The sequence below is a fragment of the Sander lucioperca genome, chromosome 17 (genome assembly GCF_008315115.2).
Source record: "Sander lucioperca isolate FBNREF2018 chromosome 17, SLUC_FBN_1.2, whole genome shotgun sequence".
NCBI lineage: Eukaryota > Metazoa > Chordata > Actinopteri > Perciformes > Percidae > Sander > Sander lucioperca.
This window is the reverse complement of record NC_050189.1, coordinates 12,262,255-12,324,271: the sequence shown is the minus strand read 5'-3', so window position 1 is coordinate 12,324,271 and position 62,017 is coordinate 12,262,255. Positions and strand designations below refer to the sequence as shown.

The 62,017-nt window shown below is 39.7% G+C and overlaps 2 protein-coding genes, 1 long non-coding RNA gene and 1 pseudogene across 3 annotated transcripts; 3 read left to right on the top strand and 1 right to left on the bottom strand.

The window, feature by feature from the left end:
• Positions 1-1,535: 1,535 nt before the first annotated feature.
• Positions 1,536-22,978, top strand: LOC116052109 (L-amino-acid oxidase-like). The gene is made up of 8 exons (XM_035994282.1): positions 1,536-1,600; positions 2,246-2,469; positions 4,615-4,727; positions 5,278-5,479; positions 7,422-7,490; positions 7,810-7,946; positions 8,355-9,145; positions 22,206-22,978. The coding sequence occupies exons 1-7, from the start codon at positions 1,570-1,572 to the stop codon at positions 9,142-9,144; spliced, it is 1,566 nt and encodes a 521-aa protein (XP_035850175.1). The 5' UTR covers positions 1,536-1,569; the 3' UTR covers position 9,145; positions 22,206-22,978.
• Positions 10,214-22,199, top strand: LOC116052105 (L-amino-acid oxidase-like). The gene is made up of 8 exons (XM_035994280.1): positions 10,214-10,402; positions 13,705-13,774; positions 14,665-14,855; positions 15,585-15,697; positions 16,600-16,801; positions 20,145-20,213; positions 20,460-20,596; positions 21,434-22,199. The coding sequence occupies exons 1-8, from the start codon at positions 10,343-10,345 to the stop codon at positions 22,197-22,199; spliced, it is 1,608 nt and encodes a 535-aa protein (XP_035850173.1). The 5' UTR covers positions 10,214-10,342.
• Positions 22,979-34,363: 11,385 nt separating the features above from the next.
• Positions 34,364-38,592, top strand: LOC118493664 (annotated as a pseudogene).
• Positions 38,593-44,991: 6,399 nt separating this feature from the next.
• Positions 44,992-57,902, bottom strand: LOC116052111. Its single transcript, XR_004105493.1, has 3 exons — positions 57,892-57,902; positions 46,448-46,454; positions 44,992-45,142 (listed from the first exon to the last, which is right to left on the bottom strand). It is a non-coding gene; the product is annotated as an uncharacterized LOC116052111 (long non-coding RNA).
• Between the last annotated feature and the right edge of the window lie 4,115 nt (positions 57,903-62,017).

Genomic DNA, 62,017 nt, shown 5'->3' with positions numbered 1-62,017 from the left:
AACACCTTTCCATGTTGGGTTGATGTTCTCAGTTGGTGCTCTGCCTTGGGTGTTGATTGACGACCATTAAATGTCATAAAAAAATTAATTATACAAAATATTATTAATAAACTAAGATGTCTTCAAGCGGATGAAGATGAGACTTTATTGATGCCGTGATAAAATTAACAAGCTACCTGCCAAGGCATACTTCAGCTGTCATTTTGGCTAAAGTAACTCAAAAGTAGTGTAAAGCATTAGAATTCAGAGACAGTAATGTTATAATGTAACTAATTACTCTCAAATTACAGTAACTAGTAATCTATAATGTATTACCTTTTGGAAGTAACTTGCCCAACACTGGTCTTCACACAGAGGGAGGATGACAGAAACAAAGATGAAGCGACTTGACGTATTCGTCCGTCTCGGTCTAATTTGTGTGTCACAATGATATTTGTAATACACTAAAACATTTTACAAACTAAAACACTAACACAAAACTGAGATTCAAAATGTATTTACAATCGTTTTTATAAGGTATTATTTTGTAATTCTGTCATTTATATATTTTAGAATTTCACATTATGACCTACTTTGTGTTTTTTTTTTATTTGTGTGTGTGTTTACTTGTGCAGATGTGTGGTGATGGCTCCAGTTAAACCAGTTAGATGAGGAAATAAAACAGCACTAAATGTGTGTCTTATAGCAAGTCAAACTCTTACAGCAGATGTTGACATTCAAGCAGTAGAGATGGGCCTATTCTCCTGTAGATTAGCTTTTCTCATTTAATGTTACCTCTGCTGAGTCACTACACATTTAGACATGATTTACTCTTCCATTGCAACCTGGCAAATTCAAATTCACAATATTAATGCTAATGCATCATTTTCATTATACAACAACCTAAAGGTTTATTTTATGTATCAGTTTTGAAAGCAGTAACGTTACATAAAGAAAGTTCATGGAGGCATTTTGAAAATATATTATTTAAATTCTATAATTAATGATGCTAGGTTTAAAGTGTATGTACTATAAGTGTGTGGGTGTGTGTTCACCCCTAGTCCTACCAAGAACACATTCTTTTGAAGGTCAGACTTCAACAGAAATGATCACAACTCATGGGAATATGTGTGTGTGTGTGTGTGTGTGCGTGCGTGCGTGCGTGCGTGCGTGCGTGCGTGCGTGCGTGCGTGCGTGCGTGTGTGTGTTCAAATTTTACTTGTTTTCATCCAAACTTCAATCTTAAAAGTACTGTATTGCATAAGAACAGGACAGGAATCTAATCTTCTCATCTAAATTCTTGTGCAGGTGTGGTGATGGGTCCAAGAAAAACAGCACTAAGTGTGCGTATATAAGAGGTTTTCCTTTCACTTCAATTCACTCTTACAGCAGATTGACATTGACATTTAAACTCTTTAAACGGTAAGAATCATTATTTATTTATTTTTTTATCTCAGACTATCATTACAATTTTACTATAAAAATATATCAGTCTTTTTGTCAACTTTATAAATCTTTTGATTTCTGAAACATGAGATAAATCCTCTTTATGTCACCAAAGAGTGAAAGAAGGTGGGATTAATAAATGAGATGGATCTGCGTCTGGCAAGATGGAAATTGTGTGAGTATTTGCTATCAAAATTAATATTTAAAATATTATCCATTAAACAAGAACTTCTTTATTTTGTGATGACTTTTTTTCTTATTGTCAATCTGATCCGGCTTGTAGTAGCTAAATGGCCCGAGGCATTGATTCCAAAAATGCTGCACGGGTCAGGTGCAGAGTTCTGTTTGAATAGCAGAGTCAAATATGTGCTTAAGGTGCACATGTAGTCTGCTCAGTTCCTTGATGTAGTCCGTATATAAAATTCAGACCCATTGAAGAAATCAATGTGTTTGAGTTCACCTTTACACTGGTACACTTTAGATTTCATTACTCTATTATGAAATGAGGATATGTTTAGTTTTGCTTGACTTCAAAGGAATGTTTTTGAGACAATGTCTAGAAGAAATGGGCTTGGTCAAAAAAAAATCCTTCCAGAAGAGGAATTTTAAAGTGTTTTATTGTACTTATTTTGTAAATCTTCATTCATAACAGCATCAGAAAATGTCTGTAAATGTGATGCAAACAAGGTCAAGTAGTCAAGTGTCTCGCATCTAGTTGCTCAATTAGACTTTGGATCAGTAAAACTCTGTAAGACTTAATAAAGACACCTTGCTAAACGTTTCCAACTGGGGTATGCTTCTCTTTTTGTGTGATACGTAGCCGTCAGTGTGGTGCTGCTGCTCACACTCTACCACAGCCCTGCTGATGCTGTCAGCTTGAAGGAAAATCTGGCTGATTGTTTGAATGACACAGACTATGATGAACTGCTGCAGACTGTGAAGTATGGCCTCCCGCACATAAATACATCTCATCATGTTGTTATTGTGGGAGCTGGGATGGCTGGACTGACGGCTGCCAAGCTGCTGCAAGACGCAGGACACAAGGTACGTGCAACAAGCTGATATTGGTATAAAGACCACTACATGGTAGGGCTGGTTTTTACCTGCTATATGAGGGTGGGCTCGTAGAAACTATAGTTGGGCGACGTGGGTGTAGGCCTGTAACAATTATTTAAAAATCGTCTTACCGCAATTAAAGCATTAGAGCATTTTTTAATGAGATGGGGCACTGTTTTTTTTGCATCCATCAAACACGTTTCTAATACCCGCGTAGCATCACCTAACAGTAGCTATCATATGATCCTATGGACTCCTACCAAAGAACGCCCCACCCGCAGTTGCAAGTCAAATCAGCTTTTGACGTTTAGTAATGTAGTTAGGCCGTCAGTTGTGTTTAATCTACTATTGTGCTTTGTTAAATTAGTTGAACTGGAATAAATGCACGCAAGATGGCGCCTGTGTTTGGTTTGGCCGCTGCTGCACCGCATCTGTGTCAACTTTCTATGTTTGTACTCGCCTTCTATGTTGCCATATCAGCACTATCATCTAACGATTGTGTCTCTGCTGCATGGACTTATGATCGACCCTCGTTGTTGGACATCAGAGTGTCTATGGAAGGACTCTTTGAAAGCTTGGAAAGCTTCAGACAAACTCAGTCCCCTTTTTCCCCCCAGTCCGACGCCCCTGGGTATTTGTGCTGTAATAATCATGCTTTGTAGTTGCCATCTTTTTTCTCAGCAGATGCCTTGAATCTGTTGATAGTTTGTCATAATATATATTGTCTGAATATGCCTATTTCTTTATCCAAAACTCACCAGAAGTTATGATTTAAGTGTTTAAAAAAAAAAAAAATCTTACGGGGACATGCCCCGGACCCCCCTAGCTTAACTGCTATCAACTGCTCATTAGGGGATGAGCCCCCCCAAAGGACAGATCCTAGAAACACCCCTGACTAAAAGAGACAAATATATTGTTAATAGCAATTATTTCTGAGACATTAATTGTACAGCAAAATTTGGAATTTTTACATCTCTACATGGACTTTTGGTAGCCCGGAGGTTAGAAAGATACACTATTATTTATTATTTTGAAGGTCCGACTTCCACAGAACTGAACAAAACAGTTCATGGGAATACCTGTGTGTGTGTGTGTGTGTGTGTGTGTGTGTGTGTGTGTGTGTGTGTGTGTGTGTGTGTGTTTTTTTGGATCCAAAATTTTTCCTCAAAGTCCTGCCAAGAACACTATCATTCATTTGCAGGTGTAACTTCCATAAAACTGCTATAAAGGCCGTCTCTAGGCTGCCCACCCAGTCAGAAGTTGGAAAAGGTATTTTCTTTGCTACTTATTCCATTGACTGAACACATTTTATTAGCCTTTGATTGTGTGAAAAAGACCCACGTTTGGGTGGGCTGAGTCCACCCCTGCCCCTAGCTTCCACCGGTCTTAGATAGATAGATATATAGATAGATAGATAGATAGACAGACAGACAGACAGACACTTTATTTATCCCGAAGGAAATTAAGGAGCAGCAGTCAGCAGTGGGCAACTTTGGAGCAGGGTGTTAAGGAAAAACTCAGAATCAGAAAGGAGTTTATTGTCACAGTAGTTAGCCTAAGTGGAATTTGCCTTGGTGATAAATGCACACTTAACATATTAAACATTAACACAGGAGAAGCACAATTGATATTCACATACATAAAGGTAGGTAGACTTTAATGACTTACACAGAAGCATTTAATGGAATCTCTGTTGAGGAGAAAATTAGGCAGGCCGTACAGGTTAACCAGGATGTCATGTCGTGCCGTCCCAACTCTCTGAAGTTCCTGTCTACCTGAAGGTATATTTAAACTAATGCTGGAGGCATTAAGTTTAGCTAAACCTTCAATGTCAACGGAGATATTGAGGGTGCCGCACAGATGCTTAACCCAAATACCTCAGCACAGACAGAATGTGCTATGTGTTTACTTCCTCCATGACCTTGGCAGGATGGGAGTGTTTGAGGCAGCACTGTCTTATTCTGCTGTTACGTCTCCCATCATCTATGGAGACACAGAGTGAGTAAGCTGTAACTTCCACCAAAGAGGGCTTTAGGCTGTCCAGTTGTAGCAATACCAAACCTACTACCTTTGAGACATTACATAAGGGCCTTATTGCGTATTTATCTGTTTGTATTTTTCTGTTCTGACAAGGTAACCATAATAGAGTCTAGTGGTCGTGTTGGAGGATGGGTGGAGACCTACAGGAATGAAGAAGAGGGCTGGTATGCTGAACTGGGAGCCATGAGGATCCCAAGTACTCACCAGTGAGTTTAAGTTTTAAAAACATTCAGTTGGGCATGTACATATAAACATGGCATGCAACCCTTCCCTCTCTCAGACTAAAATGATTGTGTAAAAAGATGCTGATGAAACTTACAGCTTTTAATGGGGTTGATTTGCAAGGAAACCATCCATATTATTATTATTTAAAACACTATAGGTGAGATAACAATTCAACGTGAACAGAATCAAAAAGAAATTAATAATTAAGTTATTGTAAAGGTTTTACTATCGCTACAGTTGAACTGCTCTATAGAGCGAAACATTCCTTTTTATTTACATAAAAATAACATGGCGAGTTACTTCAAAATAGCAGAAGGTGAATTTTGCTGTTGAGGTCCTTGGAGGCTGCCACTGTTGTCGCTGTCTTGTTAACTTAAAACTCAAAATGATGTAAGATTGTTACATGTGCCACCAATAAATGTCTTACCTAAACATCAAGAGTAGTTAGTGAATGTCATTGTTTACTGTCTGGGCTCACACGGTAAAGATACATTACAGTAACAAGCTAACCACTGTCCCCTTTGTCACCAGAATCACCCTTTGGTTTGCTATAGAGATGAATATCAAGCTGAATGAATTCATCATGTATGACCCCAACACCTTTTACTTGGTTAATGGGTTGTTGAAGAAGACGTACATAGTGCAAAATGACCCTGACGTTCTGAAGTACAACGTGACGCCAAGTGAGAAAGGGAAGTCAGCCGACGAACTGCTACAACAAGCTTTGCAGAAGGTACGTGAGACAGAAGAAAGGAAGGAGGGATGGAAAGAAAGTTACACAAATTCACATCCTTGGAAAGCAAATGTATTTTTCTTTGTTGTAGAGTAGTTTATCACCGGCATAGAAGGGTTATATAAAACATGGTGCAACATAACTAATGGTATAGCTTCTTCAATATTGGACCTTCCAGGTCCAGGAAATTCACTAATTGCAGAAGTCAGTTTACTGTTAAGCTGTTCCGGCCAGTAAGGTTAAAAGAGTACATGTTTAAAGTCTGAGCTATATGAAAATTAGATAAACATTGAACTACTGGCATTGCTGTTCATTGGGCCCAACCTCTAAGCACTTCCACTTGGTGCCTTTTTGTGTCAGTCTAGCCACACGTGTCAAACTCGAGGCCCGCGGGCCAAATCCGGCCCTTTGCAGATTATGATCCGGCCAGCAAATAAATTTATGTTCACAATAGGTTTTGGCCCGCCTAGTTGTGCGCCAAAAACAAAAACACGGGAAAGTGTTTTTTAAACTGCAGTTATGCGACACTCAAAGTAGAATTTGGCAGATTTGCTGACTTTGAGACTCAGAAATTCCTTCGTATTTAGGCAGAAACGTAAAAAAAAGATCATTGTTGTAGGGCTTTATGTCGACTAAAATGCAACAAAAAGTATAAACATTCACCACATTACAGAGCCAAAAAGACTTTGTGGACAGCCTGCACATTCTCACGACTGCTCAACGGTTTGCGTGACGTCAAGTTAATTTTCTATGCATCACAAAATGTCCATAAAAACCAGTGTACAGAACCTTTTCGTGCCTATGCAACGTTTATACATGAGGACCCTGGTCTAGGCCATACAGTTTTTTTATTTTTATTTTATCTTTTTTTAACCATTCGCCCTGTTTTAGTGAGACCATGGATCCATATAAGGGCAGGGGGGATTAAAGCACCACGTACGGAGTGTAACACATAACACATAAAACGCGACAAGGTGGCAAACAGAAAAACAGAGGGAAGTGAGACGGGACAACAGTAGAACTAACAAGACGGGACTGGACAGGACAGTTGACAAACACAAAGACGTATTATTAGTAATTGGGAAGAATGATCTACGATTCATATTGGGTGATCATGGTTTTTGTGTTTGAAGGGAGTTGGAAGAACATGTTATGCATAAGTGTTGATGGTGTTAATAGTGTGTGTACGTGTGTATGAGTAAAGTGGTAACTGCAAGGGAGAAATAAATACAAAATAAAAAAAACAAAGGGGAAAATATAATAATTAAATGATATAAATAATGTAAAAGAACTAGGGAGGGCGTTGTATTACATAATGGAGGAGGGAGGTATATGTCTGGTAATGTACACGGCTTGTAGTTATGTTTTTGTTGAATTTAGAAAAGTTAGAAATGGGGACCAGGTGCCTTCAAAGGCTGACATTTGCTTCTTTCTGTGTGCATTGTATTTTTCTATTGAGATGTATTCTGAGATTAAATTTGTCCAGTGGCAGGAATTCTTTGATTTCCAGTTTTGGAGGACTACTTTCTTAGCGACAGCTAGAGAAATGAACAACGGATTACTGAATTTTTGCGGGATGTGGATTTCGGAGATATCACCAAGAGTGTTGGAGATGATGGGATTCTGTAGCTCAGGGTATTGGACAGTGTCTCAGTGACCGTAATCCAGAATGAGTGAACTGGTTGACAGAGCCACATGGCATGCAGATAGTCATCAGTGCTACCTAAGGTGCATTGTGAACAGATTCCCGTGTTTGCTAGGCCCATTTTGAACATTTTACTTTGGGTGATGTGAGTTCTGTGAATGACTTTATATTGTATCTAGGCCATACAGTTGAGTTACACATTTATGAGTCATTATAGGCAAATCAAAGTTCAGTTTGACTCATGGGGACACCATCAGCTCAATAGATAAATGAGTGAAATGTTCCTGTTTTTTGTAGGTAAAAGATTACGTGCAGACTAATGGCTGCGAGGCTGCGCTGAAAAAATATGACCACTACTCTGTGAAGGTAAAATACAACAATGTCATAAAGTGTTGTAAAATGAGAACCATATGTGTGGTAAATTGCGAATCACAACTGATGTTTTAGTGCATTATAAATAGCATTATTTTTCCAAGCCATTTTCAATGGTTTAGCATTTGAAAACAAACAAGTTGTTACTGGAACTTCCCAGCACAACCACAAGTGTCCGTACATTAATAATTCTTGATTTAAAGCTGAAAACCTGACTAGTGGAAAGCATGTAATCCAAAGATTTTGTTTTAACACTTGTTAAACTTTCTTTCTGAGCCACCCTGACAGCATTACATGGAACTTTGTTTAATAGGAGTATCTGAAAGAAGAAGGAGATCTAAGTTCAGAGGCAATAAGGATGATTGGAGACCTTCTTAATGAAGAGAGCCTCATGTACACAGCGCTGACTGAGATGATCTATGACCAGACTGACATCAACGACAACACTACGTAAGGCCCTACATCCCACACTGTCAACGATTCAAGATTGGAATATATTTTTTTGCAGTAGAATAAAAAATTATGAAACCCCTGGCCAGAAAATGTCAGGTGGTCATGAAAGGTCTGGAAAACTAAAGTTGTACATTGTTTACTGGCTTCAAGAGAAACCATTACATTTAATTTGGTGGCTTTACATGTAGCACTATGTAAAGTACATTTTTTACCTTAACTTAGATGAAATTGAAAGTTGTTTTTATCAACCGGTAGAAAAACTCCTTTGACATGTATGCCTGAATGTTGCTCTCCCAGTTTAAATCATAACCTATGAATATAACTGTACATAAACATAACATATTAACATACTGGAATTTTGCACCTCTCTACAACATTGCAGTCAAACAAGTATTTGTTTTTAAGGTATTATGAAGTGACTGGTGGATCAGACCTTCTCCCGAAAGCTTTTCTTAATGTCCTGGATGTTCCTATTCTCCTCAACTCCAAGGTCAAACGCATCAGCCAGTCAAATAAAGGTGTAGTAGTATCGTACCAGACAGGACAACAGTCCTCTTTGACAGATCTTTCCGCTGACGTTGTCCTGGTAACAACCACAGCCAAAGCAGCCCTCTTCATTGACTTTGATCCACCTCTCCCCATCAGAAAGATGGAGGCACTGAGGGCAGTCCACTATGACAGCTCCACTAAAATCATCCTCACCTTCAGCGAGAAGTTCTGGGAGAAGGACGGCATCCGAGGAGGAAAGAGCATCACCGACGGGCCATCCCGTTTCATCTACTACCCCAGCCACAGTTTCCCAACCAATGAGAAGATTGGCGTCCTCCTGGCCTCCTACACCTGGTCTGACGAATCCCTCCTCTTCTTAGGTGCGAGCGATGAAGACCTGAAAGAGCTGGCTCTGAGAGATTTGGCAAAGATCCACGGTGAGAGGGTCAAGTCTCTCTGCACAGGGGTGGTGGTGAAGAGGTGGAGCGCGGATCCTCACAGCTTGGGTGCCTTTGCTCTCTTCACACCCTACCAACATTTAGAGTACTCTAAAGAGCTCTTCAAAAGTGAAGGCAGGGTGCATTTTGCAGGTGAACACACAGCCTTTCCTCATGCTTGGATAGAGACATCTATGAAATCTGCGATCAGGGTTGCTTCCAACATTAACAAAGGGTCAGCTAGAACTCGACACCATGACGAGCTCTAGGGTCTTAAAACAAGCAATTTTGTTTAACCAAGCTTAACCAATCACTTAGGAGTGAGTCTCATTTATTTGCCCTCCCACCATGCAGCTCTAATCAGCATCAGACTGATGGATTTTTGGCAGTGAAAGATGGCTTGATGTTGCTAGGCAAAAGTATAATCAGATGTCATTTATTTACGCAGTGTTTTGAGCAATGACTGTCTATGATAACAGTCTGTGCACCACTAATGTTTTTTCAAGCTTAATCCATCCATTCATCCATCCATCCATCCATTGCAAGCATAGCCAATAACTATATATATATATATATATATATATATATATATATATATATATATATATATATATATATATATATATATATAATGTTTTTGTTTAGATGCAGTAAGGGCAAATAATATAAAAGTTGTTTTCTTGTTTTGGTTTAACCGCTGCCGATTTGAAAACAAAAATTGAAAAAGCTTGTGGATTTTTGTTTTTGTTTTTATTCACATGAAAATTGTCATGAGGTCGGTATTATGTTCTGACAGCACAGATTTTTTTCACAGGAAAAAAAGATGACTTGGATCTTGTGTTGAAATTGTGTTTATTTATATTATAGCCCTTTATCTCAGCTTGCACTATGTTTTCTTTTGTCTTTGATTCATATTTTGCTTTTACCTCTGTTTTTGTTTTGTTTAGTTATTTAAAATGATCATATGAAATGAAGATTTTCATTGCCAGTGACTACTTCTGTTATGGTTGTGCACATGACCAATAAAGAAAATTGAACTATGAGTTCATGTTAAATTAATGTCATAATGTAAGAAATAAGACAGGGGTGGAGTTAAAGAGAGTCTGTAGAATAGAAGATAACTGATATGTCTGCTTGGTAATAGTGTAGAAAACTAGACAGGTTCTCTTTAAATGTCCCCTCTTTATATTTTTGATATAACTGTGGCTCACTGCTGAAAAAAAGCTTTGAGGAAACATTCTGGCTAAAATGTCAGTAAGACCTGTTAGGAACTGAGCTGAGTGGGCTGATCACAGGACAACAAACAGCCTCCACATCCATCTGTGTTGACAGCAGAAGTTACTACACTCTGATCTGACCTATCAGATGTTTCCTGATGAGTCAGGTTCCAGCTTTAAATGAGCTGAAGGAGTTGTTAGAGAAGCATTCGGCGAGTCTTCGCAGAGAGCAAGGACGACAGAAACAAAGATGAAGCGACTCGGCGCACTCGTCTGTCTGGGTTTGATTTGTGTGGCTTCAACTCTGGTGAGCCTCACATCGAGCCACAATGATATTTGTAATACAGTAAAACATTTTACAAACTAAAACACTGACACAAAACTGCGGTTTTAAATGTCTTTGTATCAGCTATTTTTTGTTATTCTGTCATTTTGATATTTTAGAAGTTTATATTATGACCTACTGTGTGTTACTTATTTTCATTATTTTCTGCTTTATTAGCTGTATTTGTCAAGATAAAACTGTGTTTATCCTAAGGGAAATTGGAGGAAATGTATTTATATATATATATATATATATATATATATATATATACATACAGACATCACTAACCTCATAAATAAAATTTTTTGGTAGAAGTGATATTTCTACATGGAAAATAATTGACTAGTAAGTGTTGTAGAGTCATAGAAAACCAACAGACCCAACAGTCGTGACATGCATGCTGCTCATTCTGTGTAATTGAATCTGTAATTGAAAGGGGCATGTTCAAGATAATAGCAGTGTTGTGTTCAATTAGTGAGGTGATTGATTCTGTGAAGAAACTGGTGTCAGTTATGGCCCATATTTAAGGAAGGAAGGAAGCAAATGTTGTCCATGCTGGTTATAGTGCATTTCACACTGAAATACTCAGCAAAATGGGTCGTTCCAGACATTGCTCTGAAGAACAGCGGACTTGATTAAAAAGTTGATTGGAGAGGGGAAAACATATAAAGAAGTGCCGAAAATTATAGGCTGCTCAGCCAAAATGATTTCAAATGTCTTGAAACGGCATCCAAAGCCTGAACGACGTGGGAAAAAACGGTCAACTACCATTCGAGTGGATCAAAGAATAGCCAAAATGGCAAAGGCTCAGCCAATGATCAGCTCCAGGAAAATAAAAGAAGACTTAAAGTTATGTGTGAGTACTGTTACGATCAGAAGAAGGCTATGTGAAGCAAAGCTATCAGCTAGAAGCCCCCGCAAAGTCCCATTGCTGAAAAAAAAGACATGTACTGAATAGGTTGAAATTTGCCAAAGGACACATTGACTGGCCAAAGGAGAAATGGGGCAACATTCTGTGGACTGATGAGAGCAAAATTGTTCTTTTTGGGTCTAGGAGCCGCAGACAGTTTGTCCGACGACCCCCATGCACTGAATTCAAGCCACAGTACACTGAAGACAGTAAAGCATGGTGGTGCAAAAATCATGTTATGGGGATGTTTCTCATACTGTGGTGTTGGGGCTATTTATCGCATACCAGGGATCATGGATCAGTTTCAATACATCAAAATACTTGAAGAGGTCATGTTGCCTTATGCTGAAGAGGAAATGCCTTTGAAATGGGTCTTTCAACTAGACAGAAGTTGGTCGACTCCATGGATGTGAAGTAGTTCTCAGAAATAATGGTTATGCAACTAAATATTAGTGCAGTGATTCAAAGTAAAGCAAACCCGTGAGACATTTTTCAGTTCATACAGTAAATGTTTGAGTTTGTAAAGAAAAATGCAAATACTGCTATTTTTTAAACAGCCTAATATTCCTTTTTCTTCACTTTCTGTAAAGGTATAACACAAACTTGATCAATTTTGGTCATGTTTTGATTTGGAATTGAATGTGCAGTGTTCCCAAATGCATTGATATTATGGAATTAAAAGCTATTCTAAGGATTTTGAGCATTATTCACTTTTTTAAATCACACTGCTATTATTTTGAACACAACTGTATATATGCTATAGTGGATATAATCTGCAAATGTGTTTTCAAACCTAATATGCCAACACTTGAATATGCATAGCAAATGAAGTTGTTGTGCCTTCAAATCATCACATTGATTTAATGGCATACAATTATTTGTATTTTATATCATATGACGTAGTTTATTCATGGTTCTGATGATGTCGCTCCTAATTAACAACCCTGCCTATTTTACATGAATGGTCGTGGCTGGAAAGGAAAACCCAGAGTTGACTGAGCTAGTTGATGATCAGCTTCGTGATATAGGTTATCCAAACGGCCAATGTTAGGGTTAATGAAGCCAGACATCAAAAAGATATCCTGCATATTTTGACCTTGCTTTGTACTAAAGGCTAGCCTGGTTGACACCAGACCCTTCTCAGTTGTAACTGAGAGTGGGTCTGGGAAAGGTTCATTGACAGTTCATTTCCAAAAGTCACCAACGGACGCCGCTCAAATGCCTCTGGGCACATTGGATAGTCCAACCAATCAGACCAACGATCCGGGTGACGCTTCTCTTCGGTTTCCGTCATGTTGAATGTAAACAAAAAGCTGCTCGCCGTCGCTGCGCTACCGTCGGCGTGTAAAGCCTGCCTCAACGGTTGTGATTGGTGTGAAGCCTGCCTCAACGGTTGTGATTGGTGCCTCGATTTTGGGGACATTGGAAATGGGTTTGAATGGGCTCTTCGCCAGACTGACTTGCAGAGCAAATCTCAAATTTGCCGGAAGTCCGTCAGGGTTTACCCAGGCTAACTAAAGGCCTCAGGTCGTCCACTCATCTCAGCTTAAAGGCTAATTGGTCCAGAATTGAGCGTGAACCTATAGGACAAATGTTCACCATCAGATTCAGTTCACTAAAAGTTCTGTTTTTGCCACTGACAGGCTGTGTCTGACAACATTATGGAAAGGATCCCTACAGAGATAGACCTTTTCGTTATAGAGTAAGATCCTTTTTGTTTACCAGAAACAGTTCCGAAATCACCATTGCCAAACCCACCAGACTCCATTTAAATAAACAGAACTTTTAGGTGTATAGAGCCAGCATATTTTCACATGTAAATTGGGGAATTAAGGGAGTCTATTTCAACAAAACCAGGGTGGTGATTGTTGGAACAGTGGAAAGAAGACCCAAGACGGCTTTTGATAATTTTGTTTCTGTTGACTTTGAATGAAGTTGTGTGTTTTATTATAAAATTACTGATTATTTACATGGAGTCCGCTGGGTTTGGCGATAGTGGTGTTGTGGCTGTTTCTGGTTAAACAAAAATGATTTTACTCTTTAACAAAAAGGTCCATCTCTATAGGGATAATTTCCACAATGTTGTCAGACACACAACATAATAATCTGAGCATTTCAGTGGCTAAAACAGCACTTCTGGTGGACAGACATTGAAGGTGCGCTGTTGTCCATTAACGTTACATTGCAGCTTGTTTCACTTCCACCTGCAGCAATCTTGCCCATCAGTCCACCACATAATTCACACAAGGTATCCTTGGGCTAGGAATAATGTAGATATCATCACTTTTTTGTTGTTGCCATAATTCACACAAAAACACACATTACACTGTCTACCATGCACACTCAAGTTTAAGTAATTATTTTTCTCTCTCAGGCACAGACAGTCCAGTTGAGCCCAGTGAAGGAAGGCTCCAGCTCATCCCCAGCAACCATCTCCAAGGTCCCAGGTACTTCCTTATCCCATTCTCACTACCAACTCATCAAATACTAATCATTGGTCAGTGGCCCTTAGTGTCAGATACCGATGCACAAGGCACCCTTTAGCATATGTATGGGATGCACCGGGCAGAGCAGTATGAAGAGGAAAAACAAGGCATAAACAAATAAGAACATGAAGACCTTCATACTATTGATCTGTAAGGAAATCATTCTACTTCAAACAGTGTTGCAATGTGTATTTGAGTTGACTTTTGTCAGCACTTTGTGTAAATGTTATTGACCTGTTTATCTTACCAGTGTTACCATAGTTTTCTCCCGGTTGCTCAATGTTATCACAAAGCACACATTGAAATACAACAATATTTAAAAAGACATTTTCAAAGCTACACAATTATTGAGCTTGTAATAGAATTGTTTTTATTTTATATTATTTGGAAAGTTGAATACAGCAAATAAATCAACAATAATTAATTCTACTCACATTGTAAGGTGTTGTGGTGATAATGCATAACAAGGTTGCTCCAAATGGGAAAGTAATGGATGTAATGTGGATTATACGCTTTAGAGATAAATGCTTCTCTTTTTATTTAGTAGTTTCAGTACTGATTTCTAGTGAAAAAAGTTATTGGAAGAGTGGTTGTGCAAACAATATGGGAACAACAATGGGAACCAAGCAATCAGCACACGCTCCTAAAGGGCACTGTAACTCACAATGGGCAAAAATATAAAACTTATTTCTTTGTCTTTGTAGGCAACAAAACAATATCAGAATGCAAACAATTTAAAATATAAATCTAGCAAAAGAGCAAGCAAACTATCAAAACAGTAGTATTATTTAGTCAACCTGAAACTCCTGTTGGAGTAAGTGGTGTGTTTCCCTCTCTTGGTATTTTTCCAGAAGATGTCAAACTGTATCCCAGCCTGAGGGACAATCTGGCTGAATGTCTGCAGGACAACGACTATAACGAGCTGCTGCAGACTATTAAAACTGGTCTTCCAAAAATAAATACAACCCATCATGTTGTTATTGTCGGAGCCGGCATTGCTGGACTGACGGCTGCCAAGTTACTGCAAGACGCAGGACACAAGGTACATGCAGCAGGCTTATATGCTTTAATGTTATTATAAAAACCAAGGTACAACAAAGAAAATCTTCTGTACTCTCTTAGAGTCTTTGGAACTAGGGTAAGCCGATTGATCTGCTAGGGAGCCCTAGCAATTGTTAAGCAAGAAGCAACCCTCAAATAATTTTTTATAATGCATCAGGTTAATGTTTACATTAATGATTGATCCCAAGGGGCTCAGTTGGTAGAGCGGGCACCCATATAGAGAGGTTTACTCCTCGACGCAGTGGGCCCGGGTTTGACTCTTTGATGCATGTTGTTCCCCTCCTCTCTCTCCCCTTTCATGTCTTCAGCTGTTCTGTTAAAGTGAAGGCCGAAAATGGCCCCCCAAAAATATCTAAACAATTGACCCCAAAAAGGTTTGTGGGGGTTATAAATCCATGCTTAAAAAGGCATATATTAATAGATTGATTTCTGGATTTTATTAATCAATATCAGATCACTCTAACCAAATACCAATTTTAATTGAAGAATCAACTATTTTATCCCAGCCCTAAGTAGCAGCATATGTAGTAGTATTTGTCATAATAAAAGCTGTAGTCACAGTTTTACATAGAAGCAGAATCAGCAGCATTGATAGGTATACAATCTTGGATGTAGTAGCATTTGCAGTTGTAGTAATTAGTAGTTGTAGTAATATTACCTTTACAACCTTACATGACTGGCCTTACTCATATATATCTGTTCTGACAAGGTAACCATATTAGAGTCTAGTGGTCGTGTTGGAGGACGAGTGGAGACCTACAGGAATGAAGAAGAGGGCTGGTATGCAGAACTGGGAGCCATGAGGATCCCAAGTGCTCACCAGTAAGTTTAAGTCTTTAATTTCTTTAGTTAGGAAATGTACATATAAATGTGCATGCAGCCATTTCCCCTCTCAGATTACCATGCTTGTGTAAAAGGGGTGCTTTTGAAGCTACCAGCTTTTTACGTGCTATCCAACTAGGAAAAGCCAGACCAATGGTTATCAGCGTTAGTCTTCGCCGTTGGCCACTTTCTTTTGTGGATTTTAGTGCTTGCTAAACGTGTAGGTCTTTTCTTAGCAGTACAATCACAGAATGGAACATTTCGTGGGCTTTGAGTTATCAGCCACGCCTTCACCTGTTTCAGCCGTCCTCTTTTTCTCCGAAGCAAGCGCTGCCGTTTTCTTTTTCAGCGGGGATGTAAAACGCATCACTCGAGCTGCTGTGCACAAATATCGCCAGACTACACCATTTTGTAAACATAGGCATATTGAGGAATACAGAGAGAGTTGTGAGGAGCTGATAGTCTTATTGAGCTTTGTATTAACTAATTTGGCGATGGCTTAAATATAATGAACGTTCATTAATAGAAAATAATTGCGCATAAAAACTTTAAGCTATTGTAAAGGCAAATATGTTACAACATGTACAATGGAATTGACTTAAAGTTGTCTATTATCTGTAGAATAAAATAAAACATTTTTGTGCCATAAAATAATATAGCAGATTTGCCTCAAAATATGACTTGACTGCAGATACATTTCATTTTCAGGCCAGTGACGGTTGCCATTGTGTGACCATGTCTTATTTATTTCTTAAATAAAATTAAAAAAAAATATTTATGAATGTTACATGTGCCACCAGTAAATGTCTTACTTGTCTTGAATGTCAGAGGGATCATTCTTTGTTTACTGTCTTGGCTTACATGGTAAAGTTAACTGCCACTATCAACTTCTCTTTCAACAGAATCGTCCACTGGTTTGTTGAAACACTGAACGTCACACTGAATAAATTCACAATGGATGACCCCAACACCTTTTACTTGGTTAATGGGTTGTTGAAGAAGACAAGCACAGTGCAAAATAACCCTGATGTTCTGAAGTACGACGTGTGGCAAAGTGAGAAAGGGATGTCAGCCGATGAGCTGCTACAAAAAGCTTTGCAGAAGGTACATTACCAGAAGACAGAAAGGAGAGATTGAAAGAAATTTGCACACATGCACACATCCTTGTAAAGTTGCTTGCGTCACTAACCAGCAGGGCTGGACTGGGGTAAAAAATCAGCCCTGGACTTATGAGACCTAGACCAGCCAACCACAATCGGATGTACACCAACCGTACTTGCAGTCTCCTTCTACACGTGCATACCAGCAGTGTTCAAAATTAGCACCATCTACTAGCCAAATGCTGGTAAAATATGTAATTGGCTGGTAGATTTGCTTGACTCACCAGCCAAAAAAAGAAGTAAAATGAGCGTTTGGCATGCTTAAATCTCGTGTTTTTAGTAAGTTTCTGGCACTTTGTGGAGTTATTTTCGCAGCCGGTGTGGGCGGGACCTAAATGCGCTCTCTCTATGGTTGGATGGAAGTGGGCCACAGTACGATGTGATTGGCCAGTGTTCAAATAGACAAACCAGTGGGCCAATCATGTGATCTCTCTCCTTTCTCTGGGCTGGTCAGTCAAAGACCAAGGATGTGAATGGCCAGTGTTCACATGAAAGACACACAAGTGGGCCAATCATGTGACCTCTCTTCTCTCTATGCGCCAATCAACAAATAAAAAAAAGTTTTCGACCGGAGTACAGCCCATTTAGCCCACGCAAATAGACCATCCCACCGGGAAATCTCCCGGTACTCCCGATGGCCAGTCCATGCCTGCTAACCAGACAATAAAATAACATTGATTCAAGCAAATGCATTTGTATATTTTGCAGAGCAGTTTATCATTGACATAGAATAGTTACAGTGAGGAAAATAAGTATTTGAACACCCTGCTATTTTGCAAGTTCTCCCACTTAGAAATCATGGAGGGGTCTGAAATTGTCATCGTAGGTGCATGTCCACTGTGAGAGACATAATCTAAAAAAACAAATCCAGAAATCACAGTGTATGATTTTTTTAACTATTTATTTGTATGATACAGCTGCAAATAAGTATTTGAACACCTGAGAAAATCAATGTTAATATTTGGTACAGTAGCCTTTGTTTGCAATTACAGAGGTCAAACGTTTCCTGTAGTTTTTCACCAGGTTTGCACACACTGCAGGAGGGATTTTGGCCCACTCCTCCACATAGATCTTCTCTAGATCAGTCAGGTTTCTGGGCTGTCGCTGAGAAACACGGAGTTTGAGCTCCCTCCAAAGATTCTCTATTGGGTTTAGGTCTGGAGACTGGCTAGGCCACGCCAGAACCTTGATATGCTTCTTACAGAGCCACGCCTTGGTTATCCTGGCTGTGTGCTTCGGGTCATTGTCATGTTGGAAGACCCAGCCTCGACCCATCTTCAATGCTCTAATAGAGGGAAGGAGGTTGTTCCCCAAAATCTCGCAATACATGGCCCCGGTCATCCTCTCCTTAATACAGTGCAGTCGCCCTGTCCCATGTGCAGAAAAACACCCCCAAAGCATGATGCTACCACCCCCATGCTTCACAGTAGGGATGGTGTTCTTGGGATGGTACTCATCATTCTTCTTCCTCCAAACACAGTTAGTGGAATTATGACCAGAAAGTTCTATTTTGGTCTCATCTGACCACATGACTTTCTCCCATGACTCCTCTGGATCATCCAAATGGTCATTGGCAAACTTAAGACGGGCCTTGACATGTGCTGGTTTAAGCAGGGGAACCTTCTGTGCCATGCATGATTTCAAACCATGACGTCTTAGTGTATTACCAACAGTAACCTTGGAAACGGTGGTCCCAGCTCTTTTCAGGTCATTGACCAGCTCCTCCCGTGTAGTTCTGGGCTGATTTCTCACCTTTCTTAGGATCATTGACCCCACGAGGTGAGATCTTGCATGGAGCCCCAGTCCGAGGGAGATTGACAGTCATGTTTAGCTTCTTCCATTTTCTAATGATTGCTCCAACAGTGGACCTTTTTTCACCAAGCTGCTTGGCAATTTCCCCGTAGACCTTTCCAGCCTTGTGGAGGTGTACAATTTTGTCTCTAGTGTCTTTGGACAGCTCTTTGGTCTTGGCCATGTTAGTAGTTGGATTCTTACTGATTGTATGGGGTGGACAGGTGTCTTTATGCAGCTAAAGACACCTGAAAAAGGTGCATCTAATTTAGGATAATAAATGGAGTGGAGGTGGACATTTTAAAGGCAGACTAACAGGTCTTTGAGGGTCAGAATTCTAGCTGATAGACAGGTGTTCAAATACTTATTTGCAGCTGGTTCATACAAATAAATAGTTAAAAAATCATATATTGCGATTTCTGGATTTTTTTTTTTTAGATTATGTCTCTCACAGTGGACATGCACCTACGATGACAATTTCAGACCCCTCCATGATTTCTAAGTGGGAGAACTTGCAAAATAGCAGGGTGTTCAAATACTTATTTTCCTCACTGTATATAAAAAACATGGTGCAACATAGCTCATAGTATCGCTTCCTTCATGTTGGACCTTCCAGGACTCAGTTCTTTCAAAGTCATTACTGACACCATTGGTTTGTAATTGATAGTACAAATCAATGCAATTAAATGCAATCAAGGCTGAACGTTGATCAAATTAACAGGTAACCTTATAAAGATCAAACCCATGGACAACATAGCTTAGTTAGCTTCAACCTCTACAGTTTGTTTGGCCAAATTAGCAAAATGCTTGCTGCATAACTGCATAAATGCATAACTGAGAGTCAGGATCCCATAGTTTTCAAAATTTTTTTCTGCTGATGCCTCAAATCTTATTGCTAAACATGTGCACTGCCAGGCAATTTAGGCATAACTGCCAAGTCCGATACCCAAGAGCGTCACTATCCTTTTGTTTTCGCTGATGGGCGATTAATGCATCATCCCTCTCCATTTCTATGTAGTGCTACATTAATCTCAAAAGAAGATTTAAAAGATTGACATTACTATTTGTTGGCTTTATGTGACTCAATTGTTTTGTTTGTGGCCCCAGATCCAGCTCCATTTGTAATTAATAGTTTCATTATTGATGCATATTGCATATTATTGCAGTGGAAGTGATCATCATAGGCTTTTAGTGCCGCTGTCCTGTGAAAACCACGTATGCAAGGGGAAACGACTAAATCTTGCCTAGGGCACCAAACTGGTCAGGGACGACTCTGTGTGGGTCCCAACTTCCAAGAGCTTCCAGTAGTTTGCTTTAGGTGTCAGGTGCCACCTTTTTACATTGCATTTTACGTTAAATTACACTTTCATGGTTAGAATACCAATGTCACATATCAAATCTTGTCTGTTAACACAATGGTGGTGACACCATTAGCTCAATAGATGATTCAATTGACTTCTTCAATGCAAGAGGCTTCTTCCTTTTCTTTTTCTTAGGTGAAAGATGAAGTGGTTGATAATGGCTGCTTGTCTGCGCTGAAAAAATATGATCGTTATTCTGTGAAGGTAAAACACAACGTGATGTCATGAAATGTAAATCGAGAAAACTGTGTTGAGTAAATTTGGAATCACTGCTGATATTTTAGTGCATTACATATAGCATAAATTGGGTGTGCCATTTACAATGGTTAGCCATTATAAAACAAACAAGTGGTAGATGAAATTTTCCCACCTCACCCACAAGTGTTTTTACATTTATAATTCTTGATGTTTAAAAACTTGACTAATGGAAAACTTTTGTATGTTTAATAGGACTATCTAGAAGAAGAAGGAAATCTGAGTTCAGAAGCGATAAGGATGATTGGAGACCTTCTTAACCAACGGAGCCTAATGTACACATCACTAACTGAGATGGTCTATAGCCAGAGTAACATCAATGACAACACTAAGTAAGACCCACACTGTCAACTACTCACAATGGGAATAGCTTTTTTCCAAAATGTATTTTGGCCCTGAACCATTCAGTGCTTTATAAACCAACAGTAGTATTTTGATATCAAAACTGCCACTTCCACCAAAATAAAACACTATTTTGCAAAAGCACCATCATTGCATCCTAGGCTCACTGCTGTCCAAAATGATTGTGATTTGTTTAAAGAAATACAAACAACCCAGAGTGTTTTCTTTTCTTTTAGGGTGTAATTATTATGGGTTTAGACAAACGTTTTCTCCACTGCTGGCACAGCACAAGATATTTCTAGCTTTTTTAAGACTAGCTCAAAATGAATGCATGGACATGTTTTTCCAAATCATGCTGAGATACAAATCCTTTTATTCTTGATATATTCTTAAAGTCATAGTAGTCTGACTTTGTCTTAATGTTTATGACTACACCAAGGTATATGTACAAAATTGGCTGAGGGGAAATAGCAAGCTCTTTTGATGACTTACCAGTAACTCCCTACCTTTGTTAAACCTGGGCAGGTATACTGTACAGAGGATTTATCAAAACACACTTTGGTTGATGGAAATAACTTTAGATTGTCTTTGATTTGTGGTATGATAAACGTTGGCTATCCAGTTAAAACCCAACCTTGACTCTGATGCTAGCAGCCTGAACCTAATCCCAATAGACATGAATGACTAGTTCAGAAAATAGTTCATAATCATTTAAATATTTAACTATAAATGTTGTATGCAACCACAGCACATGAATACATTGCAAATTTGCATCTGTCTCTACAATAATGTATTCAACGGAATTTATTTGTCTTTTTGTTTTGAAGTTACACAGAAGTGACTGGTGGGTCGGACCTTCTCATCAAAGCTTTTCTTAATGTCCTCGAGGGCCCTATTCTCCTCAACTCTAAAGTCAAACGTATCAACCAATCAGATACAAGTGTGAATGTATCGTATCAGACAGGCCAGGAGTCCTCTTTGACAGATCTTTCCGCTGACATTGTCCTGGTAACAACCACAGCCAAAGCAGCCCTCTTCATTGACTTTCATCCACCTCTCTCCCCCAAAAAGATGGAGGCACTGAGGGCAGTCCACTATGACAGCTCCACTAAAATCATCCTCACCTTCAGCGAGAAGTTCTGGGAGAAGGACGGCATCCGAGGAGGAAAGAGCATCACCGATGGGCCATCCCGTTTCATCTACTACCCCAGCCACAGTTTCCCAACCAATAAGACCATTGGCGTCCTCCTTGCCTCCTACACCTGGTCTGACGATTCCCTCCTCTTCTTAGGTGCGAGCGATGAAGACCTGAAAGAGCTGGCTCTGAGAGATTTGGCAAAGATCCACGGTGAGTCTAACTGCACAGGGGTGGTGGTGAAGAGGTGGAGCGCGGATCCTCACAGCTTGGGTGCCTTTGCTCTCTTCACACCATACCAACATTTAGAGTACTCTAAAGAGCTCTTCAGAAGTGAAGGCAGGGTGCACTTTGCTGGTGAACACACAGCCGTCCCTCACGCTTGGATCGAGACATCTATGAAATCTGCGATCAGGGCTGCTTCCAACATTACCAAAGAGTCAGCTACAACTCAATAGCATGATGTCTACTTTCTTGGGCAATCAGTAATATTGTAGTAATGAAATGTCTGTGTCAAATGTTAGTGTAGTCCAGGATGTATAGAGGTAAAATCAAACAAAAGTGTAGCACTTTTGATGGGTGATACATTGATATTTCTAGGCAAAAGTATTATCAGATATTTACCATTTGCCATAACTGCCTTGATTATCAAAAGTATATGCACCACTAATGTTTCTTAAACCTTGATGTCTATGTTGTGGTAATTTCTGTCTGTGTGATTGAACGCTTTACGCTTTACACAAGTAAAGGAGGACAAGGGAAAAGAAAAAAGGCCAACACAAACACGGACTGAAAATAAATAAACTGGGCGCTAAATGGAAGGGGGGCATAATTTAATGTAGGCTACTGCTGTACAATCACATTGCACATTGTAAGTTATGTTATGAAAGACTAGACAAATTACATACATGAGGGCCAATTCAGGGTCGGTTTCGAATCATTTACAACCCCTGTCTCCATCTGTTGAAAAGCCAGACCAATCGACTCAGGGTTTTTGTACCTTTTATTGAACTGGATTATGTTTGGACATTGCTTTAGTTCTATGCATAGACCATTCCACAATTTCACACTATTTTAATGCACTGTTTTTTTATAGTGGTGCGAACAGCTCGGACCTTTAATTTAAACTTATCCCTTACATTATAACCCCCCTCTCTATCAGAAAAGAACTTCTGAATATTACCTGTTAATAGTCTCATTTTAGCTTTATACATCATTTGTGCAACTTGAAATTCAACTAGATCAATGAACTTTAAAGCTCTGGAATGTAAAAACAGTAAGTTGGTATGATCATAATATCCTGCTTTATGAATTGTTCTTATAGCTCTTTTTTGTAGTGTGATCAGTGGTTGCAATGTCTATTGCAAGGCCTATTATAAAAAAATAAAAAAAAGTGCTACATTTTACCTAGCTGACAATGCTTTTCCGGTGAGAAATCGGTGACCCATCAGAATGTGTGCTCTGTAGAGCCGGTCTGCCTACCGTGAATCATTTTGTGACTTTGCAGGAAAAAAAAAAAACCCGGGCAAAGGCATTAATAAAAACTATGTAAAAATAGCGTTCTTTTTACTGTTTGTCTTGTTTGCTGTTAAAGGTAATTTATGATCATCAGATGAAAAATTACAGTTTCAGAAAAGGTTACATATAGTGGCTTTAACTGATAATATGAATCAGTCAAAATTGTTATTGTTGGTTAAGGGTTAAACAGTTAATCATTAGCATCCTTAGTTTTTACACAATTAACATAACTTCATGTGCCGCTTATGTCAGGATCTTTAACATTTTCAGAAGGCATAAAGTCAAGATACAAACATTGGAATCACAGATAATGTTTAACAAAAACACCCACAACAAATGGCTCACATTTAGAAATACTTTATTTTGGTGATTGTATATAGCAATAGTCCACGACAATGAACAGCATTGCCGAATGGTAAATACAGAGAGAAGAAACAGTTGACACTTCATAGGAAACTTATATGATTTAAAAAAATTATTAATAAGCTCATCACGTGTTACGTGGATCAAACTGTTAAATGTGTTCATACAAATTTGTAATTATATTTACTGTAATAAATCCAAATTTTCTCCTTTTGAAATTTCCGTTCCGTGATGGAATTTCTGTTTGTGTTTTGGCCTGTGTGTTGTTATCAACTGCCCAGTTCGACAGCCGGGTTGCCAGATATATCTGAAAAAAACGTAAACCCAGCGTGCTACAGCTGTAATGTTAGTACAGCCATGAAAGCAGAAAACATACAAACAGGATTAATGGAGATAGACTCTACCCGACCTAAAAAAAAAAAAAACGTGACCAGAGACGTAACAAACCCTGGGCAAATATTGGAGATGTATTTGAAAGATGGAGACAGCTTAGAGCACAAAAGGACGCAGAGATGGCTAATTTCCTCCTGAACAGGTAGTTAAGCATTAGCTTCAGGCTAATTTATCACGGCTACAAGGGACGGGCATTTTCTATCATTTCAACACATTGAATTATATAGCTAAAGTACCCGAGTTGGTTACTCGCAAAAACGAATTGAGACAGCCAGTAAAGTGATCCCGACTGGTCCTGGCTAACGCTGCCATGCTAACCCTGCTAATGTTACCGGAGGACCAGGCAAATGGGCCACGGCTGTTTACAACATGTAGCCTGTTCAGAGGCCATAGCCGACAACGGTGGATTATTCTAAGCCAAGAGAGGGAGGCTGTAAATCGGGAAGAGAGGACCGTGAGTTTGCAGTGTGTTTAGCGATTGTTGCCGTAATTCTAAGCCAATAAAGTGTGTTCAGTTGGGTGGACAGGATGGCAAGGTAATGTTATTTTTAACAGTTGCTACCAGTAATTCTAAGCCTAGGAAGTGTGTATTTCCGTCGGGTGGAGAGGACAGCAAGGTTTTTGTATTTTTAACGGTTCCGTAATTCTATGCCAAAAAAAGTGTGTCTGTCAGAATCTAACATTGCTACTCCGCTGAGCTTTGAAGTAATGTCTGGCTATGTGAGACAAGCGTCCAGCAACATTGTTGCGGATGCTCCTTCAGCGCGCTTTGAAGGAGGGTCTGGCTAAGCGATACTATGGATACTGTGGTCTCAGCCTGGCAACCTACGTGAACTTCGAGTCTGGGGAGGAGGGGGCCGGGGTGACAATTCTCCAGTATTTTGAATTTGTACTGCAGTAACTATTTTAAACACTAGCTGTCAGTATTACATATTGCACCTTTAATTTTAATAATTAAAATGTTAAAAAAATGTGTAATTTGTGAATGTGATTAGTTAAACACAATAGTTGATACAATATAAATGTATTAATGATTCAAGAGAAAAAAATAATAATTTGTGTGCACAAGTTGGTAAATTAAGAAAACAAATTTGTGTGCTCTGTGAAAATCAAATGTTAACCCTTTAAATCGCAGCTGCTGCGAGAAGAGAAATCAGTTGCAAACCCTGTAACCCCTATTTTCCACCATGCGCGTCTGCACTTTGGTCCGGAGGCGCCACGAACCCCGCACGAGCAATCGCAACTTTTTAAGTCAATGCTTGATATTCCACCCCCCACCACGGCGCGTCCCAGAAGCATGCATGAAGCGGCTCTCCACTCCGCTAAACATACGCGCCAAGTCTATTTTCACGCAAGCCGCGGAGCATTTTGACAGCCAGGCAGGAAGTGAAACAGCGGGAGCATCCAGTCAATTTTCCAAAGGTCACCCACCAATAAAGTATACGTTCCGTCTACAACACAACGGTCGACGAGAGATTCATCTTGGAGGTGGAAAAACATAATAGACATCTTGTTTTTATTAAGGACAACGCTAGAAAAGATAGTGAGCATGGAGTTTAATTGCAGAAGCGCTTGGAGTGGAAGTTAAATACGATTTTAATAAAAAGGTGATTGTTTTGTAAAGTACTTGAAGAGACAAACAAATCTGCGAGTTGGGCAGCAAGAAGACTCTCTGCTTCTGAGACGCTCCCGGTGTGGTATGGCACTTGGCGGAGAACGGAAGAAAACCGCACAGACGCAGCACAGACGTACCTGGTGGAAAATCAGGGGTAAATCTGCTCCACAATCATAACAGGAAAACTCTTGTTCTATTTACTTTCTGTGCTACAACTTCCTAAAAAAAATCTTACTTATTGTCTGAAGTGAAATTATAGTGTCACTGACATTGCTTTAATGGCACCGGGGCAATTTTCCTGCTTTGTGTAGGAAGAGCAGAGGTAAAACCAAACTGCTGGGCAGATTAAACCAGATTCCAGAAAACAGTGCCACACACCCGTCATCGTAGTTTAGCAGATTTGAGATATCCAGAGCAAAACCAACAAGGAATCCTGTAAACCACAACCACAACACTCCCATTATAGCAGTGATGGTGTGGAAAGCCCTCTGCTTTGTTTGATCAACTCGCTCCCTGTCCCCGCCCGCTTCCCCCGGCCCTGGACGAATCAGAACACGGAGAACCGTAAGGCTACAGAAAGATACGCCAACTGAAGCGAAGACCACTGCACAGAAAATTGGGACATTTAGATAATTGCCAACTCCTACACCACACCATCCAAAGCACAGCAACCAAACACATACAATGCTGATATTTCGTATCTTGACTCCACCCGACTGTCTCAGCCCCATGTAGGTGACGGGGTGAACAACAGCCAGGTAGCGCTCCACACAGGTCAGGATGTGAAAACAAATCTCTCCAGGGAAAACCATTGAATATACATATAGCCCCACATTGACCAACTCTGAGAGATTAGTGAATACACCACAAACGGTGGCTGTGCCCCCAAATGCACAGATCAGCTCAAGAGCAGCCATGTTGTAGGAGAAGATGTCAGAGTGGCTCGTTGTTGTAAAAGAGCGCTGCCGCCGCCATCGTTGGTGACCCAGGTAGAGGACGAGGGTGGAGAGAGGGAGGAGGAAGAAGGTCTTAGTGAAGTTGAAGGCTATGGAGAGGAGAAATCCAGTTTTGGAGTCCGTGCAGTAGTAAGGGGAAAAGGAAGAGGAGTTGACTGACATATTGGTTTGTGTGGTATTGCCTTTTATGAAGAAAAGGGAGACAAGAGGTACAGAAATAAAATAACTGAGATCATTTCAAAGATCATTAAAGTATTTAAAACTACAACACATTGTTTTGTAGCCATTGCACATTTTGTCCATAGTAACCGCAGATATATTTGCTATAACATTGCAGATTATTTATTGTATGCAGATTTTATAGGCATGTGTGACTATATGACAGCAGAGTCTGCTAACCTGACCACAGCAGTCCAACAAATATCCTGCCTAAATGTGCCCATTGGAATTCATCTTGAGACTTTTCTGTGTAAGTGTATTGATGTCACCAAGTCTCTCCAAAAAACTGTGTATTAACATGAAAAACAACTTTTAATAATGTGAAATAATTACTAAAAGTTTAATGCAAGAAACTTAGGGAAGTTAATGCTAAATAAATAAAAGTAGAAATACTATGACAAAAATAGAAATAACAACAGTTAATAATAGTGAATTAGATCCTAAACTCAAAATGTCACTGTTTTGAGGAACAATTTGACTTTAAAGCTATAGTGCGTACTTTCTGTCAGCCCCATGAGAAATTCTTAGTACATGATGTTCATCACGTTACGGAAAAACAATTACAAAACACTTTAAATAAAAATATCTTATTAAACAAATTCCCTTTACAAGAATTAAGTTCATAAAAATGTCCTTTAAAATGTATTTTTAACAATTAAAAATGTCTGATACTAACAAACAGAATTGTGTGTTTTTTGTATGGTTACCCTAAAAGATACAGTATATGAGTGAAGTTAAAACAAAAAATGGACATGAATTTAATGAACTGGTCTCTTGTTTTTCCATAACTTGAGTCAATGATAATGTTCATAAACATTGACAAAGTGTTGATTGATATTCATGGTAAATCAATTAAATAATATTAACTGAAAACTCTTACTTAATTAAAGACACCCACCTTCTCAGCAGTGCTTGTTTTTGATCTTTCTCCTGCGCATCCAAAGTCACCGACTGCTATTCACTTGTTCTGATCCACAGATATATTAATGCTTCTGTGTCTGAGTGAAGTAATGGCCCCCAGGACAGGTTGTGTTTGCATGTTGTCAAACAAATGATGGATTCCGTGTCACTTCATACTCTTAATCGTGGCAGGCAAATTTTCTTTTCACACTATTCTTACACAGTGAGGATATTTCAGGAACAAAAAGTTTGAACTGGAATAATTTGTTAGATTTGTGTTTGTTGTGCTAAAATCTTTCAGAATGCAATGTTTAGATCCAAACATAAGCATTTGAATCACTCGTGGTGTTAAGATATTTCCCATCATTAACTTTGAGTCCATCGTGTTTGACAGGATTCAAATAACCTGCTAACTTATACAGGTGCTTATTCAAATGAAGTGTACTGCTGACTGGAAGTCACTGTGTGTACAGACAGCAGTTTGGTGGAAATGTTCTGTCAGGTGTTTCGTAATGACCATGAAAACAAATGATCGTGTTATACAAATAAAGTTTTTATTGTAATTAGAGTAAGTGTGACCACGGCCAGGTGTGATTTAACCATCAGAATTCCTCATACCATTAATGAACACTTATATTGTGTAAGGGTCCAATATGACTCAAGATCAGACATGTAAAAAGTACCGTTTTTGATTTGAACAAGGCTTCATGATATCCTCAGAAACAGCTATTCCAACACAACAAAAGATGTCACAATTTTAGTAACTTCTACAAAAAAGTAAACCACTTTTTTTCTCATAAGTAAGTATCATCTCTAAGGGCGTGGCATCAACGATTTACCAATCACAAAAGGTGAAATTTCATGGTTATCGACCCTTTATAACACCCAAGGCAGAGCACCAACTGAGACCATAATCCGAATGACCCTAGGGCCTACTAGATATGCTGTGTCACATGTCAAAAACATCAAGACAGCATTTGAGCTGTTCATACCGTGGTCTGTTGAGAAGATCCTGCTCGAGATGACAAACATGGCAGGGGAGGTGTTTGCTAGATGGAGATCATCAAAACACACCTGGATGCTTACATGGGGCTGTTGCTTCGTGGACAGATCCTGGAATAAGGCTACATGTATGGCAAGCGTTCCCCCCATTTGTCCCAAACATCCCTAATGGGAGAAAGCTGTCATTCACACGGCCAGTAATTCTTGTCTCCCGATTGTGAAAGCAGGTAACTCTTGAAACAAAGGGTAACGCATAAAGTTCTGAAGTGACATGTTAGCATGAAATGCTGACTCAGCATCCCATAAGCTGTAGCCTCATTCCAGGATATGTACACCCCAGCAAGAAGCAACAACCCCATGTAAGCATCCAAGTGTGTTTTGTCAATCTCCATCCAGGAAACACCTTTCCATGTTGGGTTGATGTTCTCAGTTGGTGCTCTGCCTTGGGTGTTGATTGACGACCATTAAATGTCATAAAAAAATTAATTATACAAAATATTATTAATAAACTAAGATGTCTTCAAGCGGATGAAGATGAGACTTTATTGATGCCGTGATAAAATTAACAAGCTACCTGCCAAGGCATACTTCAGCTGTCATTTTGGCTAAAGTAACTCAAAAGTAGTGTAAAGCATTAGAATTCAGAGACAGTAATGTTATAATGTAACTAATTACTCTCAAATTACAGTAACTAGTAATCTATAATGTATTACCTTTTGGAAGTAACTTGCCCAACACTGGTCTTCACACAGAGGGAGGATGACAGAAACAAAGATGAAGCGACTTGACGTATTCGTCCGTCTCGGTCTAATTTGTGTGTCACAATGATATTTGTAATACACTAAAACATTTTACAAACTAAAACACTAACACAAAACTGAGATTCAAAATGTATTTACAATCGTTTTTATAAGGTATTATTTTGTAATTCTGTCATTTATATATTTTAGAATTTCACATTATGACCTACTTTGTGTTTTTTTTTATTTGTGTGTGTGTTTACTTGTGCAGATGTGTGGTGATGGCTCCAGTTAAACCAGTTAGATGAGGAAATAAAACAGCACTAAATGTGTGTCTTATAGCAAGTCAAACTCTTACAGCAGATGTTGACATTCAAGCAGTAGAGATGGGCCTATTCTCCTGTAGATTAGCTTTTCTCATTTAATGTTACCTCTGCTGAGTCACTACACATTTAGACATGATTTACTCTTCCATTGCAACCTGGCAAATTCAAATTCACAATATTAATGCTAATGCATCATTTTCATTATACAACAACCTAAAGGTTTATTTTATGTATCAGTTTTGAAAGCAGTAACGTTACATAAAGAAAGTTCATGGAGGCATTTTGAAAATATATTATTTAAATTCTATAATTAATGATGCTAGGTTTAAAGTGTATGTACTATAAGTGTGTGGGTGTGTGTTCACCCCTAGTCCTACCAAGAACACATTCTTTTGAAGGTCAGACTTCAACAGAAATGATCACAACTCATGGGAATATGTGTGTGTGTGTGCGTGCGTGCGTGCGTGCGTGCGTGCGTGCGTGCGTGCGTGCGTGCGTGCGTGCGTGTGTGTGTTCAAATTTTACTTGTTTTTATCCAAACTTCAATCTTAAAAGTACTGTATTGCATAAGAACAGGACAGGAATCTAATCTTCTCATCTAAATTCTTGTGCAGGTGTGGTGATGGGTCCAAGAAAAACAGCACTAAGTGTGCGTATATAAGAGGTTTTCCTTTCACTTCAATTCACTCTTACAGCAGATTGACATTGACATTTAAACTCTTTAAACGGTAAGAATCATTATTTATTTATTTTTTTATCTCAGACTATCATTACAATTTTACTATAAAAATATATCAGTCTTTTCGTCAACTTTATAAAATCTTTTGATTTCTGAAACATGAGATAAATCCTCTTTATGTCACCAAAGAGTGAAAGAAGGTGGGATTAATAAATGAGATGGATCTGCGTCTGGCAAGATGGAAATTGTGTGAGTATTTGCTATCAAAATTAATATTTAAAATATTATCCATTAAACAAGAACTTCTTTATTTTGTGATGACTTTTTTTCTTATTGTCAATCTGATCCGGCTTGTAGTAGCTAAATGGCCCGAGGCATTGATTCCAAAAATGCTGCACGGGTCAGGTGCAGAGTTCTGTTTGAATAGCAGAGTCAAATATGTGCTTAAGGTGCACATGTAGTCTGCTCAGTTCCTTGATGTAGTCCATATATACAATTCAGACCCATTGAAGAAATCAATGTGTTTGAGTTCACCTTTACACTGGTACACTTTAGATTTCATTACTCTATTATGAAATGAGGATATGTTTAGTTTTTCTTGACTTCAAAGGAATGTTTTTGAGACAATGTCTAGAAGAAATGGGCTTGGTCAACAAAAAATCCTTCCAGAAGAGGAACTTTAAACTGTTTTATTATACTTATTTTGTAAATCTTCATTCATAACAGCATCAGAAAATGTCTGTAAATGTGATGCAAACAAGGTCAAGTAGTCAAGTGTCTCGCATCTAGTTGCTCAATTAGACTTTGGATCAGTAAAACTCTGTAAGACTTAATAAAGACACCTTGCTAAACGTTTCCAACTTGGGTATGCTTCTCTTTTTGTGTGATAAGTAGCCGTCAGTGTGGTGCTGCTGCTGCTGCTCACACTCTACCACAGCCCTGCTGATGCTGTCAGCTTGAAGGAAAATCTGGCTGATTGTTTGAATGACACAGACTATGATGAACTGCTGCAGACTGTGAAGTATGGCCTCCCGCACATAAATACATCTCATCATGTTGTTATTGTGGGAGCTGGGATGGCTGGACTGACGGCTGCCAAGCTACTGTGAGACGCAGGACACAAGGTACGTGCAACAAGCTGATATTGGTATAAAGACCACTACATGGTAGGGCTGGTTTTTACCTGCTATATGAGGGTGGGCTCATAGAAACTATAGTTGGGCGACGTGGGTGTAGGCCTGTAACAATTATTTAAAAATCGTCTTACCGCAATTAAAGCATTAGAGCATTTTTTAATGAGATGGGGCACTGTTTTTTTTGCATCCATCAAACACGTTTCTAATACCCGCGTAGCATCACCTAACAGTAGCTATCATATGATCCTATGGACTCCTACCAAAGAACGCCCCACCCGCAGTTGCAAGTCAAATCAGCTTTTGACGTTTAGTAATGTAGTTAGGCCGTCAGTTGTGTTTAATCTACTATTGTGCTTTGTTAAATTAGTTGAACTGGAATAAATGCACGCAAGATGGCGCCTGTGTTTGGTTTGGCCGCTGCTGCACCGCATCTGTGTCAACTTTCTATGTTTGTACTCGCCTTCTATGTTGCCATATCAGCACTATCATCTAACGATTGTGTCTCTGCTGCATGGACTTATGATCGACCCTCGTTGTTGGACATCAGAGTGTCTATGGAAGGACTCTTTGAAAGCTTGGAAAGCTTCAGACAAACTCAGTCCCCTTTTTCCCCCCCAGTCCGACGCCCCTGGGTATTTGTGCTGTAATAATCATGCTTTGTAGTTGCCATCTTTTTTCTCAGCAGATGCCTTGAATCTGTTGATAGTTTGTCATAATATATATTGTCTGAATATGCCTATTTCTTTATCCAAAACTCACCAGAAGTTATGATTTAAGTGTTTAAAAAAAAAAAAAATCTTACGGGGACATGCCCCGGACCCCCCTAGCTTAACTGCTATCAACTGCTCATTAGGGGATGAGCCCCCCCAAAGGACAGATCCTAGAAACACCCCTGACTAAAAGAGACAAATATATTGTTAATAGCAATTATTTCTGAGACATTAATTGTACAGCAAAATTTGGAATTTTTACATCTCTACATGGACTTTTGGTAGCCCGGAGGTTAGAAAGATACACTATTATTTATTATTTTGAAGGTCCGACTTCCACAGAACTGAACAAAACAGTTCATGGGAATACCTGTGTGTGTGTGTGTGTGTGTGTGTGTGTGTGTGTGTGTGTGTGTGTGTGTGTGTGTGTGTGTGTGTTTTTTTGGATCCAAAATTTTTCCTCAAAGTCCTGCCAAGAACACTATCATTCATTTGCAGGTGTAACTTCCATAAAACTGCTATAAAGGCCGTCTCTAGGCTGCCCACCCAGTCAGAAGTTGGAAAAGGTATTTTCTTTGCTACTTATTCCATTGACTGAACACATTTTATTAGCCTTTGATTGTGTGAAAAAGACCCACGTTTGGGTGGGCTGAGTCCACCCCTGCCCCTAGCTTCCACCGGTCTTAGATAGATAGATAGATAGATAGATAGACAGACAGACAGACAGACACTTTATTTATCCCGAAGGAAATTAAGGAGCAGCAGTCAGCAGTGGGCAACTTTGGAGCAGGGTGTTAAGGAAAAACTCAGAATCAGAAAGGAGTTTATTGTCACAGTAGTTAGCCTAAGTGGAATTTGCCTTGGTGATAAATGCACACTTAACATATTAAACATTAACACAGGAGAAGCACAATTGATATTCACATACATAAAGGTAGGTAGACTTTAATGACTTACACAGAAGCATTTAATGGAATCTCTGTTGAGGAGAAAATTAGGCAGGCCGTACAGGTTAACCAGGATGTCATGTCGTGCCGTCCCAACTCTCTGAAGTTCCTGTCTACCTGAAGGTATATTTAAACTAATGCTGGAGGCATTAAGTTTAGCTAAACCTTCAATGTCAACGGAGATATTGAGGGTGCCGCACAGATGCTTAACCCAAATACCTCAGCACAGACAGAATGTGCTATGTGTTTACTTCCTCCATGACCTTGGCAGGATGGGAGTGTTTGAGGCAGCACTGTCTTATTCTGCTGTTACGTCTCCCATCATCTATGGAGACACAGAGTGAGTAAGCTGTAACTTCCACCAAAGAGGGCTTTAGGCTGTCCAGTTGTAGCAATACCAAACCTACTACCTTTGAGACATTACATAAGGGCCTTATTGCGTATTTATCTGTTTGTATTTTTCTGTTCTGACAAGGTAACCATAATAGAGTCTAGTGGTCGTGTTGGAGGATGGGTGGAGACCTACAGGAATGAAGAAGAGGGCTGGTATGCTGAACTGGGAGCCATGAGGATCCCAAGTGATCACCAGTGAGTTTAAGTTTTAAAAACATTCAGTTGGGCATTTACATATAAACATGGCATGCAACCCTTCCCTCTCTCAGACTAAAATGATTGTGTAAAAAGATGCTGATGAAACTTCCAGCTTTTAATGGGGTTGATTTGCAAGGAAACCATCCATATTATTATTATTTAAAACACTATAGGTGAGATAACAATTCAACGTGAACAGAATCAAAAAGAAATTAATAATTAAGTTATTGTAAAGGTTTTACTATCGCTACAGTCGAACTGCTCTATAGAGCGAAACATTCCTTTTTATTTACATAAAAATAACATGGCGAGTTACTTCAAAATAGCAGAAGGTGAATTTTGCTGTTGAGGTCCTTGGAGGCTGCCACTGTTGTCGCTGTCTTGTTAACTTAAAACTCAAAATGATGTAAGATTGTTACATGTGCCACCAATAAATGTCTTACCTAAACATCAAGAGTAGTTAGTGAATGTCATTGTTTACTGTCTGGGCTCACACGGTAAAGATACATTACAGTAACAAGCTAACCACTGTCCCCTTTGTCACCAGAATCACCCTTTGGTTTGCTATAGAGATGAATATCAAGCTGAATGAATTCATCATGTATGACCCCAACACCTTTTACTTGGTTAATGGGTTGTTGAAGAAGACGTACATAGTGCAAAATGACCCTGACGTTCTGAAGTACAACGTGACGCCAAGTGAGAAAGGGAAGTCAGCCGACGAACTGCTACAACAAGCTTTGCAGAAGGTACGTGAGACAGAAGAAAGGAAGGAGGGATGGAAAGAAAGTTACACAAATTCACATCCTTGGAAAGCAAATGTATTTTTCTTTGTTGTAGAGTAGTTTATCACCGGCATAGAAGGGTTATATAAAACATGGTGCAACATAACTAATGGTATAGCTTCTTCAATATCCAGGAAATTCACTAATTGCAGAAGTCAGTTTACTGTTAAGCTGTTCCGGCCAGTAAGGTTAAAAGAGTACATGTTTAAAGTCTGAGCTATATGAAAATTAGATAAACATTGAACTACTGGCATTGCTGTTCATTGGGCCCAACCTCTAAGCACTTCCATTTGGTGCCTTTTTGTGTCAGTCTAGCCACACGTGTCAAACTCGAGGCCCGCGGGCTAAATCCGGCCCTTTGCAGATTATGATCCGGCCAGCAAATAAATTTATGTTCACAATAGGTTTTGGCCCGCCTAGTTGTGCGCCAAAAACAAAAACACGGGAAAGTGTTTTTTAAACTGCAGTTATGCGACACTCAAAGTAGAATTTGGCAGATTTGCTGACTTTGAGACTCAGAAATTCCTTCGTATTTAGGCAGAAACGTAAAAAAAAGATCATTGTTGTAGGGCTTTATGTCGACTAAAATGCAACAAAAAGTATAAACATTCACCACATTACAGAGCCAAAAAGACTTTGTGGACAGCCTGCACATTCTCACGACTGCTCAACGGTTTGCGTGACGTCAAGTTAATTTTCTATGCATCACAAAATGTCCATAAAAACCAGTGTACAGAACCTTTTCGTGCCTATGCAACGTTTATACATGAGGACCCTGGTCTAGGCCATACAGTTTTTTTATTTTTATTTTATCTTTTTTTAACCATTCGCCCTGTTTTAGTGAGACCATGGATCCATATAAGGGCAGGGGGGATTAAAGCACCACGTACGGAGTGTAACACATAACACATAAAACGCGACAAGGTGGCAAACAGAAAAACAGAGGGAAGTGAGACGGGACAACAGTAGAACTAACAAGACGGGACTGGACAGGACAGTTGACAAACACAAAGACGTATTATTAGTAATTGGGAAGAATGATCTACGATTCATATTGGGTGATCACGGTTTTTGTGTTTGAAGGGAGTTGGAAGAACATGTTATGCATAAGTGTGGATGGTGTGTATGAGTAAAGTGGTAACTGCAAGGGAGAAATAAATACAAAATAAAAAAAAACAAAGGGGAAAATATAATAATTAAATGATATAAATAATGTAAAAGAACTAGGGAGGGCGTTGTATTACATAATGGAGGAGGGAGGTATATGTCTGGTAATGTACACGGCTTGTAGTTATGTTTTTGTTGAATTTAGAAAAGTTAGAAATGGGGACCAGGTGCCTTCAAAGGCTGACATTTGCTTCTTTCTGTGTGCATTGTATTTTTCTATTGAGATGTATTCTGAGATTAAATTTGTCCAGTGGCAGGAATTCTTTGATTTCCAGTTTTGGAGGACTACTTTCTTAGCGACAGCTAGAGAAATGAACAACGGATTACTGAATTTTTGCGGGATGTGGATTTCGGAGATATCACCAAGAGTGTTGGAGATGATGGGATTCTGTAGCTCAGGGTATTGGACAGTGTCTCAGTGACCGTAATCCAGAATGAGTGAACTGGTTGACAGAGCCACATGGCATGCAGATAGTCATCAGTGCTACCTAAGGTGCATTGTGAACAGATTCCCGTGTTTGCTAGGCCCATTTTGAACATTTTACTTTGGGTGATGTGAGTTCTGTGAATGACTTTATATTGTATCTAGGCCATACAGTTGAGTTACACATTTATGAGTCATTATAGGCAAATCAAAGTTCAGTTTGACTCATGGGGACACCATCAGCTCAATAGATAAATGAGTGAAATGTTCCTGTTTTTTGTAGGTAAAAGATTACGTGCAGACTAATGGCTGCGAGGCTGCGCTGAAAAAATATGACCACTACTCTGTGAAGGTAAAATTCAACAATGTCATAAAATGTTGTAAAATGAGAACCATATGTGGGGTAAATTGCGAATCACAACTGATATTTTAGTGCATTATAAATAGCATTATTTTCCCAAGCCATTTTCAATGGTTTAGCATTTGAAAACAAACAAGTTGTTACTGAAACTTCCCAGCACAACCACAAGTGTCCGTCCATTAATAATTCTTGATTTAAAGCTGAAAACCTGACTAGGGAAAGCATGTAATCCAAAGATTTTGTTTTAACACTTGTTAAGCTTTCTTTCTGAGCCACCCTGACAGCATTACATGGAACTTTGTTTAATAGGAGTATCTGAAAGAAGAAGGAGATCTGAGTTGAGAGGCAATAAGGATGATTGGAGACCTTCTTAATGAAGAGAGCCTCATGTACACAGCGCTGACTGAGATGATCTATGACCAGACTGACATCAACGACAACACTACGTAAGGCCCTACATCCCACACTGTCAACGATTCAAGATTGGAATATATTTTTTTGCAGTAGAATTAAAAATTATGAAACCCCTGGCCAGAAAATGTCAGGTGGTCATGAAAGGTCTGGAAAACTAAAGTTGTACATTGTTTACTGGCTTCAAGAGAAACCATTACATTTAATTTGGTGGCTTTACATGTAGCACTATGTAAAGTACATTTTTTACCTTAACTTAGATGAAATTGAAAGTTGTTTTTATCAACCGGTAGAAAAACTCCTTTGACATGTATGCCTGAATGTTGCTCTTCCAGTTTAAATCATAACCTATAAATATAATTGTACATAAACATACCATATTGACATATTGGAAATGTGCACCTCTCTACAACATTGCACTCAAACAAGTATTTGTTTTTTAAGGTATTATGAAGTGACTGGTGGATCAGACCTTCTCCCGAAAGCTTTTCTTAATGTCCTGGATGTTCCTATTCTCCTCAACTCCAAGGTCAAAAACATCAGCCAGTCAAATAAAGGTGTAGTAGTATCGTACCAGACAGGACAACAGTCCTCTTTGACAGATCTTTCCGCTGACGTTGTCCTGGTAACAACCACAGCCAAAGCAGCCCTCTTCATTGACTTTGACCCACCTCTCTCCATCAGAAAGATGGAGGCACTGAGGGCAGTCCACTATGACAGCTCCACTAAAATCATCCTCACCTTCAGCGAGAAGTTCTGGGAGAAGGACGGCATCCGAGGAGGAAAGAGCATCACCGACCGGCCCTGTCGTTTCATCTACTACCCCAGCCACAGTTTCTCAACCAATAAGACCATTGGCGTCCTCCTGGCCTCCTACACCTGGTCTGACGAATCCCTCCCCTTCTTAGGTTTGAGCGATGAAGACCTGAAAGAGCTGGCTCTGAGAGATTTGGCGAAGATCCACGGCGAGTACGTCAAATCTCTCTGCACAGGGGTGCTGGTGAAGAGGTGGAGTGCGGATCCTCACAGCTTGGGTGCCTTTGCTCTCTTCACACCCTACCAACATTTAGAGTACTCTGAAGAGCTCTTCAGTGGTGAAGGCAGGGTGCACTTTGCAGGTGAACACACAGCTTTTTCTCACGCTTGGATCGAGACATCTATGAAATCTGCGATCAGGGCTGCTTCCAACATTAACAAAGAATCAGCTAGAATGCGACACCATGACGAGTTCTAGGGTCTACTTTCTAGGTCAATCAGTACTATCATAGTAATGAAATGTCTGTCAAATTTTATCTTACGCTTGGTGATTGCATTCCTTCCTTAAGAGTAAGGCTCATTGTGATTGTCCTTACACCATGCAGTTCTAATCTGCATCAAACTGGTGTTACTGATGGCTTGTTGTTGCTAGGCAAAAGTATAATCTGATATCATTCATTTCCAAAACAGCTTTTGCGATAACTGTCTCTAAAAATCAATAGTACGTGCACCACTAACCTTGCTTCAACCTTGATGTTTGTTGTGTTCATTTGAATTCCGCTGTTTGGCTGCAATGTCAAAGCCTGGCACACTTCCTGGGGGCCTGGTTTTTACTCGCAAGTTAACTAGCAGTTTTAAATTTAATTATATAGATTAAAGCGTATGTTTCGTTTACCAACAAAACATGTTTTTTTAATAATTTTTTGTTATTGCTTTTTTTTGCATTTATGTGCTTTTTGACTAACTCTTTTTGGTCAAAATTTGTATTGTTGGTTGTTAAACATTTAATCATTAAAAACCCTTTAATTAACTTCAAAACTTTATGCGCATCAGGAATCTTAACATTTTCAGAAGGCATTCAGTCAAGATACAATCACTGGCAAAACACAGGTAATCTTCAAAAACCAAACCACAACAAATGGCACCCATTTAGAAATATTTTATTTTGGTGATTGCATATAGCAATTGTCCTTTACAATGAACAGCATTGACAAATGGTAAATACAGAGAATGAAAGAGCAGGCAATTGGCATCTGGTGTCCGTTTCAGGAAGGAGGTTTAACAAACTCTGAGTCTAACCCTGATGTCTGAGTTGATTTACCCTGAGATGGGAAACTCAGAGTTTTCGGTTCCAGAACAGCTGATATGAGTTGGTTCAATCAACTCCAAGTATGTTCATGCGCATGCACCACCACAAGAAAAAGGCAGTATGAATGGAGCCATGATACTACGATTCACCATGGTAACAACCACAAACAAACGGGTCGGCGGAAATACTCATGCGCACATACAGCGAGTTTGAACATGTATTTCGTTAAAAAAGCAAAACAGCGGTTGCTGCTGCAACAGAGAGATAATTGGTGTGGGAGAAAAGTGCTGCTCGAGTCAATGCGTAAGCATTAACAGTGTATTAATTTCATATTTAATCACAGTTAACTTATAATATTACTGGTGAAAACTGGATCCTTGTAATTACACCTATAATTTTATTTGGGTGCAATCCTGCGGGATAAAGTAAGCTTAGCCTACGCTACTAGTTATCCCATTCTGAGGCTGCAGCACCATGATCATTAACAGAACTATAATGTACAATAATTTATTTCTTTTTAATGGCTCTCACTGGTTTGTATCCAGGGAACAACTACAAAAAACGTTTAAAAAATGTTTCAGAGCGAGTCACAATTTTCTGACGGCTACAGTGGCTTTACTATTACAGTATGATCCGCATCACCAATAAAGAAAACTGCCGTTTGCAGAAAACGTAATGCGACACAAAGAATCTGCTGGGATGTTAAAGCATGTCCACGATGGTGGATGTAGTGATAGGAGGACGGATAAGGTATCTACATATCTGATTGACTGTGAAAAAATGTGGAAATGAAAATACATTTAGTCGGGACTCAATATCATCTTCTGACGTAAACTCTCTGTGAAGTAATACAGCTTTTTCATCAACGGGATCGTCGACAAAAGGACATGACATGTTTGAGAAAAAACGTTTTATAATCTGCCTAACAATAAGTTTTATTCATTACGTTTTTATTCATGCAGATAACAAACTTAAAATGTGCCTGATACAGACTGAATGAATGAATGAGGAAATGAGAGAGAAGAAACTCGAGGTTTCTTGAAGAAAACCTGCTCCCGACCAGGTTAGGTTCACAGACTCAGTTACCATAGTAACTGACTCTGAGGTTAAGTAACCTCTCTTTCTGAAACAGAAAACCCAGAGTTTCCCTCATCTCAGGGTTAACAAACTCAGAGTTTTCACTCAACCTGCTTTCTGAAACGGACCCCAGATCTGATTTAAACAACAAAAACAGTCAGCACATTACAAAGAAACAAACTGTAAAAAGTGTTATACAAATTTTCTACTTTTAATCTTGGTTCATTTGTGCTCTCAAATTATTGATTAATATGCTCAAATTAAAAAAAAAATGTTGTCCATTACTTCATCCTTGTCCTTTCAATACTCTTTTTTTGTGCATGTTTAGCAATTCTGGCCAGCTTTATTAGTTGGGTGCAAACGAGGGCAAATGATCTTAATGTGCCACATAGGTTAAACATGATTTCATTACATTATAGATACATGTACGTAGATATACTGATGATGTTTATGCTAAACAATATTTTCTCATCATTAACATCCCATGAATATAATTAAAATGTTAAGAAATGCGTAATTTGTGAGTGTGAGTCAATAAACACAATGGTTGACACAATATAAATGTATTATTGATTCAAGAGAAAAAAATACTCATTTTGTTTATGATTTAAGAAAACAAATTTGTGTGCTTGGTGAAAGTCAAATGTAACCCCTTTAAATCACAGCTGCTGCAAACCCTGTAATTCTGTGCCACAAATATAACAGGAAAACTCCAGGAAATCCTGGTGGAATTACTTTATTGATGACATGATAACATGATAAAACTTGCTCTATCTCTATATTGTTTTGTCCAATGATTAGATTAGATTCAACTTCATAACAACGCTAACCTTCTGTGCTACAACTTCCTAAAATGAATTCCTTTTTATTGTCTGAAGTTAAATTATAGTGTCGCTTACATTGCTTTAATGGCAACGAGGCAGTTTTCCTGCTCTGTGTAGGAACAGCAGAGGTAAAACCAAACTGCTGGGCAAACTAAACCAGATTCCAGTAACCAGTGCCACACACCCGTCATTGTAGTTTAGCAGATGTGAGTAGTTCAGAACAATACCAAGAAGGAACCCTGCAAGCCCCAACCACAACACTCCCATTATGACAGTGATGATGTGGAAAGCGCTCTGCTTTGATTGATCAACCTGCTCCCTGTCCCTGCCCACTTCCCCTGGTCCTGGACGAATCAGAACACGGAGAACTGAAAGGCTGCAGAAAGATACGACAACTGAAGCGAAGACTGTCAAACATAACATTGCGATATAGGGAAAGTCAGAGCCACCTGCTACACCACTCCATCCAAAGGACAGCAACCAAACACATACAATGCTGATATTTCGTATCTTGACTCCACCCGACTGCCTCAGCCCCATGTAGGTGACGGGGTGAACAACAGCCAGGTAGCGCTCCACACAGGTCAGGATGTGAAATAACATCTCTCCAGGGAAAACCAGATTATACGCATAAAACCCTACCCTCACCAACTCTGAGAGACTAGTGTATACACCACAAAAGAAGGCTGCGGTTCCTAATGCATAGATCAGCTCAACAGCAGCCATGTTGTAGGAGAAGATGTCAGAGTGGCTCGTTGTTGCAAAGGAGCGCTGCCGCCGCCATCGTTGGTGACCCAGGTAGAGGACAAAGGTGGAGGGAGGGAGGATGAGGATGTTCTTATTGACGCTGTAGGCTATGGAGAGGAGAATTCCAGCTCTCGAGCCTTGGCAGGTGTAAAATTGGGAGGAAGAGGAGTTGACGGCCATAATGGTTTTATATGGATTTGCTTTTATGAAGAAAAGGGAGACAAGAGGAACAGAAATAAATTAACTGAGATCATTTCGAAGATGATTTAAGTGATTTAAAACTACGACACATTATTTTGTTTATCCATTGCACACTTTGTCCATAGTAACAGTAGATATATTTGCGTTTAATATCGCTGAGTATATACTGTATGCAGATGTAATAGGCATGTGTGACTACATGACAGCAGAGTCTGCTAACCTGACCACAACAGTCCAACAACTATGCCCGCTTCATGTGCCAATTGGAATTTGTCTTGAGACTTTTCTAAGTAAAAGTACGGCAGTGTATTGCTGTCACCAAATCTCCCCAAAAACGTGTTCAGTTTTTCTTTAAAATGAGAAAATTGAAATTGAGGTTAGTAGAATATCTAAAACTTAATTAAATTGTATTACAACATACTGAGTTATGTATTAACAAAAAAGGTTTTCTCATTTCAGTGAGATACATTTATTTTGTGTGATAGCGGAGAAGTGTTGTGATAAAGTGATTTATTTGAACATGAAGAGTTTTTTGTTAAAATTGAATAATTTTGTATGCAAGTATAATAATTATATTATATATTATAATAATTCCAATAGAAGTGTTCCAATAATGTGAACCATAACTTTGAATGAAGTGAAATAATAACTAAAAGTTTCATGCAATACACTTAGGGAAGTTAATTCTAAAGAAATAAAAGGATGAAATTCTAGGACAAAAATAAAAATAGCAACGGTATCAAGAGAATTAGATCCCAATGCAAAATGTCACTGTTTTGAGTCACAATTTGGCTTGCTATCTCATCCCTTTGACTTTAGTCTCCTTTTGGACATAATGTTGACTTAAAAGTCAAATCTTAATAAATTTGATTCCTCGTGTATTTTGGCTTTCATCATTAATAACTTTTCACTACTTTTGTTTTATTCTTTTCTTGGCAGACATGGGCTTCCATAAAATGTTAAAACACGTATAAAGAAAATATCTAATTAAACAAAGTCCCTTCTTGAGATTAAAGAGATTAAAACCAAAATAAAACTTCAGATTATTTTTTAACGATTACATTTTATTTTCAGATACTAGCAAACACTACTGGGTATTTTTTGTTTGGTTACCTTCAAAAGATATATGTGTAAAGTTAAAAAAATGGACAAGTTAATTTACAGAAGGCTACTGGTCTCTTGTTTTTCACCAACTTGAGTCAATGACTGCAAAATGGTAATTCTAAATGTTAATGTTCATAAACATTGACACAGTGTTGGTTAATATCCAAGCAAAAGCAATGAAATAATATTAACTGAAAATTGTTACTTAATTAAAGGACACTCACCTTCTCAGCAGAGCTTGTTTTTGATCTTTCTCCTGCGCATCCAAACTCACCGACTGCTATTCACTCGTTCTGATCCACAGATATATTAATGCTTCTGTGTCTTAGTGAACCCACCCAGCAACCAGGACAGGTTGTGTTTGCATGTTGTCAAACAAATGATGGATTCCGTGTCACTTTATACTCTTAATCGTGGCAGGCAAATGTTCTTTTCACATTACTCTTCCACAGTGAGGATATTTCAGGAACAAAAAGTTTGAACTGGAATAATTTGTTAGATTTGTGTTTTTTTGTGCTCAAATCTTTCATGATGCAATGTTTAGATCCAAACATAAGCATTTGAATCACTCGTGGTGTTAAGATATTTCCTATCATTAACTTTCAGTCCATCATGTTTGACAGGATTCAAATAACCTGCTAACTTAGACAGGTGTTTATTCAAATTCAGGGTCATGCTGACTGGAAGTCACTGTGTGTACAGACAGCAGTTTGGTGGAAATGTTCTGTCAGGTGCTTCGTAATGACCATGAAAACAAATGATTGTGTTATACAAATAAAGTTTTTATTGTAATTAGAGTAAGTGTGACCACTGCCAGGTGTGATTTAACATCACAATTCCCCACTCTATTAGTCAGTCCTAACCGTACTTACCGCAAACAGTTTGGGGCCAAAATACACTGCAACCTCAGTCAACGGTGTATATTACTTTCTACTATATTATCTTTGCGAGATATTTTGGCTAACTGCACTGCAACAATAGAGGTCTGAAAATAAGCATTTGCACTTTGCAATGCATTTTATCGCAAAATAATCAAGTGAAAAGACACAGTGTCCATGTTACAATCAAATCAAATTCAATTATGTAAATCAATAAGTATTTATAGTGTCAAATCATAACAGAAGTTATCTCAGGACACTTTACAGAGCTGTTGATTACAGAGTTGGTCTAGACCACACTATAATTTATAAAGACCCTACAATACAGAGATAGACAAACAACCAACACACACACAAAATTAAAATAAAATAAAATAAAGAAGTAAATAAAAGGTTAGAACACATAACCACAGCCTAAGCCTGCTATAAAGCTTAAATCAGGAAATAAAATGAGAGAAAGAAGAAGAAAAATGTTTTAGTAACAAAGAGAGAAAAGGGACGTCACCGACGTCTCAGTTTTACGGCAAACATGCCATCATGGCGTCTAATAGAAAATAAAGTTTGCAGAAAAGTTATTGTTTGCCAGTAACGCAACGGGGGAAAAAAGCAAGCTGAAGTTCTTGAAATAATTTATTCACTCCAGTTACACAACATGATCCAGTAGAAGGAATAACGTCAGTCAAACAAGGAAATTAGGAGGTTGGAAACTTGCAGGATCTACTTACGGGGTGAAGTTAGTTTAATGTTTGACATTCGTCGGTTTTCACGGATGTTACCTTCAATAGGTCTTTGTTAAAGCCTCGATTTCACTCAGTTTCAGGGTACGTTGGAGAGCTAATTTAGGCAGACGTTTCACAGTTATTTTTAACTAAAAATCACCAAAAATGACGATGCATTTAAGAGCGCAAAGAACTGAATGTCTGTCCAACGCACCCGTCACAATACATGTACTTAGGGACCGTCGTAAAATTGCAATACCAACTATTTCTATCTTTAATACCTTTTTTGCTGTTCAACATAGAAATCTCAAACTACTTCCATTATAGAGAGGGAGAGCCATTAACCCTTGTGTTGTCTTTCCGTCAACTTTTTTCGACGTTTTTGACGCCTTTTTTTCACAGTTTGTTTTTGCTTTTTCCAACGTGTTAAATTGTTAAATTTTTCTTCTACACATTTTCACCGCTTATTTCTACATCCCATATTTTCTGATATGAAACAAAAATTGAAAACGGGTCAGTTTGACCCAAAGTCAACATTTCACACTTGTGAATTAGTAAAAAATAAATAAAGATAAATAAAGATGTATATTTACCAATAAAGATGGTAGTTTCAACACGTTTCTCATTAATGAATATATATTGACATCAAACCACCTGTAATATTTCTCCGACATCCTCTCACAACTTTCACAGCTGTTAGTTTGTGTAAAAAATACTTTGAAAATAACTTATCAATATCCCTGATATGTTGGCTATTAAATGCATATTTAAAGATTATTATTTTAAAAGGTATTGACATCAAACCACCTGTAATATGTCTCAGACACCTTACACTGAGTGAAATCGAGGCTTTGACACGGACCTATTGAAGGTATCATCCGTGAAAACCGACAAATGTCAAACACTAAACTAACTTCATCCCGGTGACCGGTGTTACGGTTTAAGTGGTGACTAAATTAACTGGTGAAACTCTAGTTACTAGACAACCTAGAGCTTGCATGTTGAACTTGGTTTTGTGTACCGTTTTAACATGTGTCAACTTTTCTTTGGTTGTTTAGTTTTTCACCTGTCGTGTGGCCTATGTTGAGGATTGATTTTGGTAGGTCTAGACCAGGGCTGTCAAACTCAATTTCACTAAGGGCCACACTGGAAATGACGATCACGATAAGGACCAGACATGTTGACTTTATTGACATGCTTGTATTTAACAAAAAAAGTAAATTAACTTTGTATTATTGCATGTCTCGTATAGCTTTCTCCCATACAGTTTGGTCGACATAAAGCCCTAAAAAAGTCAGCAAAAACGTTTCTTAGCCATCGTAGAATTTAGCGAGTCATGCAAAACAAACATCACATTTTTAAAAGCAGCTGCCACCCAGCCGACTCACAACAACCTGTTTCACAGCCTGAATATTAAAAAACTCACTGCTTCTGCGGGTAATTCTGGATCTTAAAGTGAAGTTGGCAAATCTGTCAAATTCTGCATGGCAGTGTCGCATAATTACAGTATTTCCTCATCAAAATTTGCAAGTGGCCGGATTTGGTCCCCTGGGCTTTGACTTTGACACATGTGGTCTACATGATTAAAAAACACGACCATGGTACAAATAAGAATGACAACATGAACATTTCGATGATTTATTGACGTTTGCAGTGTTTTGAATAGGCATTGATACAGTCACCTACGTGATTATTCATATAGATCTCAATTTTGAATTAGCAGTTTGAGGAGATCCCTGTGAATTAATGTGAAGGATGGTGATGTCTCAAACTACATTCTGAAGCATGTCCGCAAAAAATATGCAATATGTACATGAACAAAGTAATGTATTTCCTGGTTATCAAGACAGGGTTCCTCATGCCACGCCTGCGTCACATCTTGAACAATGTCACCAGTCAATTCAGTCACCACTTAAACCTATCTCTTTCTCTCCCTGACTCTGTCTTTCACTGGTTGAAGCCTGAGAATATTGTAAACAAATTAATAACATAACTAATTCCACTGGTCGGACTGTTGAGCTCTGTTTCAGACTGATACCTCCGGTTCAGGCTGGTCCTCATCCTCAACACGTGCCTTTTTCAGTCGCAGAAAATACTTTTAAATACTCATCTGGATTGAAGCAGCAAACAGTATAGCAGCATATTTCGAGAGAGTGACAGTGTAAGTGAAGAAATAGATAGAGACAACAAACGAACGACTCAGAGAAGCGAAAGAAAAGTTGTGTCCTGTTCTCTTTATTTATATACTTTATATTGTCCAACCAGTAAAACATGTCCTGTTCTCTTTATTTATTTATTTACACTGTCCAACCAGTAAAACATGTCCTGTTCTCTTTATTTATTTATTTACACTGTCCAACCAGTAAAACATGTCTGTAATCTCTCATGATAAATACCCAATTGCCATATTAATGCATTTATTGTGTAAGGATATCTTTACAAAAACGAAATAACACCAACATGTACATTTTAACAAGTTTAATTATACATTTGAGTAGTAATACATTCATCAATAAATTCCTATCGTGGCAAAGTAAACCGTGATTATTTCATACATTCACACCAGTATTTTTCCATATGGAAATCTATTGAACATAACTTATAACAGGCAAATAACAATTAAGAGTATCTTATTTGATTATAAAACATTTTATTTGAATATTACAGCCTAACCTAACCTGGCACTGCCACCGTTTTGGTGTCGGCTGCGGTGCGCAGCGCTGCTCGGACCGTGTTCTGCTGCCCTTGTTTCCTCCATAAACTCCGCTCTCAGCTCCTCTGCCAGTTGCTGCATGAACTTCCTCTGGACAATTTTACTGCTGGTGCCCTTCTTGAAGAGGATGTGTGCATTGTTTTCAGCCATGTCGAGGATGTATAACGTTATATGAATACAGCCACCAGCCATCTATGCATACCGTGCCTTTCGCAGAGTACACACATGGCAATTGCCATCTGATTCAGAAGAGAGTCCATCCACGCCATACTTATTGTAGTACATTACCGACTCTGGCTTTGCCTTCGGCCCATTGGTGATGCCCACACTTGTTGCACGAGACCGCTAGTGACGTTTCTCTGACAGAGACAATGATCGTTACTGATAGGATGAAATTAAGTCTGTATAATTTTAAATATATGTTACATACTGTTCAATGTTGTGTGACAACTGAATGTTGTCATGACATCTAAAAGTTGATATGAGGGACCCAAGTGGTGAGGATCATGGGAAACGTCTGGGTGTGACCCCATGACAGGATCGGTGTAATTATTATGTTTCGTGTGAAGGAGAGCTGGAAAACAAGTTATGTAATCTTCACCTGTGACCTTTGGATGGGGCCTAACTGACATCAGAGACCACCTGAGTGTGGGACAAAACGTGTGCAAACACTCGTAAAGGAAAATGCCTACCTGAAGGATAAAGTTGATGAAGCTGAGAATAGAAGTCGGTCCTCTAACCTTTGTTTTATTAATGTTCCGGAACGAAGTGAAGCAAAAGACACGACTGCCTTCATGAACCAGATGATCCCTCTACTTGTCGGCAAGGAGAACGTCCCCACTGTGCCGGTGTTACAGTTTAAGTGGTGACTGAGTTAACTGGTGACATTGTTCGAGATGTGACGCAGGCGTGGCATGAGGAACCCTGTCTTGATCCAGGAAATACATTACTTTGTTAATGTACGTATTGCATAGTTTTTGCAGACATGCTTCAGAATGTAGTTTGAGACATCACCATCCTTCACATTAATTCACAGGGATCTCATCAAACTGCTAATTCAAAATTGAGATCTATATGAATAATCACGTAGGTGACTGTATCAATGCCTATTCAAAACACTGCAAACGTCAATAAATCGTCGAAATGTTCATGTTGTCATTCTTATTTGTACCATGGTCGTGTTTAATGTGTTTGTACTTACATACAGCATGTACGGGAAACAGTCTGAGGTGTTTGTTGACGAAGCAGCTCTAACGTGGAGTGGAGACCGCTGCTGTAGTTGTGTTAACGTTTCACTGCGCCCAGATTAACATGTGACACATCTGTAAATCGGTCATGTTTCATATAGAGGTGCAACGATGAATCGATAGTTGTCAACTATTAATTTAATTGCCAACTATTTTGATAATCGATTAATCGGTTTAAGTCATTTTGTATATAAATGTGTGTGTCGCATTAGGTCACAGGAGTTTACTGCGGCGACCAGCCACGCTGAGGCGGCACTAAAATCTGCAATGGAAAACGGACGCACACTGCGCCGAGTCGAGGTTCCAACATCACTAACCTCATGAATCAAATTTTTTGGTAGAAGTGATATTTCTACATGGCAAATAATTGACTAGTAAGTGTTGTAGAGTCATAGAAAACCAACAGAGCCAACAGTCGTGACATGCATGCTGCTCATTCTGTGTAATTGAATCTGTAATTGAAAGGGGCATGTTCAAAATAATAGCAGTGTTGTGTTCAATTAGTGAGGTGAACAACTGCCTCAGTGAAATTAAAACCATGATGCAAAACTTCCTCAAACTTAACTGTGACAAATCAGATATGATCATCATTGGTCCCAAATCCCTCACCAAAACCACTCACAACGTCTGCCTCACCATCAACAACTCCACTCTGTCTCTCTCCCTACACATCCGCAACCTTCGAGTTATTTTTGAGAGCAACCTCACCTTCAAACACCATGTCAATCAAATTACCAGAACTGCCTTCTTCCACCTCAAAAACATTGCCCGTATCCGCCCATCACTCACCTTCTCTGCTGCCGAAAACTTGATTCATGCCTCCATTACATACAGAATTGATCTCTGCAATAGCATTTTATATGGTTGATCATCCAAAGTCCTTAGTAAACTTCAGTATGTCCAGAACTCTGCTGCTTGTCTGCTCAACTTTTCATGCTTCTGTGACCACATCACTCCGGTCCTCCAGAACCTCCACTGACTCCTTGTCCCACAACGGATACAATTCGAAGTCCTGCTGACTAACAGAGCCCTCCACAACTAGGCCCCCTACTATACAGACACACTTTTACACCATTTGGTTGCATTTTAACCGTGTTTAATCCAGTTACTACTCTAGCTAACAGTAGGCTAATGCTACCTGCTGCTAAGTGTAACTTGTTTGTAGCGTGACATGCAGCGATGCATCTGTTGCCTCTCTCATGTCTGTTTCAGAGCATCAGAGAGCAGCGCAGACATTTAGGTGGCATCGTAATGAGGCACCAAAATCCGCGTTGATATTCTGTCCAGTAGATACCAAACACCTGGGCCATATTAGCAATACACCAGATTTTAATGCGCCGTTAAGGTGAAAAGTAAATTGCGTTGCCTGGATCTTTTCACAGCAAACGCGCATGTGTGGAAAACGGTCGCACAACAGCTGAAATGTTGTTGCGCACAAACTGTTTAAACTCTAGGGACTGTTCGTTATTTATTTCAGGGGCTACCGGAGGAGTTTTGGGATCTTTAATCTAAATAGACCTGACCCTCCCTTCACCGGCAAAACATTTTGGATGACCTTCCAAAACGAAGTGGAAAAAAAGGGATGACCCTCCCCAAAAAGTTATTGATGCATTCTGTACTGATTTGCGCTTCGCAAAGATATACAGATACCCATTGTTTTTTTTTACAGCCTTGACTCACATGCCTAAACCTCTGCATTCTCATCTTACATATCACACTCCTCTGTTATGGTGTGGTGGCCATTTCAGTAGATTTACTCACTAACACATTGTGGAAAACTCCATTTCTCAGACAAGCGTCAATTTGGGTACCACTCCTTCATTCTCAAATGCCTTGAAAAGGCTGTCGTTTGCACAATTTCACAAATAACCACCGTAATTGACACAGTTTTGTAAGTTTATATATATATAAAAACACATTGAATGGGTGGTTGCCAAAGGGGGCAACCATCCATCCATCCATCCATCCATCTTCGTCCGCTTATCCGGTGTCGGGTCGTGGGGGGGAGCAGCTCCAGCAGGGGACCCCACACTTCCCTTTCCCGAGCCACATTAACCAGCTCCGACTGGAGGATCCCAAGGCGTTCCCAGGCCAGGGTGAAGATATAATCCCTCCACCTAGTCCTGGGTCTTCCCCGAGGCCTCCTCCCAGCTGGACGTGCCTGGAACACCTCCCTAGGGAGGCGCTCAGGGGGCATCCTTACCAGATGCCCAAACCACCTCAACTGGCTCCTTTTGACGCGAAGGCGCAGCGGCTCTACTCCGAGCTCCTCACGGATGACTGAGCTTCTTACCCTATCTCTAAGGGAGACGCCAGCCACCCTCCTGAGGAAACCCATTTCGGCCGCTTGTACCCTGGATCTCGTTCTTTCGGTCATGACACAGCCTTCATGACCATAGGTGAGGGTAGGAACGAAAACTGACCGGTAGATCAAGAGCTTTGCCTTCTGGCTCAGCTCTCTTTTCGTCACAACGGTGCGATAAATTGAATGTAATACCGCACCCGCTGCACCGATTCTCCGACCAATCTCCCGCTCCATTGTCCCCCCACTCGCGAACAAGACACCAAGGTATTTGAACTCCTTCACTTAGGGTAAGGACTCTTTCCCTTCCTGGAGAAGGCACTCCATCGGTTTCCTGCTGAGAACCATGGCCTCAGATTTAGAGGTGCTGATCCTCACCCTAGCCGCTTCACACTTGGCTGCGAACCGATCCAGTGAGTGCTGAGGGTTACAGGCCGATGATGCCATCAGGACCACATCATCTGCAAAAAGCAGCGATGAGATCCCCAGCCCACCGAACTGCAACCCCTCTCCACCCCGACTACGCCTCGATATCCTGTCCATAAATATTACAAACAGGATTGGTGACAAAGCGCAGCCCTGGTGGAGGCCAACCCTCACCTGAAACGAGTCCGACTTACTGCCAAGAACCCGGACACAGCTCTCGCTTTGGTCGTACAGAGATTGGATGCCCCTGAGAAGAGACCCCCTCACCCCATACTCCCGCAGCACCTCCCACAGTATCTCCCGGAGGACCCGGTCATACGCCTTCTCCAAATCCACGAAACACACGTAGACCGGTTGGGCATACTCCCAGGCTCCCTCCAGGATCCTTGCGAGAGTAAAGATCTGGTCCATTGTTCCACGACCAGGACGGAATCCACATTGTTCCTCTTCAATCTGGGGTTCGACTATTGGCCGAACCCTCCTTTCCAGCACCTTGGAGTAGACTTTACCGGGGAGGCTGAGAAGTGTGATACCCCTGTAATTGGCACACACCCTCTGGTCCCCCTTTTTGAAAAGGGGGACCACCACCCCGGTCTGCCACTCCTTAGGCACCGTCCCAGGCTTCCACGCAATGTTGAAGAGGCGTGTCAATCAAGACAGCCCCTCCACACCCAGAGCCTTGAGCATTTCTGGACGGATCTCATCAATCCCAGGGGCTTTGCCACTGTGGAGTTGTTTGACTACATCAGTGACTTCCGCCTGGGAAATTGACAACAATCCCCCATCATCCTCCAGGTCTGCCTCTAATATAGAGGGCGTATTAGTCGGATGGTTCCCCGCTTCCCCCTCCTGAGGTGGCGAACGGTTTTCCAGAAGCACCTTGGTGCCGACCGAAAGTCCTTCTCCATGTCTTCTCCAAACTTCTCCCACACCCGCTGCTTTGCCTCTTTCACGGCAGAGGCTGCAACCCTTCGGGCCCTTCGGTACCTTGCAACCGGAGTCCTCTGGGATAACATATCCCGGAAAGACTCCTTCTTCAGTCGGACGGCTTCCCTGACTACCGGTGTCCACCATGGTGTTCGTGGGTTACCGCCCCTTGAGGCACCTAAGACCCTAAGACCACAGCTCCTCCCCGCAGCTTCAGCAATGGAAACTTTGAACATTGTCCACTCGGGTTCAATGCCCCCAGCCTCCACAGGGTTGCACGAAAACTCACACCTCCACCGGAGGTGTGAGTTGAAAGTCTGTCGGACAGGGGCCTCCTCCAGACGTTCCCAATTTACCTGCACTACCTGTTTGGGCTTACCAGGTCTGTCCAGAGTCTTCCCCCACCCCCTGACCCAACTCACCACCAGATGGTGATCGGTTGACAGCTCTGCCCCTCTCTTCACCCGAGTGTCCAAAACATACGGCCTCAGATCAGATGAAACGATTATAAAATCGATCATTGACCTTTGGCCTAGGTACCAAGTACATTTATGAGCATCCCTATGTTCGAACATGGTGTTCGTTATAGACAATCCATGACTAGCACAGAAGTCCAACAACAAACATAGATAGATCAGGGAGGCCGTTCCTCCCAATCACGCCTTTCCATGTGTCTCCATCATTGCCCACGTGCGCGTTGAAGTCCCCCAGCAGGACTATGGAGTCCCCCACTGGAGCCCCATGCAGGACTCCATTCAAGGTCTCCAAGAAGGCCGAATACTCCGAACTCTTGTTTGGTGCATATGCACAAACAACAGTCAGAGTTTTCCCCCCCACAACCCGCAGGCGAAGGGAGGCGACCCTCTCGTCCACCGGGGTAAACTCCAACGTAGCGGCGCTCAGCCGGGGGCTTGTGAATATCCCCACACCCGTCCGGCGCCTCACACCCTGGGCAACTCCGGAGAAGAAAAGAATCCAACCCCTATCCAGGAGTATGGTTCCAGAACCGAGACTGTGCGTAGAGGTAAGCCCCACCAGATCTAACCGGTAGCGCTCCACCTCCTGCACAAGTTTCGGCTCCTTCCCCCACAGAGAGGTGACGTTCCACGTCCCCAGAGCCAGCGTCTGCTGTCCGGGTCTGGTCCGTCGAGGCCCCTGACCTTCACTGCCACCCATGTGGCAGCGCACCCGACCCCAGCAGTTCCTCCCACAGGTGGTGGGCCCATGGGTTGTCATAACCCATGTGGCCAAACTCAATTTTTACATGAATGCCTATTTTCCAATCGTTGGCATTCAGCGTGGATCCGATAGGGGGCAACCAGAAGCCACAAAACGGTTGCCAATAGACTCAATCTGGTTGCCACGGGCAACCGTTACTGTCGAGCCCTGCATCACTAGCAACTAACATAACTTTAAGTGCTGCTTATGTCAGGATCACACATTCAGAAGACACTCAGTCAAGATACAAACATTGGCAAAACAGATTATCTTCAAAAACCAAACCACAACAAATGACGCCCATTTAGAAATATTTTATTTTGAGGATTGTATGTAGCAATAGTCGATAACAATGAACAGCATTGACAAATGGTAAATGCAGAGAATGAAAGATCAGGCAGTTGACACTTTAAGAAACTGATCAAAATTTAGACATAACTAAAAAGCTCACACTTGTTACAAGGAACAAACTGTTAAATGTGTTAATATAAATTCACAATTTGTAATCTTGAATAGGTTCAGTTGTGCTCTTAGAGGAGTTCATTGGTATTCACAAATTGCTCATTTGGGCTCTGAAATTACTGACTCATATTCTCAAATTAGCTGTTTGTCAATAACTTAATCATTGTGCTTTCAATACTCTTTTTTTGTTGCACGTTTAGCAATTCTAGCCAACTTTGGTTGCTATTAGTTGGGTACAAATATTCAGTTGAAGTTCTAAATGTGCCACATAGGTTACATATGATTTCATTACATTATCGATACATGTAAATATACTAAATATTTGTATATGTATGAACATCCTGTGAATATAATTAAAATGTATGATTTGTGAGTGAGTCATTAAAGTCAATGGTTGAAACAATATAAATGTATTATTGTTTCAAAGGAAAAAAAATACTAATTTGTCTGCACAAGTTGGTGAATTAGTAAAAAGAAAATGTGACCCCTTTAAATCACAGCTGCTGTGAGAAGAGAAAGCTGCTGCACATCTATTAATTTTAGGCCACAATTATAACAGGATAACGTGGAGATCCACGTGGGACTACTGAATGGACATGATATGACATGCTCTATTTCCATTTTTTATTAAATTATATCAAATCCTTCTGTGCTACAACTTCCAATAATAATTCTTATTTATTGTCCAAAGTTCAATTATAGTGAAACTTACTCTTATCAAATTTAAAAGAAGTCATGTAGGAACAGCAGAGGTAAAAGCAAACTGCTGGGCAGACTAAACCAGATTCCAGTAACCAGTGCCACACATCCATCATCGTAGCTCAGCAGATTTGAGTAGTATAGAGCAAGACCAAGAAGGAACCCTGCAAACCACAACCACAACACTCCCATTATGGCAGTGATGGTGTGAAAAGCCCTTTGCTTTGATTGATCAACCCGCTCCCTGTTCCCGCCCGCTTCCCCCAGCCCTGGACAAATCAGAACACGGAGAACTGAAAGGCTGCAGAAAGCTACGACAACTGAAGCGAAGACCAATGCACAGAAAAAAGGGACATTTATATCATAGTCAACTCCTACACCACTCCATCTAAAGCACAGCAACCAAACACATACAATGCTGATATTTCGTATCTTGACTCCACCCGACTGTCTCAGCCCCATGTAGGTGACGGGGTGAACAACAGCCAGGTAGCGCTCCACACAGGTCAGGATGTGAAAGAACATCTCTCCAGGGAAAACCATTGAATACGTATAAAACCCTACCACAAAAGAAGGCTGTGGTTCCAAATGCAAAGATGAGCTCAACAGCAGCCATGTTGTAGGTGAAGATGTCAGAGTGGCTCGTTGTTGCAAAGGAGCGCTGCTGTCGCCATCGTTTGTGACCCAGGTAGAGGACAAAAGTGGAGAGAGGGAGGATGAGGATGTTCTTAGTTACGTTGTAGGCTATGGAGAGGAGAAGTCCAGCTCTGGAGTCTTGGCAGGGGTAAAAGTGGGAGGAAGAGGAGTTGACGGACATATCGGTTTGTGTGGATTTGCTTTTATGGAAAAAAAGGAAGACAAGAGGAACAGAAATAAAATAACTGCTATAATTTCAAAGATAATTAAAGTGATTAAAAACTACGACACATTGTTTTTTTAGCCATTCAAAATTTTGTGCATAGTAACAGCAGATATATTTGTTATAACATTGTGGGTTATTTATTGTATGCAGTTGTTTTAGGCTGTGTAAAAGTATGACAGTGTATTGCTGCCACCAAATCCCAAAAAATATTTGCTTGTTTTTCTTTAAGTGAGAAAATTGAAATGAGTAAATTGAATATCTGGAAGTTGATATAAAAGTGTTTTTTTATTACAACATACTGATTTATATAATAGCAAGAAAGGTTTTCTTGTTTTAATTAGATACATTGATACAGTTTTGTGCTATAACATGAAATGACATTGACATAACAAGAAAAGTGTTGTGATTAAGAGAAAATAATGTGGAAAATAACTTGTAATAATGTGAAAAAATAAAGTTTCATGCAAGAAACTTAAGGGCAAATCGATTCTATGAATAGAAATTGCAACAGTCAATCAAAATAACGAGATCCTTACTTAAGTAACGTAACTGTTTTGAGTCACTATGTGGCTTACTATGTCATTTTGACTTGGGACTTTTGACTTTAGTCCCATTTTGGACATCATTTTGACTTAAAAAGTCAAAATTTGATTTATCAAGTGTATTTTTGCTTCCATCATTAGTAACTTTTCACCACTTTTTTGTTCATTCCTGGCAGACATGGGCTTCCATTAAATGTTCATCATGTTACAGAAAAACAATTTTAAAAAAAACCACTCGAAGAAAATATCTTATTAAACAAAGTCCCTTCTTAAGATGAAAGTTATTAAAAATTTTAACATTTATTTTAACAATTGAAATTCATTTTTCAGAGCTGTCAAACAGTGTTGCGTATAATTTGTTTGGTTAACTTCAAAAGTAAGTAAAGTTGATTTCAACAAAAAATGGACATGGAGTTAATGTACTGCTCTCTTGCTTGTCCCTAATTTGAGTCAATGACGGTTAAAAATGTAAATGGTATATCCAAGGAAAAGCAATACAATTTTAACTGAAAACTGTAATGTAATTTAAGGACACCCACCTTCTCAGCAGTGCTTGTTTCCGATCTTTCTCCTGCGCATCCAAACTCACCGACTGCTATTCACTCGTTCTGATCCAAAGATATATTCATGCTTCTGAGTCTGAGTGAATTAATGGCACCCAGGACTGTGGGATTTTTGCATGTTGTCAAACAAATGATGGATTTCTTTTCACTTTATACTCTCAATCGTGGCAGGCAAATTTTCGTTTCACATTATTCTTCCACAGGGAGGATATTTCAGGAGTTTGAAATGGTATGATTTGGTAGATGTGTGTGTTTTTCTTTGTTAAAATCTGTCATAATGCAATGTTTAGATCCAAACATAAGCATTTGAATCACTCGTGGTGTTAAGATATTTCCTATCATTAATTTTCAGTCCATCATGTTTGACAGGATTCAAATAACCTGCTAACTTATACAGGTGTTTATTCAAATTCAGTGTGATGCTGACTGGAAGTCACTGTGTGTACAGACAGCAGTTTGGTGGAAATGTTTTGTCAGGTGCCTCGTAATGACCATGTATACAAATTATCATGTTCTAATGAAGATTTTATTGTAATTACTAAGTAAGCGTGACCACGGCCAGGTGTGATTTAACCATCACATTTCCCCACTCTATTAGTTAAATGAGTCACTGCAGTCCTAACCATACCTGCAAACAGCTGTGGCCAAAATACACTGCAACCTCAGTCGAGGGTTCAAGCGTCTATTACCTTCTAATATATTATCTTTGTATAAATCTTTTTGTGAGCTGATTGCGAGATATTTTAGGTAATTGCACTGCCACACAGATAAGGAGATAATAATATAATATAATAATATATAAAAAAAAAGTTTTATTTGCACTTTGCAATGCAGTCTAACGCAAAAGAATCATGAGTGAAAAGCCACAGTATCCATGTTACTAGCAAGTCCAATCATTCAACAATTGAGATAATTTGCGGTGGAGTTTTTAGTTGACAAATTACAGACATGGCACATTTGCACGTCATTAACATCCCAGATGACTTCCGTCAAATTAACAGAGGTCGCTAGGTCCCCACCTTTCCTGTGTGAATAGGGCTATAGATAGATATAAATATATAAAAACAGGAAATGACATTAGCATATTTGTAGCTTTGACTTCTAGACTGGGTAAACCCCGCCCCATCTGCCGGCGATTTCAAATCTATGCATTTGCCTGTTATTTCTGACAATTTGATAAACAAAATGTTATATAAATAAATAAATGAAATGAATGAATATGCTTGAGTAAATAAAACTCCAATTAAAAAATGCTTTAAAAAATAATATTAATATTTAAATACTACCGTTAAAATCATTGAGAGAGTCTGGTATTCAGCCAGACTCTGGACATTAAAACTGAGAGTAGCACTCCTATTCAAGTTGTTCAAAGGTTGTTTTGTAAATTGCTATTAAACACATTTGGGGAGGATTTGAATTGCAGTTTTTTTTCTCAGTTTCTATCATTTTAGCATTGATTGTCCTTTGGGGCTGGCTAAAACCTCTTTGGGGGGGGCGCCAAAAATTCCTCTAAGCAGGAAAAACCCTGATACAAAGCAAGCTGGCCGGGTGACTTTCCCTAAATAACTTTGAATATGGCTTAATTCACTAGTAATTTCACACACTTTAATCTGACCCAATTCTCGTCTTGCTTCAGTGTTGTGTTTGACAGCCTGGTAGTTTTCCTGCTCAGTGTACAAAGAGAAGAGGTAACACCAGACTGCTGTGCAGATTGAACCACCCTTTAAGTGCCCTCCACACACACTGAACACTGTAGCCAACTGTTGGTGAGAAGCCCATCACAATGCAAACCAAATTCCCTTCAAACCTCAGCAACAGCACTCCCATTATGATCATGATGGTGTGGAAAGCCCTCTGCTTTGATTGGTCGACCCGCTCCATGTTCCCACCCGCTTCCCCTGGCCGTGGGCAAATCAGAACGCAGAGAACTGAAAGGCTGCAGAAAGTCATGGAGATTAAAACAGAAGGCCAGTTGGATGGTGTTTGGTATAAGGATGTATTCAGGATAATTTATGGTCAGGAACATGAAACCCAACCCTGAAAAGCCTTCTAGCCAAATGCACACAGTGCTGATATTTCTGATCCTGACTCAGCCCCCCGGTTTCAGTCTCATGCAGGTGATGGGGTGAACAACAGCCAGGTAGCGCTCCACACAGGTCAGCATAGGGAACAGCATCTGTCCAGACCAGGGTAAAGCCCTAATGAAGACCCCTAACACCACACCCTGTTCTCATGAACCACAATTTGTTCAAAAAGCTACGAAAAGTTAAGCACTGTAATTTGTAAGCATTCCACGTTTTTTTGCTGTATTTACTGAATTGACGGCCGCTTTATATAACGCGGCTGGCAGAGTAGGGAAGAGGTCGGGGGCGATGGGTGGCCATTAACATACATGACGTTCAAGCACGAGAGCGGAGTTTGCTTCCCCGGGAAAACTAAAGCCTTTCACCCAGGAAATGTGTGTTCCTTAGGAGTGTTTTAAATCTAAACCACGATCTTTTTCCTAATCTTAAATAGTCGTTTTGGTACCTAATCTTAACTTTCGTCACGGCAAAACGCTCCTATTTTGTGGACTAAATTTAACCGTAATGTCCCCCGAAAGGACCGGCCGCTCGCGGTGCTCTGTACCCGGCTCACAGTCACCTACTTCCCGGTAACTGATCCACCAACTACCGCTGATACAACGGAGGTCTGTAGCCAGCGTCACATTGCTCTGTAGCGGCTTAAACAGCTAGCAACTGCTGCTCGGCGTCATGGAGCTCGTAGCTAGCCAGCGTCGGCATCATGTGACCAGCCGGCGGTCTCCTAATTTTCTTAGGATGTCATACGTTTTGGTGTGCATACATTTTCGTACGATGCAGCGCAGTTTTGCCTGGTGGATTATATAAAACCTAAACCAAATGGATGAATAATTCTTAATATGACTTTATTTGGCCCCAAAGCAAATTGACAGCAAGGCTGAGTGGTGGTGACGTATTCATCTTTCTAGAGCTTAATACATTGGTTTCATGGTAAATAACGTGAATCTTTTAATGGCATAATCTCATATCTGATGCAGCAATGTTTGGGCAGAGAACCCCTGAGTTGAATGTTGAGTAAATGTATTTTATAACATACAGGAATGAATGTGAATAAATAATTGATTTTGAGTATGCAAGGGCTATTGACAAGGACTGTATATTAAAATGCAATGGATTTGTTTTCTAATAAATGTATCACAATTGGTGGTGTAATGGGCCTAGCCATGGCTGTACTTTCTCTTTAAGTGCTAATTAGCAACCAACATTTTTATGTTTCACCTTGTTTCGTCATTAAACTGATTAAACATGGCACTACCATACTACTGATAATGATAGCTGGGGGTTATGGGGTTATACAATTGTTTGTATTAATGTTCACTGTGAAAGCAAATAAAGGACACGTGCCATCAATGTCCTCTATGAACACAAAGTGTGCATGACACTGCTTAATTTGAATGAACCACTGTCTTTGTTTCCAGGTCATTTGAATACTGTCGAACGTTATGTACTAAAAATCCAGCTTTGGATATGGAAATATTAATTTAGTCTAAAAGAACCATTAAAAAAATAAAAGATTTGAGAAACGGGGTCAGGACAATCAGATACTGACAAGGTGAGTGTTCATTAATAGGTTAATGATCATCAGGTAATATCTTTCAATGCCTAATACCGTACAAATATTTAAATTTTTTTTTTTTCTCCACTGGAGTCATTGGCTAAAAAGCACTATACCTAACCAACTTCAGTTAACTTTTGTTCTTCAAATGTGTTTTGACCTAAATTTCAGTTGGTAGTTTTATTGTATTAAAGAAAGGAGACATACTTAAGTAGTTCTTCAAGGGGAAATTCAATTTTTTTACCCCATTATTATACATATTACACACACATGCAACAGAATATGGAATGTTTCTCAGCTTAATGCAAAGACTTAAAAAATGTCCAAATTGCTTGTTTTAATGAATTTTGTTTGTTTATACAATGAAAAAATGTCATACATCAACTCCATTAGGCTGTTCTCAGTAGACAGATGAAAGACAATGAATGTTGTATATTACTGGTTAAGTTCAAGCTGCATGCAAAGTTCATGTTATGCTCCTTCTAATATTGAGTAACATAATTGATTTACCACCGAATGGGCTTACACTAGTGGTCAGGTTGGGAACCGATCGCTTAATGTATATTTCTTCTTGTTGCATTTAATGTTGCTTGAAATATGACCACTGTGTTTTAACTGTATCTGAAGTTATACCTTAAAACTAGTTAAGTTCCTGGGATTCCCGGAATAGTGTGCTGCTGCTCCCGGGACAGAAATATATGAATCCCTAATTCTTACATTATCTAGGAGACTCCAATGTTTCCATTAAGGAGCATCGTGTAGATCATTAAAAGAAATCTTTACTGAAACGTACTCCACGCAATGCCTTATGACGATATAATCTAACTTAACTGTGTCTCTCTCTCTTCACATTCTTTACACTTCTTATTTATCTTATTTTTCTCCTCAGGCCAACAGCTACATAGAGTTGATATGGCAGCTAACTCCTTTTCCACCTTCAACTCCAGCAACGTTCTACCCTTCGATTGCTTCAGCTTCACAGTTGGCAATGCTATTGCCACCATTGCCATGAGAACCATCCTCACCTTGCCTCTCTGCACTCTGGTCCTCTACCTTGGTTACCAACGATGGCGACAGCAGCACTCCTTTAAAACAACAAGCAACTCTGACATCTTCACCTACCACATGGCTGCCATGAATCTGATCTGGGTCTTGGGGGGCTTCTGCTACCTTTGTGGCACATATGCTAATCGCCTGGAGATGATAGCTGTAGGAATCTATGTTATGTCTTTCGTTTTCTATGGAGAGGCATTCTTTCGTACGTCGTACATCCTGACCTGTGTGGAGCTATACCTCGCTGTTGTTCACCCCATCACCTACCTAGGGCTAAAAAATGCACGTGGGGCGTGAATCATCTGACAACATACAGATAATAGGCTCCCTCTGACAGTCATTTGAATCACCAAACAACAAATGCATAATCAAAAGAACAGGTAAAATGTTAGAGGAGTCTTATCCCACATAAACAACTCTGTGTGCCAGGCTTCCTGCACGTTGAACAGGCTAGGTAACCAGACTGCACCAATGTGATTTGATTTGCCTACAGACCCTGGTTTCCTGAATCAAAGTTTGTTAAGGAGCTTCAGCTAGACGTCACTCACACTTTGTCTCACACTTAGTGTTTCTGTACATGTGAGGACCCTTATTGACATAATTCCATCACATATAAATGCCTAATCCCTCCACTAACCCTATCAAAAACCATATTCTACGCTTAACCTTAATACCAAGTCTTAACCTTCAATGAAGTGGACCAGCCAAAATGTCCTCTCTGCAAGGGTTTAAAACTTAGGACTTAGTCCTCACAAAGATCGCAATACA

Coding starts and splice junctions, on each gene's coding strand:
- LOC116052109 (XM_035994282.1), top strand. CDS start 1,570: ATGGATCTGCGTCTGGCAAGATGGAAATTGT. Junction 2,470..4,614: donor TGCAAGACGCAGGACACAAG/GTACGTGCAACA, acceptor TGTTCTGACAAG/GTAACCATAATAGAGTCTAG. Junction 4,728..5,277: donor AGGATCCCAAGTACTCACCA/GTGAGTTTAAGT, acceptor CTTTGTCACCAG/AATCACCCTTTGGTTTGCTA.
- LOC116052105 (XM_035994280.1), top strand. CDS start 10,343: ATGAAGCGACTCGGCGCACTCGTCTGTCTGGGTTTGATTTGTGTGGCT. Junction 14,856..15,584: donor TGCAAGACGCAGGACACAAG/GTACATGCAGCA, acceptor TGTTCTGACAAG/GTAACCATATTAGAGTCTAG. Junction 20,214..20,459: donor ATGATCGTTATTCTGTGAAG/GTAAAACACAAC, acceptor TATGTTTAATAG/GACTATCTAGAAGAAGAAGG.